We start from the raw sequence: 72089 nt of genomic DNA on the forward strand, positions 1-72089 counted from the left end.
TTCGTGTTTTATTATATTAATTTGTGTATTAATTCACTAGAAATATATCATTTCTATTTCATTACCAACGATTTCACGTTCTTAACCATCCGGTATCACCTACTTACTACTTACTTCCTACTTTTCCTAATTAGCAAGGAGTTTTAGAAGAAACCACCGACATTATCATAAAATACGATCGATTGGAACAATAATTGGAGAGATGCCATCAAAAGGCAATCCAGAAAATAGGGAAATAATGCAATTTTTACCTACGGTCGACCAGTCCCGGTACTTTATCATTTTTGTCCATTAACCGTTCCATTTTAAATTTTGAACGATACATTCCGAAACTGAAATAATCGTTCGCTTCGAGCCCGAGCTTCGAGCGCATCTTCATTTATGCCATTTATACACGGTGTAACATGAGTAAACCGAATAATTTTAACAGCGTATTCCTGATCATATTTAGAGACAAAAAGTCCTATAAACTTTTTTTAAATTCGCCTAGTTTCAGAGATAATATTAATTTAAAAAAATACTAGTTTTTATTGTTACATAGTGTAAAAGGCCTTTTTGATGGTGATGTTGCTGGTATGGGACGTAGTCTAAATATCCTTATTGATAAATGTCAAAAAGTGACAAGTAACACTTTGCAAAAAGTAGGTTTTACGAAAAAAAATTTAAAAATCAATTTTAAGTGACAAGTTTACCAATAACATTTATTTTTTATGTACAAATACATTAAAAAAATATAAAAAACAAAAAAAAATATTTTTTTGGCGAAATTGACCTAAACTCATATTACATTTTTTCCTTCTTTTGACCTCAGAAATGCGTGGTTAAAATTATTCGGTTTCCTCATGTTACACCGTGTATATTCTATGATGAACTCGCATGCTGATATTTAATTTATGATTTATGTTGATGACTGTAAGGTTGATTATTAAAATGTATCAAACCTACAAGCTTCAGGGAAACATCGTGTACACTATCAGCTGAGTATTCGTAAACTTTATTGCAAAGTGTTAAGGTCCAAAAATGGTTAGTCAAGTGTTTTTGTTATTATACAGATTTGATTTGTTCTACCGTGTTTGTCGATTTATGAAATAATTGGTTTCGAGAATGTTCTGATCGATTTAACAGCTGTTTTAATTTGCGGTCCGATGTTTTACGGGCTTTGTGAAAATAATCTTGTTTTGTTGCGCAATTATTAAATTATTCTGTAGCACGGAAAATAATCGTACCTATTACATGTTACGCCATCAGAATTGATTGCAATTATCTCCTTGTGTGTCGAGGTTTTTTTTTTGGTATTTACACAGGTTATTTTCATTCCCTTCACTTTTATATCTTTGTCATTTTGTTAATCATGTTTCTAATTTGTTGAAAAAGTCGATGCGAGAATAAATAGAAACAATATGCCCATAAACAATTAAAACTGAATAATACTGATCATGAAAAGAAAACAGATTTTACTTTCACATGAAGCAGAAAGTCCTGGCAAGTTTTATATTCGTAAAGCAAAAAACGTATCAGAAGAAAATGCTTTTACCATTATATAGACATAATAAAGTAATAAATTTGCATACTGCCTGTTAATAGAAAATAAAACTAAATATCTTTATGAATAAATTTATTAGTAGAACAAACATCCAATATTCATCGAAGTCACTTAGTTCGAGACATTTCTAAAATCAATTCAAAATAACTTGGCAAACTAATTCCAAATAACATTTTTTGAGTGGAAATTTCTTATTTATTCTATTGAAACAGTGTCTTATTTCGAACGAGTGCGATCATTGAATTTTAAATTTTAAAATTTACACTGAGATTCAATCTGCAAGTGCAACCCATTTTGCCAGGTCTCGAGGGTCAATTCAGAAACAAAACTTATTTGCCAATATAAAGCCAATGACATACGCATGAAAGTCTCTTCACTGCGTTACTTGTATTGCGTACATGTGGGCACGCAATGCAGCCAATCTTTTCCACTACACACACACACACACACACACACACACATAACAATCCTATGAACTTTAAAATGTTGCATTATATCAAGTTTTCATTAAAGAATAACATTGGTAGAATTTGCAAGCCACTAAAACACGATTTTTAATCGGAACACAACTTTAAATGTGCATTTCATTGCGTGGACGCCAATCTAAATATTTCATCAATTACTCGTAAGTAGATACCATTTCGATGTCAAAATGTAAGTTTGAACTGGCATCCTATAATGAGATGGTTATAATATTTGAGAATGGAGCCCCACTTCAAAGTTGCCTGGATGAATGCATTACCATTTTTATGCATATCACGTAAAAGCCTGGAAAAAAACATTAGTATATTTTGTCAAATTAACGAGATGTACTCGGTGTCGCATAAGCGCATGTGTTGTATGCTGATTTCATTAATTTAGTTTATTCCGGACAAGCGCTTTCTTTTTTAGATTTAATTTTAAAAACAGTTTTTCTGACAGTAGTTTAAAATCTTGTTAGAAGCTTTGGTATAACTATTACATACGACACTACATAATAATGCTACCTACATTTATTAATTTTAACAGACATGTTGTAGCATTTATCCAGTTACACTAGTGTTAAAATTTGCAGGTAAGTATAAAATACCTACTTAATATATTTTTCTAATTCTCACATTATAGTTACACAAATCATACGTCTCATTATAACCCTCTCAATTTTATGTTCAAAATCTGAAGATCGATTAATTGACACAGTCATTCGACCTTATTTCAAAATTGGTTGTATCAATTCTGCAAAAACAGTACCTATGACCAGTATTTACAAAGCCAATAAAAATATATCCCTTTGCAGGCGTGGCTCACTCCGCGATTTCGTCGCTTTGCTACAGGTAGCTAAAAGTACATCCGTTCGACCCCAATTTTAGGGTTTGCCATAAGCCGCGCGTGGCGCCGTCGCCACCTAGCGGCCATATCTGTGCTGATCGTGACAGACGCGTTTTGTTAGAGAGTGAGTCTTCTGTACCTAGTACTATTATTTATTCTGTGCCTTAGCAACAAAACTTTTAAGTAACTGTTTTATAAAGTTGCATTTATAAAAATGTGGAAAATATCGGTATGAAGCGAGTAACTTTCTTATGCAAGTCAAACAAAAACAAAAAGCTATCGATATGCTGGCTGAGGTCCACCGAGAACGCTCGGGGCTAGAATTTATCTCCATAAAAATCTGGCTGCTGCGGGCGGCGATCTTCGAAACTCGAGATAAATGTTGAATAATATTTATGCGCTTGCAAATTTTGCAGATTCATTATTTCTTACTAGCTTTTATTTGCTTATATCCGATGTTTTTGCTATAAGGACAATGTGGGGGAGACTGACATATAACATTTTTGGCTAGGAGAACCGAAAAGGAAGAACTTCGCTCCTCCTCTATTGACCTAATGTATGTGGAGTATGTGTACAAAAGAAAGAGAATGTACATACATAGAACTTGATCAAAATTTTCTAGTTAAATCTCACCTCCTTTCTGACTTTCTTAAATAACTTTGAAGCAATGCAATGTAATATAGCCGGAACTGTAAACTGGTCTGTTGATGGAGACACAAGGTGCTCATAGGAACTCTGCAATTAACAATTACTATAATGTCACTTTATTATGGCTTACAAATTAAAAACCGGGCAAGTGCGAGTCGGACTCGCGCACGAAGGGTTCCGTACCATAATGCAAAAAAAAAACAAAAAAAACGGTCACCCATCCAAGTACTGACCACTCCCGACGTTGCTTAACTTTGGTCAAAAATCACGTTTGCTGTATGGGAGCCCCATTTAAATCTTTATTTTATTCTGTTTTTAGTATTTGTTGTTATAGCAGCAACAGAAATACATCATCTGTGAAAATTTCAACTGTCTAGCTATCACGGTTCGTGAGATACAGCCTGGTGACAGACGGACGGACGGACAGCGAAGTCTTAGTAATAGGGTCCCGTTTTACCCTTTGGGTACGGAACCCTAAAAATGAAATTTTTGTAAGGAACAATACAACAACTCACTATACAATAAATTCTACATAAAATCCGTTAAAATAAGAATAAAAAAAACTTGTCCAATTTCGAAGTTTTTAATATGGTATGATTTAATAAGTCTGGCTGTAAAACTAAATGGTTTTTTCAAAGAGAATCAACACAAAAATAGCTTTTTAAATTAATTATATCTCTGTGAGCAATAAGGTTCAATAAAAACATCAGAGAATTAACAATTTATTACTCTTCTGACAACAGAAAAACGGCAAAAGATTTAATAACAAACGTGATATGATTTTCTAACGTAAATTGTAGATATAATGGGATCATTAAAATTGCAAGTTACTGAGATCCAATTTAAATAGAAGCGTGAGCTTGTTATTTGCTTTCATCTTAAGAAGTCGGGATTTGAATAATAATGCCTGATTTTCTTCATTTTAAAAACATGCTAACACCCCGCACGAGATTCATTAACATAATAGCTTGTTTCATGTGTCAAAGTGAAAACTTTATATAAAATTTTATTCTGTGAGTTTACTGTCTTTGAAATAATAATATGTATCACTAATGATTTTGATGTAAACTTTTAAGATTTTTACTCATTATTAGTCCGAAAAACTCGCGCGCCTAGAAGATGTTGATGTCAACTTTAGCCAGTTGAGTCTTCTCTTAGACCACGGGGACACCACCGTGCTAAAACGTCGGAGGTAAATTTTGAACTTATTTTCACGAGTCTCGTCGTTATGGTTAGTAATCAAATCACTAATGATTTTATATGAAATAAATAATACTTATGAAAAACAATCTATAAATTGTTTATAATCCACAACGCAAACTTCATCAAGTGGAAATAAGTACCAAGTACAGATCAGCCACAGGATTGGTCACAAAACATACAAATATCCTAAAACTTTTATTTTAACAGCTGAAATTTTAATATATAATGATGTCATGGTCCCTTTATACAGAAAAAAAAACAAAACAAACATTTTCCCAACTAAGCCTCCAACTTTCCCGAAAATAGGTTTATAATATCCATGCCAAAAGTAAATTGCAAACTTAAGATTAAATTGAATCCGTAGGCTTATTCCTTCTTTCTTTTTACCAATGAATAAATTAGCATTTTATCTAAATGGTGGATCTCTTTAAAAAGTGCTTTCCTGACATAAAGGAAATTGTGTCTGAGACGATGCCTTTCAATTTGAACCCGAAGAATATTTTCGGTAATAAATCAAAATTGCCTTTTTGTTTAAATGTGTCAACTCGTAAAACAGGTTGAGGTCCTTTTTCATATTTTCGTATTTTTTCAATTTTTTTATGTGCTGGACATTTTGTGCTTCATATTTGTATGTAGGGTATAATTAGTTTTATGTTACAGCGCAGAGTCCGATTAACTTGATGGATTTCAACAAATCTTTTATTCATAAATCAATTATCCGAAACAGTTTTATTAAATACAAAATATAAAACTACTTTCACCAAATTTTTAATTAGGATATCCACAACGCAGGCTTCGTCAGGTAGCAAATCCGCAACATGCTTAGTCCAAAACAAATGAATATCGTGAGGTGTTGTTAGATTTTTGTCAGTTAGAGTGGTTACAAAATATCTACGCGATTTTAGTTAGAACATAATATTATTTGATTATTTTTATTTGTACTAGTTACTAACAAATTGCGCATATAGTTATTATTTAAGGTGACATTCTGACTTCTCTGATAATGTATCGTATACTATAGCCATGTAATAAAATAACAATTTGATATAATGTATTGTACTTATATTGATTTAATCAATTTATTAAGTTACTAGCTTTTGCCCGCGACTTCGTATGCATGGAAATAGTGACAGTGGCTACAGTAGGTATAGCGCCTGGATAATGCTAATAGCAATTATTCAATTCGCGCATTGCTTACTTCAATTATTAGGCAATTCATTAATTCTTTTAATTCCACCCCCTTTGCACTCTGTTCAGGGATGATTTCCGACATAAAAACTATCCTATGTCCTTCCCCGGGACTCAAACTATCTAACTATATACCAAATTTCAACTAAATCGGTTCAGCGGCTTAAGCATGGAGAAGTAACAGACAGGCAGACAGACAGATACACTTTCGGCTTTCGCCTTTATAATATTACATATTTATAATATTAGTATGGATTTCAGCACAACAGAAAGCTTTTGGTGTACTTACATAATTAAATGGAGACTTTCTCTGTAGCTTCTAGACAGTGTAAAGAAGATTAGCCTACTGACGTTATTGGGAAGCGGCTCAAATTACTCTTCAATAAAATTAAAATAGACTGGCAGACTCAGATCCGTTTGGTGTAAGTAAGAAGAGACAGCGATCCGGATATTTTTGATATAAAAATTATACTACGGGTAAATATACGATACAACTAATATTACTTGCACTCATGAAACAACCGCGAATATATTGTAAATTCTTATAAATCTTATTATACAGCATGAAGGCGTTTTGATATACAGTGTGTTTTTTTTAAGTGGGACAGTATGGGGAAATCCTAAAGTATAAGAGATACAGGGAAACTGTCTTAGGAAACATTAGGTACTTTTTTGTGAAAAAAAAATTGGTATAGTCAAAATTTTGGTCAAGTGTGAGTTGTCCCTAAAAATGATTAATTTTGATGAAATTTTTTTTTGACGCACATCTACTCAGTTTCATGAGGGGATCATTTTATTGTATGGGAAGAAAAAAATCGGGACAGCAGAAGTTAGGTAAATTTAATAAAATAATTTTACATTAAAGTAAATGTTCAAAGTGGCCTCCCTCTTGTCGAATGCAGGCACGAGCGCGTTTCAGAACACCTCTGGTAGCTTTAGACAAGGCGTTGTGATGTATGTTGTTCAAATGATAATGCACTGCGTCTTTTAACTCTTGTACCGAGTTGTAAGTATCTGCATAAATTCGACCTTTAAGGTACCCCCAAATGAAAAAATCCAACGGTGTTAAATCGGGTGAACGTGGTGGCCATTTAATAGGGCCATTTGTGCCCATCCAGCGATCAAGAAAATGTTCATTTAAAAACTGTTTCGTAGCGATACTATTGTGGGCAGGGGCGCCGTCTTGTTGGTAGATGATATTATTCAAATTATTTAATGGAATTGCCATATCTACTAAATCCACAGCCATGTTTAATATTTCCTGATATTTTTGACTATTCAATGTTCCATGGTAAATTTTAATGGCAAAGATTTTATTATCTTATATTGCACACCAACAATTAAAGGAAAAGCGGACCTGGTTATGGGTTGCCGTAGTTCGGAAGGGGTTTGTACGTGCCCAAAAATGATTATTTTTTCTATTGTACATTACATGCCATTGTTTGAAAAATTGCATTCATCTGTCCAAATAATCCGGCTTGGAAAAGACGGGTTTCTAATCGAGCATGCTACAAACCACTGGCAAAATGCTAATCTCCGGTCAGTGTCTCCTGGAAGCAATGCTTGTACAAGATGACCTTCTATGTAACACTTGTACTTGTAAGCCTTCAATACCTTTCGTACTGTAGATTTATGCACACCGATAGTGTTAGCAGCTTCCCTCAATGAGGCTTTTGGGTAGGCTTCAAAATATCCTAAGATTGCGATAGTTGTAAATTCATTTATTACTGTGGCTCGTCTCTTCCGTTTTAATTTAAAACAGCCTCCCTTTCTTAAATTTTTCACCAGTTTGTCAAAAATTTTGCGGTCCGGTTGATCGCGGTCCGGATAACGTTCCCGATACCACTGTAACGCATTCACAGAGCTACGATAATTTACAAAATACGCTTCAATTAAATCTACTTTATGCGAGTTTGGTAATTCCATGACGAAAACTTAACATAATGTTAACTTTAAACAATGAAATATCAAGTAAAATACTGTTTGTTTCAAGAAGTTCCAAATTTAAAATTTGTTTTTTTTTTTAAATTAGATTTGTAAGGTAAGGCTCGCGTAAGAATATCTTAAAGTATTTTAATCCTTTTTAAACCAAATAAAGTGTTCCAAATTCAAATGTAAAACTGGAATAGGCAATATTTTTTAAATAAAAACCTTGCAGTGGGCAGTGGTTTTCAATTTACACGGGTTGTAAAAATGAAAACGATTTTCTTAAATTTGACTAACTTCTGCTGTCCCGATTTTTTTCTTCCCATACAATAAAATGATCCCCTCATGAAACTGAGTAGATGTGCGTCAAAAAAAAATTTCATCAAAATTAATCATTTTTAGGGACAACTCACACTTGACCAAAATTTTGACTACACCATTTTTTTTTTCACAAAAAAGTACCTAATGTTTCCTAAGACAGTTTCCCTGTATCTCTTATACTTTGGGATTTCCCCATACTGTCCCACTTAAAAAAAACACACTGTATACTGTAAGCTTATGTGGTGTTTTGTGAATAAACAATAAATAGGTAATTAAAAAACATCGTGTGTAAATTAAATCAGGATGTTCAAAATTATCTTCGTAAGCTTGCTCTTGAACCGGCAAGATTATTATTATTTCGACTTTATTTTTTAACCTTGACGGCAGACTATGATTTTTGTTTATCATAATTTTCCAGTAGCTCTGGATATACGATACCATTTAGACCCTCTATTTTCAGACATGTTGAAGATAAATACCTAAGTGAACTCATCATCGGAGATTTTGGCACACTATGCATAATATTTAGCCGTAACAGACATTGCAAAACGGGTTTGAATGGCGGATACCATAACGCGCTATTGAATATGCGATTTCCAATGGCTATTACATGCCTGGCAGCAGATTTAACTCCACAGGGTTTTCGTGTTTCTAACAAGTTTATGCGTATTCCAGACAAAAGCGTTAAATCTGCGAATGTGCTTACAGACATTTTCGGAAGCCCAGAAAAATATAAATTTCCATAACGCGGATATTGAAAATTAAAATCCCCGCTATTTCTTTTTCTAGATGCCTCGATGCCTGAGTCCCCGTCTCGATTCCAATCTGCGAACGATTTACGACACGTTACGACTCGCGAGGTATTCGAAAGGGGCGTTACCTAAACGCCGTCTCGAATCATCGTCCTTTAAGAGATCCCGCACCAGCAGATTGCGGCTTCCACGACACCTAATGTGAGAGGCTCTTGTGGGTTGTACATACGGATCTAATGTGTAGGTAGTGTGTGACTTAGCTGAATTTGGCACTGTTGTTCTATATCAAGAAGTCTTAACTCCGTTCACATTCTTTATATGGTTTATATTCATTTTTGTATGCGGGATTATGAAAACATTTTTCATTTTTTTTTTCATTTCACGCTGTCCTTTTCAGCCTACTGCGAACAACAAAAATTGAAATGTGGCTGTCTGCCTGTCTATTACTAAAACGTGCAAGAGCGATAGAGAGGCAGAATAGGCAGATAATGTTTTTTTTTTCTTCGAATTTCGATTTTTCGGGAAGGACTGTAGGATCCGGAGATGGACTGACTCTCTGACATTGCATAAAAAATTCAAAAAAATGCCTCTTTAGTGCCTCTAGTACTCATGAACTTGATTTGGTCTTTTGTTTGACCCCGAGCGTTATTTTACCTGAACGAATTTCCCTTTGCTGGGCAAATGCTGTTGGAGGTTTCATTCATTTGTAAAATAGTATGTACTCCTTGCTGTAATCCTGGCCGACATGTCATGCATTTCAAATATGTGATTGACGTGATTATTGATTTATGATTCTTGTTTTTACCCTTGTGCTGAATAAACTCTGCTTATATATATTTGATAATATATGTGTTTAAATTAATATTTACATTAGGTTATGGTCAGCGGAAAATAGTTTACCGTTGTTGTGAATATGTCGGAAAGTAACAATAATAATTTCTCGCACGAAAAATTACGTGGACGTGAAAATTTCGTCGAATGGAAATTTGTTATAAAAAATGCTTTGATACACGACAATTTATGGACCTTGAAACGAGACAGATGACCTCTGTGCTCGTTCATCAAAGTTATGGGCATTTAGTTACATATAAAGATGTTTTTACATAGAAAAGAATTATTGGGAAAATAAATTTATTCATAAAAATGTTCTCTGTTATCATTAAACTAATTAATTATAAGTTTGATTATATGTAGAGATGTTTTATATAAACTGTAAACATAAATAAATTGATAGAAAGATATATGGTTTACATAAGACATTGTAGACATCACTTATGGCTAAGTATGACAATATTAGTGTTCGCTTGATATAAAAAAACTTAATTTTGTTAATTTCTACAAAACTAGAGAACTGATATACATAATTTCATTGTAAAATGAGTCATTATATGTGTATGGTACATAGGAATTTAATAATTAGTCAATCCATTAAAATAAATATTTCCTTCATACATATATGGAATAAGCAAATAAATTGAAAAATGAAAACCTGTTCTTGCTAATAATTGTTAAAACTATAGAAGCATATCATGATTCATTTATGTAGAATGTAATTAAGTAAGGCATTGAAATTTTATAATGTCTTAAAAGCTAAAATTTGCATATAATTCTTGAGTGTATTTATGTATGAATATAGACCAAGAAAATCTAATTTTGTATGCCATTGTGAGACCAGGGGGATTTGGAAGTATGAGAGTAGTGTATTCTAGTCAATTTATAAAGCATATTGTATATAAAAATGGGACATTTAAATAATAAAAGATCACATTTTTACTAGTACTAATGGAATTTTGCAAGGAAAGTTCAGTTGTAAAAAAAAACATGAAAATAGTGTTTGTATTGTTAAATAATGCCATAGTAAATTAGATTATAAGCTTAAGAATTAGTTTTAGCCATAAATAAGAGTGGAAATACTAAAAAACTCCACATAAACATGCAAATAAAATGTTAGATTGCTTTTGTCCATTACTTCAAAAGTATAGAGTTTTGATGGAAGAAATTTATTGAAAATCGTAGATAAAAAATAAATACATCCAATTTTGCTTAAAAAATCAATTGAAAACTAGTAATTTTTGTAAAAAGTAAGAAAAACTATTTTCATAGGAAAATTTGCAGTATACAGGGTCATTGAAAAATGGACCTTAATTTCATATATATAAAGTTCAAATTTGCTTGCACGCCTTAGCTAAAAAAAATGCATGTTGTGGTTGTTAGAAGAGTACAAAGATATTTTAGGCGACGATGGTGACGATGGTGACGAAGTCGACGATTGTAACCATGGTTACGAACTAAACAAAATAATACCAAAATTTAGGGGGTATAAATAGACGGGCCAAAAGCCTAGGAGAGGCATTCAGTCTACAGCAGCCAAACCAAGAAGAGCTCCAGGAGAAGAACCAAGAAGAAGGAAGAGATCCAGAGAAGCCCCAAGGACCGAAGCGGAGCCCTAGCAGAGCCTGCGCAGCCCGGGACGCCAGCCACAGAAGACTGAAGACCTTCAGCGGAGTCGAGTCGCCGAAGATCTACGGTGGCGCCTCTGGAGTCCAGAGGAGCCCTAGGACATCAGCTGAGCCCTAGCGGGCATTCTCCGAACAACTTCGGGCAACGGGAGCTGCTTGCAGAGCTACAAGGGCCAGGTAGCCGAGCATCAGAGCGGGGTCCAGGGAATCCTGAGCTACCCACTTCATAGAAGCCTTCAATTCTCCGGGTGAGTGTTTATAAATTCATAAAGTTGTGTTTTCTTTTAATTTGAAAAACTTAATACTGGTCTTTACTTTAGAATATTTTGGCAATGCGAATTTTATTGTAGTAGTAGTAGAAAAACACTTTATTGTACAAAAATCAAAGCGAAACAAGAAAAATAACATTAATCATTTGCATAAAGGTGAACTTATCTCTTCCAAATAACTTTTGAGCAAATGAATTGTTTTCTATGATCATCTTTAAAATAGAGTGATATTAAATAAAAAAGCTTCAACTATGGCAATATGAAATTATGTGCTATTGATATTAAACATGGAAATTTTGATTCTAAAGAGATTTGATACTGAATTAATGAAAAATAATGTGCTTTTGCTCAAGAAAAATTGAGTGATTCATAAAATGTGAATAAAATTGGAATGAAGCCTTAACCAGAGAATAAGGCCTGGTGTAAAAAAGTATGCCAAAACACCCTGTTCAGATTTCATGATGTGGTGAACGACGGAAAGCTGAAGCAAAGCCGTAAGTCTGTGGGGGTAAGAGAACCTCTCCTGCATTCTGTGTTCAATACCATTTATAAATATTGATTGAAACTTGAACAGTTTATAATTTATTTGTATGTATTTATATATGGGCTTTAATCTGGTTTTGTTTGCGGGTAAAATTTGTAATAGGAAGCATGTTAAACTTAGGCATTGTCAGTCAGAATACTACTGCTTAGAAAATTTACAGGATCTATGCGGTCATGGAGCCTTCGCTTCTGCAAGCCTTCACGTCAAAGAAATTCAAATGAATTGATTCTGTTTATATTCATTTTTAGTAGGGACACCTAGTTTTGCAAATTTTTGTACAAATAGCTTTGAATTTAATCAGAGATTTTAGTCTTTTAGTATGAGAGTTAGATTTTCGTTCCGTCATAAAACAAATCGCGTTGATAGGCTCGCTGGTTTTTTCTTATGGATTCTTTTCCAGCTTATGTAAGATACGAATCCTTGGTCGAGACTGTAGGGTAAGTCGAGGCAGGCAACTTCTTAGGGACTAAATCATTTAAACTAAAACAAAACCTCTCAATCAAAATAATATAAAATCAATTTTTCAGTTAATAAATGCCTTAAAATCTATTCTGTTGTTTGCTTTAGTAATATATCTCTCTCTCTAAAGAACCTGAGTTGCTACTCTTCGCAGTGTAGAGTCCTACCACTTGATCACAAGCCTGGCCAATTTAGTTTGTAAGATAAGCCACACATGCATGGAGCCCTGGTCCTGATAAGGTTAGAATTAGGATCTTCAATTGGGTAGGTAAAGTTTTTTGAAGATAGGCAAATCATATTTTTTCCCGATAGTATTCATTATAGCGATCACGGAAATGCAGCTCTTTTATTTTTATATCATTTTATTGATTAAATATAATTTTTTAAATGATCGATATGACGTTTGTGATGTGAAATGGCAGATTCCAGTAATTAATTCCTTGGCGCGTAGTAAATGGGACGGGATAGAAAAAAAATCGATGTCAACTGTCAGTGTCATTCTTGGAAAATAACTTGCAAATAATTGGAAAATAATGGTCGGACGAAACATTTGTGTTTTCTTGTAATTGGATGTCGGTGTGATTTCTAGAATAAGTATTTTTAACGTCCCTAGCACGATCAACACGGATATTTTGATAATGATAACGATTGCTTTCGACTACTTGGCACTGCTTCTTGGAGAACATTTTCATTAACGCCTCCACCACGACTCTTGGACTGCTACACGAGTCATTTTGGATCTCAGTATCAACACAATAGATGGAGACGATCCCGGAAACGTTCGAATGGAAATAGAATATTACAGAGATGAACTCAAAGTGCGTCGTACCGTCTTGTAGGAAGTACAGACGTTACTTTCCAAATTCAGCGTATTTGAGCACACCAAAGTCTTTAAACAGCGATTCGGTGCCAAGCTTTGAAGACATATTGGCCAAAATGGTAACTTATACGTTTGTGAGGACTATATAAACGTGATTGTTGTATTATACATACATAATGATTAAGATTGTAATAGTCTTATAACTAGGTCGTTATTGGCTATTATATATGGGCTCGGCAAGGTGTTCACAATATCTGAACACGCACGCCCTGATAATAGAGGCGTGTTCAGATATTTATGAGCACCCTAGCTGCACCAATATATCTGATGGCGACTGTACTTTAGAAAACTTATAATATAAATCCAAAATAATATAATATAAATCCAGTAAATTTCGTTTCGTTTTATTATAAAATCCACAAATTATTATCCTTAAGCATTAACATTACAACAGTATATAGAATCACGCTGTGTGGCGTGCCCTTGAAGAGAGTTCAGAGGTTCAAATATGGTCAATATGGATAAGTATGTCTGTAGGGTAAATGTGCTTCACGTTGGGGCCTGTTTACATATTGATTAGTGTTGATTGCGGGTTTAATACATTTGCCACTATACACAAGTAGCAAGTGTATCAACTCTCAAAAATACTACATTTTTGCTTCCATTGAGGTATACATAGTAAGCACTATTCTCAAATTATGTGAGGAAATAAAACAAATTCAATTTAGTAAAGCGTATTTAATAGGGGTAAAGTGACGCGAATACAATTAAAAAAACAACGCATATTCTTAGTTTATATTAAATGTAGATGGCTTTTTAGTTTTCACTTGGTCACAGAAATACGCTAAAAACCACTTTCAGAGTAGGTGTTTCTTGCGTTTTGGCTGTCCTTCTTGTGTCCTTCCACAGCATGAGCATGTCGTAAGTCCTGTTGTATTTGTCCCAGGACTTAGCAGCAAGCTAGTTATTCATTATTATGTTTGCTTCTGCTTTCAAATGAGGCGGTGCATGCCGTCTATTCCAGGTCGTTTTCGTCACTTGAACTCATTTTGTTTATTACGAGTATTAAAATAACAAGCGGTAACTTATTGAGTATTGCACAACGAATAAACTTTGCCGCCTTTTATTTGCATATTTTTTAAAATTATATTACCATAGATACAAAGCATACGGTACGCGCATGCGTCAATCCGCGCGCACCGCGCAGCGCCCTTTCGCGGTGCTAAAGCGGTATCCAGACGGGACTGATCAAATCGGTCGATTTGATCAGAAATGAAATTGGCGTCAATCTCCAATTTTAGATTTATGGTGATATTAGACCCATTTAAATTGAAAAAATGCCCCATAACGAAAATACTAGCCTCACAAATTGGTGTTCTTGTGTCCGCACCTCATTTTATTGGTCATTATCGGCGGTTGAATTCGGCGAGCCAAATTGGCGTTTGCGTCCGTACGTCCCGATTCGATCGGGCAATTTAATCAGATTGGCGAAAAATTGACTAATCTGGATACGCCTTAAGCAACATCGAGTTCACGATAATTTGACATATAATAATAATAGATTTTTAGCATAAGTTGCATTTCATAAAACTTAACCCAAATCATTTGTACATTTTCAAGTCAAAGATAAAGACATGTTGGTTTTAAAATTTTAATAAGTATAGACCATAACATTGTCATGATCTTGTAACATTGTTAAAATAAGAGAGTCTCCCATTTTCATTTTATTGCATTTTTTATAAAATGTCTTTAGATTCTCGGGATATCTTGGTCCTAATTCGATTGCTCTTTTTTATGGAAATAATTATATCCTTCAGATTCACAGGATGCTCGGAGAGGCTTAGCCGAATAACACTGCAAGGAAGTATGTCATGGCTCAATGGTTCTAATTAGCCATCAGTATAATACCGCCAATGAATGTTTACATCCACCTGAAAATAAGAACAACATTCATAAAATGAGGATAACCACACAAAACTAACAGATGGTTGAAATTGTTAGAAAAAATTAGACCGATTTCTTGTTTACGAACTTAACAGCTCATGGCAATTTAATAATAAAAATCAAAACACAAGTGAAGAAAGTTTTATGTACCTATGTATTTCACGGATACGTACTCCTGTACGGCCATTGCTCTTCTAATTCAACGGCATTGTGCCTATCACTGTTATGATAATAATTTCAAATTTGTAGAATCTGCTCGCAATCTCGTATGAACTCGCTTATTTTTCTTGCAAAACTCTGTCCAAGGGTCAGCGTAGGGGCCGTCGTGTAGGGGTGGGGAAGAAAACGTTGTCCAATAATTTATGCAGTGCCAAGTTATCGAAAGTAAATTCAATCTTTGTCCAAATACGCGCAGATGTCGTGGGGAATCAGAAGTCCGTGGGTCGTGCTGAGGTCGCCGAAAATCTCAATGATAACATTAATAGCAATACGCAAGGTAACATGAGGCTTGTCCGTTATTTTTCGGGAATGAGAGCTACAGCTGACACTGACAGTTGACATCGTTTTTTTTTCTATCCCGTCCCATTTACTACGCGCCAAGGAATTAATTACTGGAATCTGCCATTTCACCTCACAAACGTCATGTCGATCATTTAACAAATTATATTTAATCAATAAAATGATATAAAAATAAAAGAGCTGCATTTCCGTGATCGCTATAATGAATACTATCGGGAAAAAATATAATTTGCCTATCTTCAAAAAACTTTACCTACCCAATTATGGTAAGTATTCAGTTTAGGGAAACTTTCAAGTGTTTTATTTTAGGGGTGAATGTTGGGGTATTATTGGGCCGTCATCGTCTAGATAAGTAGAGTTAAGGCTGGGGTTCGTTTCAGTTGGTGCCCGTGACCAAAATAAGGGGTTTTACCGGTGTTATATGGGTGTTATGTTTAGGTTATTAGAATTATTGGGTCCTTGGCTTCATGTGATGTGTGGCTTCAGTTGTTGTCCGTGTTAACGGAGAGAGAATGAGAGGTGTGTTATTGAGGCTATTAGGAAGGAGAAAAGTTAAATTTGACTATTTTGTACCTACTTGTTGATGACTTTAAACACATAACTTTTTCCTCACTTTACACTTTGAACAGCACTTAACTAGCACTGCATTTCCATTTAGTCAGTATAATTACTTTCACTCACGATTTGTACGATATTTAAGAGTTTATTTACTATTAAACTAAATAAAAAACAACTTTGCAATCGAATGCAATTTAGCGGTAAAAATGACAACTGATTTTTTTAGGTTAAAGTTCGTTCATGTATCAATTATTTTTTGCAATTGAAAGTATTAGCATTTTCAGTTTAAATAACTTAAAGGAATTAACTACTTAAAGCGATATTCATTTATTTAGATACAAATATTATATGCGTTTTACATTCAATTTCTATACAAACGGGGATTTTGAAAAAAAAACAGAATTGCAATACGGTCTAGCGAGCTGGTAATTGCCTTAAATTTGCTCCAATTTATAGGGGTCTGCATTGGAAACATAATGCCATTTTATGGGCTACATTGGCCATTCAAACTTCACATTTATTTATGCTTCATATCAATGAGCCCTGGCTTATTGACGCGCGCTTCTGTGCTGCTCTATGTTTCATGCATGAACTTTATGTTACACCTACACTTTGCTAAAGAATTATTTTTAGGCCAGTCTTATCAAAATTTGTTCAGCCATATTTAGGATATTCATGAACATGTCTATGGACAGATAGATATATTGGGAACCACGTTTCTTACTGGGTAATGATAATTTTGTAAACTAGTCTTGAGCATTATTTATTTAATTGGCAAATAATCAGTAAATGTTATCACATTTGCCACATTTAGATCAGTTTCTATTCAGTTATTTAGTAAAATCTAGATACATAATGTGGAAGTATTACAAAGGTTGGAAAAGTTAGTATTTGTAAAGTTACAGGCTTTGATTATTATAATGCCAGACAGTTATCAAGGCTAGCACACAAAATTATAATGTATAGGGATTGGAATAATGCAAAATATCGTTTTTATTGATGTTCAGAAAACAAATTTCAGTCACATATTACAGACATCATTAATTGCTTAACATATAAAATAAATTCTTCTTTAGTAGTCTGTAGATTTGACATCTTGTAGTAGTATCGAGTCAGTAGACCTTAGGCTGGTCATGCTGGAACAGACGAGTTTGCTCCTTTGCAGCCTTATTGATCAATACATTCTGAAATCAGAAAAATAAATTAAATTAGTGTTATTGCTTGAGTTAATTAGTCTCAGTATTTGGTTAACAGATGACATAAAACTAGAGCAATAAGTTTGGAAATAAAGATTTCAAATATACAGTTTATAGGGGGAATTCAGTTAGTAATTTTCTGCCATTTCCTGGTTATATATATATCATAAGGGCAGCTATTTGTTGGTTCAAATTTGGTCATTACAAAAAATGTAGGAATGTATGTATGCATGTTAGAATCAGTTAGATTTAATAGCATTGATAGAGCATGCGGTCATACGTGCTTACTTTTAATAACTTAAGTTTGTATTAATAGAAACTGTTTAATACCCTTTTGGATTACATCAAACTTGAGTTCTGAACATTCTAGTTATGATATTAGTATTCTTCTTTGAGTTAAGTCATTTTATTCATCTTCATTTCTGTCGCTGCGTTTGTTCTGACTTGAAACACAGGTGCATTGCGTCATTTATAAGTGTTTGTTAGCATTTTATTTCACAGATTGTTGTTGTTGTTGTCCTATGGAGCTTCATTGATACGGCGGACCTTTGTGAGACAGCACCATCCTCCTCCTCTCCTCACTCCTACCTCGCGTTTCGCATCCCTCCAACTCAGATCAGCTGTTTGTAGCTCAGGCGTTGACAGTACCTTGCCAAGTTTCACAGGACTTTTGTTTAAATGGTCTGGATCAGGAAGATGTGGAGAGTCAACTTCAACGACATGATGGTGTGACTTGAAGGGCTAAAATAATAGTCATTCTCCACGTTTTGTAGACATAAGATAGGACAGATTTACAATGGGTTGAAGAAGGAAAGCAGTCACGTGACAACGGACAGGATTTATGGAGCAGGAGCAGCGCAACATTCTCTTTATCTTCCAGTAGATGTATCTATCCATTCTAGGTTGCTTCAATTATTTTAGACTGTGTTCCTGCCGCACTGCATAAGCTGTACCATTGTAGTTCTTGTATTGACACGAAAAGGTGTTGTTAGCTTGATGTTGTTGGAGCGAAGGGAAAGGTGTTGTCAGCACGAAGTTGTTGGTGTGCTGATAGAGGGTGTCGACGGCTTGATATCATTAGCGCAGAACAGGATCTCCAAAATGATTTTCAGTTTGAAAGCTTGAGGGCCGGCGAATGGATGTTCTATCAGCTTTTATTGATCTGAAATTATGTAGTAAAATAAATGATTAAGGTGTTTTAAATCAGTACAAAACCAAAGAGTTTAGATTCAGTTTAGTGTAGGAATTTTATAGAATAGGGTAACAGTCCATATAAGAGAATAGGGTAATGAGGTTTAATAAAATAATGAACAATAGAGTTCATCTTGTCATACTAAAATATCGTTTGATTTTTAACAGCTTGGTCTTGGTACAATTATATTGTTTTTTGTTGTTACATGCTATATAATTTCAGATATACATAGATGTTTTATTTTGTAACATTTGACATCATGAAGTTTTCTTGACTCAGAAATCACTTATTTACAAGAGGTATAGATAATTTTGTACTTACATAAAATAAATTCCATTTGTTCCATACTATGCTGGTTGAAGCACAATGTAGACACACTTTAGCGGATCAAGTTTTCCATAGGTCATATAACCTAAAAAAGCAAAACAAGTTTATAAAAGGCAAAAGTATGAGTGTTAGAAATAATATAAAGCTTGTTTATTAATGGGAATTCATTTATGAGGTTAAACAGTTAATTTATTTACAATAGTTCGGTTTAGATAATGTTTTACAATGAAAGAAAATACGTACCGGTCATTTTCACACTTTTGATTTTGTAGTCATTTTAGCTTCTTAGACAGCATTTTGTAATCATTATCCTAGTAAAATAGATACTATTTCGTTCATTGTTTGCTGCAAAATCGTATTGTAGTCATGTAAATAATATTTGAATCTGGAATCAAAACAAAAACCAATCATTGGAGGTTAGGAACAACGTACATAATTTCATACAACTATTTATACGGATTTATTAAAAATTAAGCAATATTCAATCTCTAAAATGTATACTCACTTGTTTTTTCCCAAACGTTTTAACACTTTAAACAAATATTAATTTAAACAGAAACTTTTTATTTCTCCATTACGACATTTGACATTTGTATGAGTGGACATAATTTTCTAGCGGTAATATCATCACGATACGTAAATCAAAATTAGATTCGGTAGTATGTAGTCACGTCTCTTTCTTCAGTACGATAAAAGAAAGGGACACACTGAAGTCAATACAATCTCAAATTGACGTTTTAAAGTGGCGAGAATGGAATAGGAAACGTACCATAGATAACAAGAAACAGAATGGCGTTTGCGTTTTGTTTCGTTGTGTTGACGGTTTACATTTGCGTTTTATTTCGTTATGTTGGATTAAAGGGCTCTACAGTTCTTACATCAAATTGCGTCCGGTTTTAAATTATTATAGTTCGAATGGTGTGTTATATAGTGATTATGTGGCGAAAAATATATAAAAGAAGAAGAAATAATAAAGAAAATTTATATAGCAGTGCATAGAAGAAAAGAAATCATAAAGGGAGAATTGATTGCGAAGAGAAATGTAAATCATAACAAAGCAAAATTGTTGCAGTCAAAAATGAATACTAATCACTGTCATGCTTATGTATGCAAGAAAGAGACATGTATAGAGGGAGAAAGAGAAGAACGATTCTTAGAGCGCTATTGGAAATAATAATTGAATTTAACACAAAGATTGTAGGAGAATAAACATGGGACAAGGAAAAACGCTATCTCATAATAAAGTTGGCGTCTGTTCAAGATTTCGTGATGTATAATAAGTGTGAAAATAAGTGCGATTTTGTATTTGTTTCTATCTCCTTCTAACAAAAATCATTTTGTAATTAATAGATAAGGAAAAATTACGTGAAGAGTGTTTATCACATCAATTCTAAAAATGTATTGTAACAAAAGTGTAGTGATAATAGTGGTAATAGTGAGTGATAGTGATTAAGATTCGTTCGCGAGTGTGAGTGTATAAGTGTGTGTGGGTGTGTGTGTTCATGTTCATTTTTATTTAGTGTAAAATATTAAATTGTGTTTGGAATTGTACTTATTAGAAAAAAAATATTTTATCAAGATTTTTACGTCGTAACGTCTATAGAGGTTTTTAAGACAGTAGACAAATGGAAACTTGATTGGAGCTTAGCCGACCAATGACGAGATATGAAGGTCTATACTCTATGGTAGGCCCTAACAAGAAAGAAATGAGACATAAGTTTGGATTTTTTTATGAGTGTTAACGCACCAGCGGTCAAACCAGTCCCCGAGGGGTGAGGGCCAAGGGGCATGATGACGTCACGACCGCGGCGAGCACTCACCGCGCATACCACACACGGCTCTCGACTACCGTCTCATATGTACATACCTACACATACCTAAACCTTTGTAAAAAGAGAATTAAAATAAGTTAACGTGAAGCAGGAGTTTTCTTGAAGAGTCAACCCCTCAGCTGAGCTGTTCGTCAATAACAGCTCCGACAAGTGGCGACCGTGAACAGGACCTGGTACCAAAGTCCACATTCCATTCTAACGGGACATCTACGGGCGAGGGGAATATTCCATACGGATTGCAACAATTGCACCTGCATCCAGAGATCGTCATCGCAATTATTCAGGAAAGTAGCCCATCCTATATGTTCCTCAACACCTGTGATCCACCCATTCCCCTTAATTTGTGTGAATATAGTGCTCAGCCTCAGCTTTGTCTAGACCTTGAAGTGCTCATAATTCGTGATAAAATATTAATTAATCAGTGCTATAGCTATTAAAATCGCTGCTTATTCGTTCCTGTGCATAAAGTTAAGGATAGCCTACTTGCATTCATGAACTACGTAAATTGCAAACATTAAATAGGTGTATCTACTCAGTGCGATAAGCGGCGTCCATTTTGTGTTGCATCAGCTTTGCATAGCAACAGCATTTATTCGGCTTAATTCTTATAAAATTTAATCTTTCTTCTTCACTTCATATCTTGCTTTAAGCTATTTTTATTTAGTTAATAAATTTATAACAAATTATTGCTTTAATACAATTTCAGTAACCTAAAACCAGAATAACAAGAACTCCGTTAGGAATTTCGATTCAAACCTTAAGATATTCCCTAAATCAGCTGGAAATTAGTGTGTTCTTTAAATTCATACGGTCCTAACCGTGCATTCCAGTGATTACGGGGGTTCTGCCCACATTCCTGTGCCAAGCAGTGCATGTTGTTGTCACGTCACGTCACCTACTTCGCTGCAAGTCAACGTGCCAGTGGACCAGTTGTCAAGACTTTTAATTGGGTTTGAGTGCACAAATTATTCTATCTAATTGTTTATTTGCCCTTGATTAAATTAGTGTGTTTAGTTTATAAATAAATAACTGAAAATGTCAGAGGAAGCTTTAAAAGAATTAGTAAAACAAAGAGGCACTTATAAGGGTCGTGTAACGAGATATAAGGATTATCTTTCTAATATACAAAAAATGGATCGTTCAAACATAACTTCATTACAAATTAAAGAATTGTCTCTTCGTTTGGCTAGATTACAAACGTTATTTTCGGAATTTGACTCAATTCAAACACAGATTGAAATGAATAGTGTTAAGTTAGATGAACAGATGGAAGAAAGGGACGCCATAGAAACGCAGTTCATTTCTCTCATCTCAGCCACGCAAGAGATAATTGATTATCATCAGAACAATGATGACCGTGGTTCCGAAGGTGCACGCACAGCCCAATCGACTTTCGAAACGGGCCCTGTTAGTAAAATCCGTTTACCGACCATTTCGCTACCGTCTTTTGATGGAAACTACTTAAAATGGTTGGAGTTTCGCGACACCTTCGAAGCCATGATCCATGTGAACGAGTCCATTCCTGACATAAATAAATATCATTATTTACGCTCCTCTCTTGAGGGCAGTGCCAGTGTCGTAATAAAATCACTTGAATTTACAGCTAAAAACTACAAAACGGCATGGGAATTACTATGCGAACGATTTGATAATAAAAATCTACTTATAAATAATCACATGAAGGCATTATTTAACATAGATCAGCAGACTCGAGAGTCTCATAGGTCAATTCGATTTCTTATTGATCACGTCACAAAAAACTTAAGCGCCCTTAAATCTTTAGGCCGCCCGACTGATTCATGGGATGACGTAATCATCTACTTAGTCGCGAGTAAACTCGACCCCACTACGTCAAGAAAGTGGGAAGAACATAAGGCTGATTTAACAGACTTACCTGCATTATCCGAGTTCTTGAAATTCTTGCGCAGTCGGGCCGATGTACTCGAAACAATGGTAGCTTGCAGGAGCGATAAACCAGCCGAAAATAAATACCTACAGCCTAAGGCTAGTAAGGCGTTTGTCGCTGCTGCAACTGCATCTCGTAAACAACAAACACACTCTAGTAAGGCGCCGCCGACGTGTCCAGTGTGCCACGGCGCGCATAGGATCTCGGAGTGTGTCAAGTTCAAGGACATGAACGTCGAAAGTAGGTCAAGCGAAGCCTTGAAGTTACATCTTTGCTTGAACTGCTTGAGGCGTGGCCATAACGTCGAACAATGCCGGCTCGGTTCGTGTCAGGTCTGTAAGGAAAAACATAACACATTATTACATAATTATAATAAATCATTATCCTTACAGGCAGATAATAAAACAGCTGGTCCGGCGCCCGTCATTAGCGCGGCCAGCGCGTGCGCCGCTAACGCGTCAGCTGATCCGGAGATATTGTTATGCACAGCTTTAGTTAAAATAACGAACGTCAATAATAACAAATCTCACATTGTTCGAGCTATGTTAGATCCCGGTTCGCAGAAATGTTTCTTGACTGAACGCATGAAAAATAAGTTAGGATGTTCTGACAATAACAAAAAGTCAGCTTGCGTGTACGGCTTAAATAAATTATCATTTACGGTCTCAGATCGATGTGAGCTCACTGTAAGTTCGTTAACGAGTCCTTATGAAGTTAATATTCGTTGTTTCGTGGTGGAGCACCTTATAGACAGCCTACCTAACAATTATGTAGATACCTCGGAATTGAACATACCTGCGGACATTCAGCTGGCGGATCCTGGGTTTTATCGTCCTTCTGAAATCGATTTGCTACTTAGTGCTGAATTTTTCTTCAATATCACGACGTCGGAGAAAATAGAACTTGGACCAAACAAGCCTATTCTTCAGTCTTCAAAACTAGGCTGGTTGGTCGCGGGGCCCACGGGTGACGTCGAGTCGGATGAGGACGAGATTGTGCGTTGTTGCTTTACGAAACAAATCTCACAAGATCTCACACGGTTTTGGGAACTTGAAGAAATTTCATTACCAAACGTCACTAATAGCGAGGAGGATAATATTTGCGAAAAACACTTTTTAGATAATACGCGGCGTTTAGATAACGGTCGATTCTTAGTTAAAATGCCGTTACGTGAAAATCCGGAAACCGCACTTGGCGATAGTTTTAATATGGCGAAAAAACGATTCTTGAACTTAGAAACTAGATTGGAAAAAAATCAAGTACTTAAAAAACAGTATTGCGACTTTATCAAGGAGTACGAAGAACTAGGTCACTTGAGTAAAATTGACAAGCCCGACTTCGGTTATTACGCCCCCCACCACCCAATTATTCGTGACAGCGAAACTACAAAATTGCGGGTAGTTTTTGACTGTAGTGCTAAATCAAGCACACAAATATCCCTTAATGATATACAGCATATAGGACCCGTTATACAGGATGAATTATTCGATATCTTGATTAGGTTTCGCCAACATAAATTTGTTTTGTCCGGGGACATACAAAAAATGTACCGGCAGATTGTCTTGGACGAATCGCAGCGCCATCTACAATTAATCCTTTGGAGGGACGATAAAACCAAACCGCTTGATGTACTTAGGCTAAATACGGTGACTTATGGTACCAGCTCAGCGCCTTTCTTAAGCGCTAGGTGTATAGTACAGTTGGCAAATGAATGTCCTGACAAAGTAGTGTCAGAAATAATTAAACATGATTTTTATTATGATGATTTCCTGAGTGGCGCCGAAAGTGAAAACGAGCTAAGGCACATTTATGAAATAGTTAAAGAAACGCTTGCCTCAGCTTGCTTTCCTATTCACAAATTTCGAACAAATTGTCCACAAATTTTCGAAGATGACTGTACTTCAACTCAGTCATTAGATTTAAATAAACAAGCCAGCGTCTTAGGCTTAATTTGGTCTCCTGATCATGATAACCTACAGTTTTCAGTAAAATTGGACAAAAATACTTGTGCCATAACAAAGCGGGTAATTTTGTCCAATACTTGCAAAATATTTGACCCACTGGGCTTGCTCAGCGCATGCACAATAAAGCTAAAAATATTACTTCAAAATTTATGGATTCTTAAATTATCTTGGGAAGATGAAGTACCAATGGACGTAAAAAAAATCTGGCTTAAATTTTTATCAAACGTGCATGTTCTGGCGAGCCTAAAGGTACCTAGACACGTTTTGTGTTCTAGCCCAACTTCAATTGAGATGCATTGTTTTGTGGATGCTTCTCAAGCCGCTTATGCGGCGTGTATCTACTTGCGGTCGACAGATGGCGCTGGCAATGTGACTATTAATCTTGTATGTGCCAAAACGCGCGTGGCCCCAATTAGGGCACTATTAACGATCCCAAAACTTGAATTATCGGGAGCGCTGCTAGGCGCGCGACTAGCAGCCAAGGTCACCAATGCATTGCGCTGTTCTCTGGATCGCAAGGTTTTCTGGACCGACAGTTCCGTGGCGTTGGGCTGGATACGCAACAGACCAAAACTATTTAAGGCTTTTGTATCGAATCGTGTTAATGATATACATGAATTAACTACCAGAGATTCCTGGCGGCATGTGCCAACCGCCTTAAATCCTGCGGACTTGGCCTCGCGAGGAGTCGAACCTGGCCAATTGCCAGAACTGAATTTATGGTGGCATGGCCCATCCTTTTTATTACATGATGAGAGTAGCTGGCCACAGAATATAGGTTCTATATATACCAATTTACCTGAAAGGAAAGAGCAGAGCGATAACTCAATATTTGCCATGATTAATATTGAGCAATCGCCCTTGATAAGATTTGAAAACTATTCCAAGGCAAATAAATTAAAACGAATTGTAGCATACATCTTTCGCTTTATTCACAACTGTAAAAACCCTAAAACTAAAACAAAAGGAACCTTAACATTAGAAGAAATAAACAACGCATTAACCTACTTAGTAAAACTATCACAAAATCAAACTTATGCTACAGAATTAACTACACTTTTACAGGGAAAGAAGCTTAAAACTAAATCATATCTGTTGCAGTTAGCTGCATTTGTTGACGGTGACAGCGTAATTAGAGTAGGTGGTCGCTTACAAAATGCCGATTGCGATTACGAAAAAAAGCACCCGATCCTATTGGACGGTAAGCATCACTTCACACGGCTCTTGATGGAAGGCGAACACCTACGTCTACTACATGCTGGCCCTCAGTTGCTCCTTAGCTCCATACGCGACGAATTCTGGCCAGTAGGCGGTCGGGCGTTAGCGCGTAGCGTTGTTCATAAATGCGTAACATGCGTACGACTTCGAGGTGAAGCTATGAAGCCACTGATGGGCAATCTACCTGCAGATAGGGTTACTTCGTTTTACCCCTTCCAGGTATGCGGCCTTGATTTTGCGGGACCCTTCATGATTTCCAGCAAAAAGGGAAAGGGTAACCGCATAACAAAATGCTATTTAAACATTTTTGTCTGCTTTGCAACTAAGGCCGTCCACCTGGAAGCAGTCAGCGATCTTAGCACTAATGCCTTCATCCTAAGCTTACGTCGTTTTGTGGCTCGTAGATGTAGACCGCATACAATTTATTGCGACAATGGCACTAACTTTGTTGGGGCAAATAACGAATTGGGTAGAATGCTAAGATCCGCTCAAAATTCAGTTTATGAGTTTGGCAATGAGGAACACATTAAATTCATTTTTTCTCCTCCCTACTCTCCTACTTTCGGTGGAATTTGGGAAGCAGCTGTTAAATCGGCCAAGTTCCACCTAAAGCGAATTATGGGTAACGCTAGTCTGACGTTTGAGGAGCTGAGCACGTTATTTTCTCAAATTGAGTCGATCCTGAACAGCAGACCCCTCACTCCTTTCTCGTCAGACCCTACTGATCTTTACCCTCTGACTCCAGGGCACTTTCTGGTGGGGAGACCCATGACTTCACTGCCGTCACCCCCCGTTTGTCTTAAAAACCCTGATAGGTACCAGAGGATCGAGCAGCTGCGCCAGCATTTCTGGCAAAGATGGCGGAACGAATACTTGGCCGAGTTGCAGCAACGTACCAAATGGCGCCAGAGGCAGAAGGAGCTCAAGGTTGGAGACCTGGTGGTGTTCAAGGAGGAGAACACCCCACCACTCAAATGGAGACTCGGGAGAGTCCTACACCTTTATCCAGGAGCTGACGGAGTCTGCAGGGTTGCAGATTTCACCACGCAGAAGGGCGTGGTCAGAAGAGCACTCAACCGAGTGTGCCCCCTCCCCTGCATGAACGATCTTGAAAGCAGCAGCTTTCAAGGGGGGCAGGTTGTTAACGCACCAGCGGTCAAACCAGTCCCCGAGGGGTGAGGGCCAAGGGGCATGATGACGTCACGACCGCGGCGAGCACTCACCGCGCATACCACACACGGCTCTCGACTACCGTCTCATATGTACATACCTACACATACCTAAACCTTTGTAAAAAGAGAATTAAAATAAGTTAACGTGAAGCAGGAGTTTTCTTGAAGAGTCAACCCCTCAGCTGAGCTGTTCGTCAATAACAGCTCCGACAATGAGCAATGCGTAATAACGATTAAATCAGAGCAAAATGAAGAAGTGAAGGAAAAGAGCAATGACTGTGAGAATATTTTACTACAAGGACTGTAAGTAATGAATCTTTATTGAGATATTCGAGGTCTAAAATGACGACTCCATTATCGAAACTATGTTATCAACTTATCACTGTTTTCAGAAGTGAGTCAAGTGCGCAAAGCGAACATGCCATGACAGGGCCGGCAAAGCGCCAGAACCGACCTTTTATATTAATGGAATGGCTTTCCATTGGTACAGTTTGACCGGACCAGAAATGGAAATAAAATAGAAATTATGTAGCCACATAGGCCAGAGCTCCAGGAGGAAGGTCATCTTGGAGAGCCTCAGGGGCTTGAGTTTCCGGAGGAACTTCTTTGGCGGAGATGTATTTATAAGTAAATTGCACAAGTAAAAGAAATATGAAGAGATGGCGGGAAAATTTAGAAAAAGGCGCGACAGATTTTGAAAGTAAAATTGTTTGTCTATGAAAAAAAAAAGACTTCTTTTGTAACATCTTTTAAATATTTTGTTTATACTGGGTCAACCAAATCTTGTCAGTAAAAAGGAATAGGGAAACTATACTCATTCTTTTATTTTGAGAGTTGGCATTAGAGTTGAACAGGGATAGCATGATTTTGAAATCAAACAGACTTTAGACACATTAAAAAAAAAAATTTTATTTTTATTTCTTTAAGTTAATTTAGTTTGTATATAGTTAGTTAACATTGTTAAATTATAAAATAGTCGTCAGAAGAACAATAATCTTATAAGAAAAATTACAAAGGATGACTAATAAAAAAAAAACAAAATCAATATCTATAAACGTTTTAAGGGAATTTTATTATAATCTAGAAATAATGATTGATTAAAAAATTTAATTTGTAGACAAAACAATAAAAATTACAATACTATCAAACCATCAGACCAGTATGTTGCAGATTTTATCTTCATACGCTTTCGAAATACAATCTAAACACAACGGCATAATTAAGAGGATAGTTACTAATAAATTGAAGACAGCCTGGGATTTAAAACAGTTCAATTTAGAGGGAGAAAAGGAAGTCAGGTGTTAAGGGCTGATATTATATTCAGAACGGACCTCATTAAAACGTAGTAGCACATCTGTTCTAGCTATAAGGAATTGGAAATGATATGGAACTGGGAACATCTAGCTATTACAGTACACATAGCCTGAAGAAATAAAATAATAAAGGGAGTGTTCATTAATAAAGGGAGAAAAATCTATCTAAAATACTATATTAGACGGGAGTCTACTATGTAGTTGAGAGATAGAACAGTTGTTTAAGTTTTGTACAGAACTGTAAATTTTATGTAGTAAAACTTTTGTTATAGTATGGGTTCAAATCCTAGTGAAATATTTATTTATGTATAGAACACAATATTTGATCTTGTGTTGTGGTGTGTTTTGATGTAAGATAATATGTGGTGTTGAACTGAGATAGGACAATAATGGGTTTATTGGTACTTATTAGCATAATGTGTGTAGTTGTTGTGGGCTTGTCCTGATTTGGTTTTATATATTCATTTATAAGTAATCTGGTTCAGTTTGGCTGGTTGCGAATCATGTATCATTTATTAAGTATTGTAAATGCATTACTGATACATACCAGTGTTTCAATACTATTCAGTAAGCAAATTGGAGAATTTCTTGAGAGCCACAAGTTCATGTGATTTACAAACAGTCATGTACATTTTAAATTATAGGAGTTTGGAAATGTTGTTGTGGGTGTATGTTTTGAATACTTGGTATGAAATTTATAGGATCAGTCCTTGGGTGTTTATGAAAATAAATCATCTTTGGTCCCCGTACACTTGTGTAGCGAAGTGCTGGAGTTGAGGAATATTTTGATTGTAATAATCTTGTGATTCTTGCAAAACAATTATTGGCCTCCATGCATGGGATGAGAAATCTGGGTGTTATCCATTTGCCATTACAAACAGGTTTTGTTTCGGAGTCAATGGAAGCATACAGACTATTTGGTGATTTGACTATAGTCCTTGTTTTTCATAGATAACCTAACTTTATTGAGTTTTTACCTTGGTGGAACTCGGTATTGTGGACAGCAATGTGTATATTCTAGCATGATTATTTTTGGAAGCAGGCCGTGTTGCAAATGTTTGGTTTATAAGTTATTTTATAATTGCTTAAGTTCATTGCGTGATTAAAATACTCTAACGCATATAGGACTTATTTCGTAAAATTTTGGCTTATTTTATCAATAAAAATTCTGGCGTAACTCACAATAGCATTTTATAAAAGATTTGTTAGGGTTAAACTGAGTATTTTGAAAGTTTTTTTTTATGAGGTTTATTCATTTTAGGAATAATATCAATTAAATATTGTTATTCAAGAAATAGAAAATACTTCGAGTTCAGAAAACTTGTGTAAGTAGTTGATTTCCTTTTGTTTACCATATAAATATTTCATTAAAACGAGTTTTCAGACACGAGTATTGCGTAATGTAATATTGTAATGATTGTATTGTGGGGTTTGCGGAATGTATATATTAAAGGGTGGATATTACAATGGTAATTAAAAAAAATATATATATAAAAAAAAAATATTAAAAAAAAAAAACAAATTAGAATTTTTGTGTTTAGGGAATTTTGTTTATCTTGATCATGTTTATAATGACGTTGGGTTTTTGAACAGAACTTAGACTTTGAACAGACTTGAGAGACAGAGTGAAACGTAAGACAAAAAAAAATACATAATAAAGGTAAAGGTAAAGGTTAAGGTAAAGGTAAAGGTTTTGGTAAAGGTAAAGGTTTTGGTAAAGGTAAAGGTTTGAAGGTAAGGTTAAGGTAAAGGTAATGGTTTAAAGGTAAAACAGAATGTTCTGAGGTAAATCAGAATATTCTGAGAGACAGTGAGAGACTGAGAAAGAGAGAGAGTTCTCGTTCAAAAACACAAAGTTAAAAATATGATCAACAAAGTTATGGATATTTCGAATATTTGAGATTAGGCCTGGGGGGAACAGGGGATCGTGAAGGGATTACAACGATCATTGTCAAGGAAATTTTGGTGTTAGGCTAGTTTAAAAGATACCAGTTTTAGGTATATTTCTTTGATAATGTGACACTCTACATGATGCAAATTTAATTTACACACCTGTAATCAGTCTCAGGATAAATCAATGAAAGATAATTTGAACTTTCAAGTATTTATTAGTTGTTTTGCCTTAGATTGGATATGGACATCACGCCATGAAAGGTAATTCTGGTTGGATTGCGAAAAATTGCGAGCTGGTTATTGGGTCATGGGAATATTATTGTGGGAGGTTATACATAATAAAAGGAATAGTCATTCTTGGAGAAGACTGCCTTGTCTCCTCGTCAGTCCGTGCAACGTGGACGTGGTATCTGTATGTTAAGAAAAGTTAGCTTAAGGATACCAGGCGATTGGGCATAAGTAGTTTCTATTAGAGAATGTATTGATTCACAACCAGTGCACTTTATCCGAGAGTGGAAATTCTGGCCTCTTTATAATTTTGACTCATGAATTTAATTTAATCGTTAAGGTTTGTAATTTTTTCGGGATTGACTGGTTATTACTGAGTAATGGTCATTTTTACAAAACACACTTATAATTTTATCTATTTGATGATACTATCAACTTTGTGATTGGTAGTTAATCAGATGGGGTGAAATTACATCTTGGGGGGAGAAATATCGATAACCTTATCATTTTGGGGTGCGAATTGTTTTCTGTTTATAGAACAGGCGTTCTAATCACGTCAAACAACTTCGAAAGGGAGAACTGAAACGAGACAGATGACCTCTGTGCTCGTTCATCAAAGTTATGGGCATTTAGTTACATATAAAGATGTTTTTACATAGAAAAGAATTATTGGGAAAATAAATTTATTCATAAAAATGTTCTCTGTTATCATTAAACTAATTAATTATAAGTTTGATTATATGTAGAGATGTTTTATATAAACTGTAAACATAAATAAATTGATAGAAAGATATATGGTTTACATAAGACATTGTAGACATCACTTATGGCTAAGTATGACAATATTAGTGTTCGCTTGATATAAAAAAACTTAATTTTGTTAATTTCTACAAAACTAGAGAACTGATATACATAATTTCATTGTAAAATGAGTCATTATATGTGTATGGTACATAGGAATTTAATAATTAGTCAATCCATTAAAATAAATATTTCCTTCATACATATATGGAATAAGCAAATAAATTGAAAAATGAAAACCTGTTCTTGCTAATAATTGTTAAAACTATAGAAGCATATCATGATTCATTTATGTAGAATGTAATTAAGTAAGGCATTGAAATTTTATAATGTCTTAAAAGCTAAAATTTGCATATAATTCTTGAGTGTATTTATGTATGAATATAGACCAAGAAAATCTAATTTTGTATGCCATTGTGAGACCAGGGGGATTTGGAAGTATGAGAGTAGTGTATTCTAGTCAATTTATAAAGCATATTGTATATAAAAATGGGACATTTAAATAATAAAAGATCACATTTTTACTAGTACTAATGGAATTTTGCAAGGAAAGTTCAGTTGTAAAAAAAAACATGAAAATAGTGTTTGTATTGTTAAATAATGCCATAGTAAATTAGATTATAAGCTTAAGAATTAGTTTTAGCCATAAATAAGAGTGGAAATACTAAAAAACTCCACATAAACATGCAAATAAAATGTTAGATTGCTTTTGTCCATTACTTCAAAAGTATAGAGTTTTGATGGAAGAAATTTATTGAAAATCGTAGATAAAAAATAAATACATCCAATTTTGCTTAAAAAATCAATTGAAAACTAGTAATTTTTGTAAAAAGTAAGAAAAACAATTTTCATAGGAAAATTTGCAGTATACAGGGTCATTGAAAAATGGACCTTAATTTCATATATATAAAGTTCAAATTTGCTTGCACGCCTTAGCTAAAAAAAATGCATGTTGTGGTTGTTAGAAGAGTACAAAGATATTTTAGGCGACGATGGTGACGATGGTGACGAAGTCGACGATTGTAACCATGGTTACGAACTAAACAAAATAATACCAAAATTTAGGGGGTATAAATAGACGGGCCAAAAGCCTAGGAGAGGCATTCAGTCTACAGCAGCCAAACCAAGAAGAGCTCCAGGAGAAGAACCAAGAAGAAGGAAGAGATCCAGAGAAGCCCCAAGGACCGAAGCGGAGCCCTAGCAGAGCCTGCGCAGCCCGGGACGCCAGCCACAGAAGACTGAAGACCTTCAGCGGAGTCGAGTCGCCGAAGATCTACGGTGGCGCCTCTGGAGTCCAGAGGAGCCCTAGGACATCAGCTGAGCCCTAGCGGGCATTCTCCGAACAACTTCGGGCAACGGGAGCTGCTTGCAGAGCTACAAGGGCCAGGTAGCCGAGCATCAGAGCGGGGTCCAGGGAATCCTGAGCTACCCACTTCATAGAAGCCTTCAATTCTCCGGGTGAGTGTTTATAAATTCATAAAGTTGTGTTTTCTTTTAATTTGAAAAACTTAATACTGGTCTTTACTTTAGAATATTTTGGCAATGCGAATTTTATTGTAGTAGTAGTAGAAAAACACTTTATTGTACAAAAATCAAAGCGAAACAAGAAAAATAACATTAATCATTTGCATAAAGGTGAACTTATCTCTTCCAAATAACTTTTGAGCAAATGAATTGTTTTCTATGATCATCTTTAAAATAGAGTGATATTAAATAAAAAAGCTTCAACTATGGCAATATGAAATTATGTGCTATTGATATTAAACATGGAAATTTTGATTCTAAAGAGATTTGATACTGAATTAATGAAAAATAATGTGCTTTTGCTCAAGAAAAATTGAGTGATTCATAAAATGTGAATAAAATTGGAATGAAGCCTTAACCAGAGAATAAGGCCTGGTGTAAAAAAGTATGCCAAAACACCCTGTTCAGATTTCATGATGTGGTGAACGACGGAAAGCTGAAGCAAAGCCGTAAGTCTGTGGGGGTAAGAGAACCTCTCCTGCATTCTGTGTTCAATACCATTTATAAATATTGATTGAAACTTGAACAGTTTATAATTTATTTGTATGTATTTATATATGGGCTTTAATCTGGTTTTGTTTGCGGGTAAAATTTGTAATAGGAAGCATGTTAAACTTAGGCATTGTCAGTCAGAATACTACTGCTTAGAAAATTTACAGGATCTATGCGGTCATGGAGCCTTCGCTTCTGCAAGCCTTCACGTCAAAGAAATTCAAATGAATTGATTCTGTTTATATTCATTTTTAGTAGGGACACCTAGTTTTGCAAATTTTTGTACAAATAGCTTTGAATTTAATCAGAGATTTTAGTCTTTTAGTATGAGAGTTAGATTTTCGTTCCGTCATAAAACAAATCGCGTTGATAGGCTCGCTGGTTTTTTCTTATGGATTCTTTTCCAGCTTATGTAAGATACGAATCCTTGGTCGAGACTGTAGGGTAAGTCGAGGCAGGCAACTTCTTAGGGACTAAATCATTTAAACTAAAACAAAACCTCTCAATCAAAATAATATAAAATCAATTTTTCAGTTAATAAATGCCTTAAAATCTATTCTGTTGTTTGCTTTAGTAATATATCTCTCTCTCTAAAGAACCTGAGTTGCTACTCTTCGCAGTGTAGAGTCCTACCACTTGATCACAAGCCTGGCCAATTTAGTTTGTAAGATAAGCCACACATGCATGGAGCCCTGGTCCTGATAAGGTTAGAATTAGGATCTTCAATTATGGTAAGTATTCAGTTTAGGGAAACTTTCAAGTGTTTTATTTTAGGGGTGAATGTTGGGGTATTATTGGGCCGTCATCGTCTAGATAAGTAGAGTTAAGGCTGGGGTTCGTTTCAACCTGTGTGAGCGGCTACGCTGAGGGCGACACAACAACGCCCGAGGTAAGAAATAGACGTGACGAAAAAGCAAAATCAAAGATTTGTTTGAGCGTCGAGAAGTCTTGTTTCGTACATTTGATGTCGGCTAATACGGCGAAAGACGCCTGGGATGCACTGGAACGTGCGTATGATGATAAAGGTCTCGGTTCTAGAGTGAGAACTCTCCAGAATTTGTGCGCTGTCAAACTTGAGAACTTCAATAGCATGGAAGCTTACGTCAAGGAGATTTTATCGCTAGCGCAGCAATTAGCGAATATGAACAAACCAGTTGATGATGAGTTTCTTGGTGCGCTGATGCTCAAAGGTTTACCAACGGACTACGAGCCCATGATCATGGCACTTGAGCATTCGGGAGTTGCCATTACGGCCGATCTTGTCAAATCCAAGCTGCTACAGGATCAACGGTGGACGGCTCGTGGAGATTCGAGTGAGTGCTTGTCTTCGATGAGAAAAGGCGCTACTACGAGTGACTCCTGGACGAGAAAAGCGCAACAGCACAAGACCGAGTCTAAAACGAAGGACATTACTGGTCGTAAGAGAGAGCCGTGGTGCTGGAAATGCAAACAGAAAGGTCACCTCAAGAAAAACTGTCGTAACGACTTTGCTTGTTTAGGATACTGTGACTTGTCGGCATATAGCACTGAAACGTACTCTGAATCTTCGTGGTATGTGGACTCGGGAGCAACGAATAACATGACTAGCAGGCGCGATTTGATGACAAACTTTAGATCGCAGAGTGGATACATCACTGTTGCTAGTGGAGATAAACTAGAGTGCACAGGTATAGGTAATGTTAAGTTGTCGGATAATACGATGTTGACTAACGTGCTGTTTGTACCTAAACTCTCTGTTAATCTCATATCTGTTTCTCAAATGATTAAGAATGGTTGTATTGTACATTTTGATACTACTGGTTGTACAATTTCTAAGTCGAGCGATGTTTTGATTAAGGCAAATGACGTAGGAGGTGTGTACAAACTTCAGACCTGTAGTCTAAGGGCGAACGTGACTATTAGCTCTGCAACCTGGCATAAGCGTCTTGGCCACTTGAGTGGCAACAATATGAAGCTTTTGAGGCAGGGACTTGCTAATGATATTAGTTTTCAGGACGACCCTTGTAAAGATGTTGCATGTGAGGTTTGTTTGAAAGGAAAGCAAGCGCGATTTCCTTTTGTCAGCAATCCTGAGAAGTCTGTGGCTGCAAATCGGTTGGATTTAATTCACACGGATTTGTGCGGCCCGTTGCCGGTGAATTCGCTTGGAGGCAAGAGGTACATCCTGACATTCTTGGATGATCATACGAGGAAGGTGTTCGTGTATTTCCTGAAGCATAAAAGCGAGGTGAGTCAATACACGAAAGACTTTATTACTCTAGTTGAAACTCAAACTGGTGATAAAGTGAAAGCCCTGAGATCTGACAACGGGACCGAGTATGTGAACAGAGAACTTGACAACTTTTTGAAAGGTAAGGGGATAGTCCATCAGGTGACAGTGCCGTATAGTCCCCAAATGAATGGAGCCAGCGAGAGGCTCAACCGTACCCTTCTGGAAAAAGTAAGATGTCTGTTGTACTCGTCAAACTTAGATCACAAATTTTGGGCTGAAGCTGCTCGCACGGCAGCGTATTTGATAAACGTGTCTCCTTCAAAAAGGCTCTCAGGGAAGACTCCTGAGGAGGCCTGGACAGGGAGGAAGGTGAGCTTGAAACACTTACGTGTCTTCGGCTGCGAAGCTTATGCTCATGTTGATAAAATAAAGCGGAATAAGCTTGAGCCAAAGAGCAAACGTTGCATTTTTCTCGGTTATGAGAACATAGGATATAGGCTATACGATTTAACTAAAAATGAAGTTATTCGTAGTCGTGACGTTATCTTTAATGAAACAATTTTTCCAGGTGCCACCAGTAAACGGTCTCTGGAGATATTCTTCCCTATATCTGACGGCGGAGCTACCATTGAGGAGAGTGATATGGAAGATCAGCCTGTGGTTGAGCTTGAGGCGGAGATGCCATTGCTACCAAATGTAGAGGTTCAGGTTGAGGCGGAGAGGCCAGCAGCACCTGAAGTTTGGTTTGAGGCGGACGCACAAATACCGAGTTCATCTACTGATGTAGGCGGTGCTTCAAGGGAGCCGCATGGTGACGGACCAGCCTATAATTTACGGCCAAGATTACCGAGATGCAATGTTGCGTCGGCACTCGAGGTAGAGGCATATGAGCCGACAACTGTTAAAGAGGCTATGCAGTCGAGTGATAGCAAGCTGTGGCGACAAGCTATGCAGGATGAGATCGATTCATTTAATAAGCATGAGGCTTGGGAGCTTGTTGATAGACCGGCGGACAAAAATATTGTGAAGAACCGGTGGCTATTCAAAATAAAACGCGACGCTAATGGGAAAATAGCGTGTTACAGAGCACGATTGGTTGCGAAAGGGTTTACCCAGAAGTTCGGAATCGACTATATGGATACGTACTCTCCTGTTGTTCGACATAGTTCGTTGAGAATGTTGCTGTCTCTTGCGGTCGAGTTAGATTTGAAGATTGATCACCTCGACGTTAAAACTGCCTTTCTGAATGGCAACTTGAGTGAAGAAATTTATATGTCACAGCCGGAAGGATTCATCAAACAAGGCAATGAGCATAAAGTCTATAGACTCAAGAAAGCTGTGTATGGATTAAAGCAGGCGTCCCGCGCCTGGTACGATAAGGTAAAGCAAGTTTTACTCGCAGAGAAGTTCACGCAGAGCAAGTACGAGAGCTGTATCTTCAGTCGTCGCGTGGGTAAGCGAACCATTATTATCGCACTTTATGTAGATGACTTTTTCGTTTTTTACGATTGTGACGAGCTTGCAAATAAGTTGAAAACGTCACTGAAGTCTCACTTCACTTTGAAAGATTTAGGTGAAGTTAAACATATGCTAGGCATTAAAGTAGATCGCACTAGTAGTGAGTTGAAGCTGAGTCAGAAAAACTATATCGAAAAGATGCTCGAACGTTTCGGTATGAAAGACTGTAAAGTCGCAAAGACGCCCTTAGACTTAGGTCTGAAGTTTTCTGATAGTGTTACCCACGATAATAATCTACCATATCAGGAGTTAATAGGTTGCCTGATGTACTTGTCTGTGACCACTAGACCTGACATTTCATTTGCTGCAAGTTTTCTTAGTCAGTTTAACAGCCGTTTCACAGCTGAACATTTTACTGCGGCCAAACGTGTATTACGTTATTTGAAAGGCACAATGAATTTAGGTCTTGTGTACAGGAAAAGTGATGTTAATGATAAATTTCGTATTTTTGGATTTACTGACGCTGATTGGGCTAACGGGGCGGATCGTAAATCATACACGGGATATATATTTAAGTTAGGTAGGAATGTCATTTCCTGGGGTTGTTACAAACAATCTTGTATCGCACAGTCGTCCACCGAGGCGGAGTATATAGCTTTGTCAGAAGCTGCCAAAGAGGCGGTATACGTCCGTGCGGTTCTTGCTGAGTTGACAGGTTGTAGTAATACTGTTACTTTGTATAGTGATAACCAGTCTGCTGCTAAACTGGCCACCAACCCAGTATTCCACAAACGATCTAAACATGTGGACGTTAGATATCACTATATTCGTGAGACTATTGAGAATAACGTCATTGAGTTGACTTATATGCCTACTGAGCAGATGACTGCTGATGTACTTACCAAGGCATTGCCACATTGTAAGCACGAGTCTTTTGTTCAAGACTTGATGGAAGTCGTCCAAGATTAAGAGGGCGTGTTGGAGGTTTCATTCATTTGTAAAATAGTATGTACTCCTTGCTGTAATCCTGGCCGACATGTCATGCATTTCAAATATGTGATTGACGTGATTATTGATTTATGATTCTTGTTTTTACCCTTGTGCTGAATAAACTCTGCTTATATATATTTGATAATATATGTGTTTAAATTAATATTTACATTAAATGCCTTCTCTTTTTTCCGCCATTTCCGCTATTTAATCTTGTCTCTTAATGCACTTTACACATCATATTGGCTTCTGTTTCACAACGGTGACAATTCGCCGCTTGCAGGTTCAACAATTAAAATATTGATGCTTAGGTACCTACCGTCGTTATTTATCGACCCAGAAATGGACACGAAATTGTTAGTGTCAGGTGACAATTGTCAAAGTGTTGAAACAGGTTTCTGGTCGTTCTGCAATCTCCGTCTTGGTCTTCCTCTGTTCTGATATCTCTAAGCGATACTTGTCTTTGGATACCTTTGAGCTAATGATATTCTTTATTATTTGAGTAGTTAATAATCCAAGGACAAGATATTTTTTATATCTATGACAGCCTTAAAGGCGTCTTATCATGTTTTATAGATAAAAAGTGTAATATTAAGATTTCAGATAAGATAAAATTTAAGTAATGCTTCTAATCTTAACAAGGTGCGAAAATTATTTGTCAAATAATCTTCTAAAGCGTCGCTGAGATTTTATATTTAGATTAAAGATATTTCACTTACATTTCGAGGTGTCTAGTTGTTAAATTTAAGGTTACATTCGAATTATGGGAGCAGAATTACTGCTACAGCGTTACTGTGTATTATTTCAACCGACTGCATTGCTGCAGGAATTGTCAAAACCAGTGTCGATTCTGAATGATTGACATTTCTTATAGAAATGCAGTCGCCAGCAATTACAGCAATGCTGCAACAGTAACAGTGGTGGCTTCTGAATCCGAAGATTACATTTACTCGACACAGACGAATGCCATTAGCGGGTCTGATGATGCTTAATGCGATTATTACTTGAAATGTTGGAATATCAAAATAATGCTGTTGTAGCAGGCTACATATTATCAGGACATTATTTAATAAGGCTTGCTTAGCTAATCTTATATCAGTAGATATAATTTAATTAAGCTTACGTATTGGATATCTTATTATTTTTAAATATTATACTCTTTAATGAGTAATCTTCTTTCTTCATCTTCTCATAATCCGTTTACTAAACATAATGATATATTATTATTTATAATATTTATGATAAATTAAAATATTAGATGAAAAAGCGCCTGGCGTCCGTTGGCTCGTTGGGTGGATGACGTTCGAAAAATCGCGAGGCACTTTTGGATGAGATTAGCCCAGGACCGATAAGCGGCGTACACGAAGAGAGCTATGCTCAGCAGTGGGCGACTGAAGGCTAAAATGATGATGATGAATGATGATTGATGATGACAAGTTAAAAATTCAGTTATATTTAACAAAGCTCTGTCACTGTCATTAAGTTGTCAACAAGTTTCAAACTGGACAATAACACAATGTGCGCGTATCAAAGTGGTTCATACAACTTTTCCCAACGTTATTTTAGCACCTGCCAAACTACGGGTATCACTACCCTTACAGTGAAAACTAAAACCTCCAGCTTTCTCAAGAGCTTGACCGTGCAATAAAAAAGTAACTCCAACTCCAATAAAAACAGACAAAAAAAAACCTTTTTCTCCGAAAAAAGCCTAAAACTATTTCCAAGCTCGTCATTCGCACGGGCCATGTCGCACCCCACGTAAATATTTGAATGCTTCGAAGGAGGTTGTCGCGAGAAATTTCACCGCGAGGGCGAATTTTCGAACGGAAATTTTAAATCAGAACACCTCGTGTAATGTTGCGTTGCGTACCCCGCATGCGGAACTTATATTGGATTCCAAATGGGTTCCTTTCTGCATGTTTTGCAATTTTGAATCTAACGTGAATTCCTGTGGGTCTCGGGCAGTTGTATAAAAACGAATGTAAATAGGGCTTTTTGAGAGCTAGTTGGGTGTGTTATAGGTTTCTTTTGTGTCGTAATATTGCATGTTTTAGTTTTGTCGATCTGTCTCTCCTGCCTAGTCGGTAATAAAGGGTTATTATCGGCATCATAGACACTCTGTCTACGCCTATGATGCTGTTAGCCCTAAGTTCAAATCCTAGTAAAGGATTTTTTTTTGTGTGAGTGTGAGCATGTCTCGAGTCATAAGTGTTTTCTTACCCTTAGTACACACAACAGAAGCATTATTGAGCTTATTAAGGCGTAAGGCTTGGATAAGTTTGTGTAATAATGTCTTAAAATATTTATCCGTTATTATTTATTATCAGTCCATTACTTCCTCTTATATTAGGTACCTATATTGATATCTATATTAAATCTTATGAAATGTGTAGTGTCTGAGCAACGTAAAACTTAATTCTTTAAATTTTATCATTCTAGTCAATTATATTGACGAAGCTCGAGGGAAATCCGATTCATATATTATGTTCACTTATTTTATAATTTAGCTATTACAAGAACCCTTCGTGTTGTTAAATTAGTTGATTTTGAGAAAATATGTTACATACATAATATTTATTCACCTTTGGGAAATTAACATTGATCAGCCAGGGTATTATGGATAGCTTTATCCATCTTTATCCACATAATAAAATAACTGTCACTGTTTAACACCGTGGGATAGAAAGTGACGGACGCCGTTTTGTCACGCTGTCACGTAGACAAGAACGACCATCATATCCGTACAGACTAACCTATGATTTTAATGTTTAGACAACCGTAATCAAATAATAATAATTTATAGGTTTTTGCGACTGGTACTCAAGCATTAATTTGCTAATAGAGGAATATTTACATAGTAACAACTTAAACAGACTTCACAGCATCAAATATAACTTTTCACTGAAAAAAGGTCAGGCTACATTTTTTATTCTATATCATCTTCGCGTTGTCCCGGCATTTTGCCACGGCTCATGGGAGCCTGGGGTCCGCTTGACAATTAATCCCATGGTTTGACGTAGGCACTAGATTTTACGTAAGCGAATGCCACCTGACCTTCCAACCTAGACGGTAAACTAGGCCTTATTAGGATTAGTCCGGTTTCCTCACGATGTTTTCCTTCACCGAAAAGCGACTGGTAAATATCAAATGATATTTCGTACAAAAGTTCCGAAAAACTCATTGGTACGAGCCTGGGTTCGAACCCGCGACCTCCAGATTGAAAGTTGCATGCTCTTACCGCTAAGCCACCAGCGCTCCTTCTATATATTAACTTTAAAAACATTTTATATGTTCTTTGATCCACGTGACCACGTGGACAAAATATGGAAAACCATAAGTAAAAAAAGAGTATGAAGAACTTTTCTATTCAAAGTGGAAAAATAATTGTAAAGTGTCATTCTAACATGGAACTTGCTAACTATGTAAACAAACCGCCATATTAAAATTGTCTCTGAATGTCAATTTACTAGTGACTTTTGTTTACATAATTAGCAAGTTCCATAGAATGACACTTTAGTCAAAATGAATGCATGATTGTTGCAATTTTGTCATATATAAAGATGAATTAAATAAGTTTTACTTCCGTACGGAAACCCTAAACAGACTTTACAACATCGAATATAACTGCACACAAAGAAGTCTGAAGCCAAATGGAACTGCATCCATCTGATGTAGCCAATGGTTTCGGGCAATTTACTTAACGACTGCCGCTTCACCGCCAAGCCCTTTGTTCCTGCTACAAGTATATATTACTAGCTGTGCCCGCGGCTCCGCCCGCGTGGAATTCGGTTTGTGTCAGTAAGCTGCTAAATATATAAAAAATAGTAAATTACATTACGCAGTATTTTTTTATTCAAAAAATTATAACATTTATAATTTCCTGCATGATAATTTCTTAAAATAATTGTATCTTATTGTTTCATACTTTTAGAGCGCAATTTGTAGTACCTTAGTCCGACTACGCCCAACTTTTTTAGTATGAGAAAGTCGAAGTCGCCTAGCTTTGGACCGCGTGCAGTGCGTCACATACGTCGGGCAATTCCCGACTCTTTTAGTATGAGGGCGCCGAAGGAGCCCGGCTTTGGAACGCATTCAGCGCGCCACGTGCATCGGGCTTAACCCGACTCTTTGAGTATGAGGGTGCCTTCGGCTCCCAACTTTGGCAAGCGTACAGCGTGTCACGTACGTCGGGTTATGCCCGACGCTTTGAGTATGAGGGAGGCGCCCGGCTTTGGAACGCGTACAGCGTATCACGTACGTCGGTCTACGCCCGACACTTTTAGTATGAGGGCGCCGAAGGCGCCCGGCTTTGGAACGCGTACAGCGTGCCACGTGCGTCGGGCGTAGCCCGACGCTTTGAGTATGAGGGTGCCTTCGGCGCCCAATTTGGTAAGCGTACAGCGTGTCACGTACGTCGGTCTACGCCCGACTCTTTGAGTATAAGGGCGCCGAAGGCGCCCGGCTTTGGTAACCATACAGCGTGTCACGTACAGCTGACTGTCCATCCTGTCCGCTATAACAGTCAGGAGACTGTTGCGACTGTCCCGCAGGCGCCGCAGTGCAGTCGCGCAGCGCGCGCGCATGATGGCCGAGAACCCGTTCACGCGCGCATCCGCGAACATCCCGGACGCCTATTAAGATTACACCGCATTACAGCTGAGAATGGAAATCAGTCACATCATTTTATCACGAAAATTGACAGTGCCGCAGCAGTAATGTTGCAACAGAGTACCTAATGCTGCTGCAGTCGCCACCCGAATGTCACCTTTATCATATGTTAGGTTAGAACGTAATTGAAAACGCGAGCGAATCGAGCGCGAAAATTTTTCGATATAAAATCGCAATTTGATACACAGTTGTACATTTTTACTTTTAGTATGGAAATCAGACACATAATTTTATGACGAAAATTGACAGTACCGCAGCAGTAACGTTGCAACAGAGTAATGCTGCTGCAGTCGCCACCCGAATGTCACCTTTATCATATCTTAGGAAGTGTTTGAAAACGCGAGCGAAGCGAGCGCGAAATTTTTTCGATATAAAAACGCAATTTGATAGACAGTTGTACATTTTTACTTTTAGTATGGAAATCAGACACATAATTTTATGACGAAAATTGACAGTACCGCAGCAGTAACGTTGCAACAGAGTAATGCTGCTGCAGCGCCACCCGAATCTGACATTTACCATACCTTAGAAAGTTATTAAAAACGCGAGCGAAGCGAGCGCGAAAATTTATCGATATAAAAAACGCAATTTTAGTTTTAGTCCCAACCAGTCGCGAATCCAGGATTTCATACAAAGAAGGGATGGGACAGTTTTCTATCAGCCTAGCTTCGCATAGGGCTCGATATTTAAGGGTCTCAGCGAGGTTGTTATTATGCATAAAAGATGCAAGAAAGCAGAGCTTGGAATTGACCAAGTGAATTGAATTGGCGAAGTGTGAGCAAGGCAGTAGGCCCAGCTGCGAAAGAGGCAAGCTTGGATTTGGATCCACGCCCAAGTGTAATTAAGGCAGAAAATCAACTTTGCCGTAAGGCAGAAGGCCTCGCATAAGACCTAACGCCGAACCGCAAAAGAGTATGTTGAAATCGAATCTATGCATGTAATTACGACTCTTCTACTGCTACCGATTGTTTCCCAAAGAATTACGCGCCATTATTTTTGCAAATTTCGCATTCAGAAGTTAAGGTGTAATAAATAAACTCAGATAAATAAATATATACCTACATACAAACACGAACGCTGAAATCACAATACACTCTCCCCAATACTCTCTCTCTCTCTCTCGTCTGTTATTGTATTTTTCTTTGTGGTGCAATAAAGAGTATTTACTTACTTTACTTACTTACTTACTCTCTCTCTCTTTTTTCTGGGTAGTCGTGAAAAAGATGGCACTGTGCAATGAGGGGTAATTAATTTACTGTCGTTTAATTTTGTTGTATATTATTAAATCGACATAATTATTCAATTTGTTGATGTCCGTACCCCCTCATCTAAACTTGGGAGTTAATTTGGCAAAAACCTTTGTCGGTAGCTATTCAATTCATGTCACTACGTATTAAATTCAGCGCCATCTGTTAGTTTACCAAGGTACTCAAAAGTGGTAGCACATATTTGAAAAAAGTTTGCCCCTCCTTCCTAAGTAGCGCCATAAGATTCAGGGGCAAACTTAAATCAAGCGAGTGTTGTGGCTACCCCCCCTTTTAAGGGTTGAATTTTTATAGCCTATAACCTGGCCGGAGATTTTCTCGACAGGTTAGTAAAGGTTGCATCAAAATCCGTTCAGCCGTTTTCACGTGATGCGCGTTCAAATAAACAGACAAACAGATAAACAGATAAACAGACAAACAGACAAAAATTCTAAAAACTGTTGGAACGTGTTCTGTTATCGATTCTAAGTATCCCCAGCCAACTTTTTTTCAAATATCTTCCATGTACAGACTTTCGACCCTCTACAGCTTTATTATATGTATAGATGTTTGCTGTTGCTTATTCTTGGTAGCAAGATTGTTATGTAATTGTTGTTATATGAAAAATAAAAATGTATATTAAATAATAAGAAAATCATTTGATAATAACCAAACCACAACATTAATTATATTTTAAAATACCTAACTTGTCGCTAAATGAACATTTTCTCAATAACAAAATAAATTCACGTGATTGTATAAGAGTGAATTCATGAGCACAATTAACATTTTTTTGAATTACAGTGAAATGCAAAGTAAATAGCTTGCTTGATTCCAGTTAGGTGCCCATTGTTATCAAAGTAAATTTAATTTCAAGTTCGTATTTGCGTCCAAAAACGGGGTGTTGGGGGTCTGACGCCATATCCTTTATAAGGAAGGTGGGACAAAGGCGCATGCGAGTTTTATTACATTGCGGTTTTTGATCGGTCGGTTCAATTGGTCCTAACTAACAAACAGCAATGTAACTAAAATCACATGGGGATTGGCGCGTCGTCTAAATCAGCCCTTAGGGAGAGGACCTCTGATACTGGCGTGGGTTCGTACCCGATGCAAAGGCTGGCCATTGCTACCCAACGCGGAATGTGTGATGGGCACATTTGCACCCCGTGTACGGAGGTCTTATAGATTAAAATATTTTATTTAGATTTGTCCTTTTTTATTTAATTTTAGATAAGTATATTTAAGTATTTTTATGACTGTATAAAAGTACCATTAACCTTACGAGTACCTACTGAAAAAAAAAAACTAATTCTTTAAGATAAATACATTTCAGAATTGATAAACATTGCTCTATATAGTAACATTTTATTTTGTATACCAAACCTTTTTAAATTTTCATTCATATTGCTTTTGGCTCGCATCAAAACCAATGTAGAAACAATGGCTTATCAGAGTAAGATTGAAGTGTGTATTTTGTAGAAATATCGCGGTTGGAGAAACTGGCAGACAGCTGAAATTGCTGAATAGTTTGTGGGACTACCTGACTGTATTAAGTCATAAGAGGATTGACTCTTAGTTATAATGTTTAATAATAAATAATTTATACAGTGGAACCTCATATCGTTGGCACGAATCTCAAGGTAAGCGCTATTTCATGTTAAGGAGGTTTCGTCTTATAGAGGAATTTAAGGAGTTTCTTGTAGGTTTTTGTTCGTTCTAAAGAGGTTTCGAGGTACAGAGGTAAAACGCATGAAAAATTCTTGTTAGAGCGATATTTATAGTACAGTCTAACCCCCTTATTCATAAACGTTTACTAAAATTGACAAGCCGATAGGTATTGGTATAATTATTTAGCCCAATGAAGCGTTATTAATCAAAAGGTGCGAATATTGTCTTTGAATTATATCCTTCGCAGAAGCCAATCTTTACATTAAGTATAAGTTTGGGGTTATTTTTGAAAAAGTCGTCGAAGTAGTTAATTTCTAGGTTTACAGAGGCATTGGTATCAAATGTGACCTTCGTAATGTATTCCAAAATGGCGGCCATTTACTTTTTTGTGAAGGTCGACACTGCCGTTTATTTTATTTAGATTAGAACAGGAGATCTGATTTTTGTTACCACAGATAAACTCCGAGCATTACTCCCTTTTTATTACGATCTAAGGCTTGCTTTTATTTGATTACAAGCATAAAACGGTAAGATTATACTTAGTGTGTTCAAAAAGAGAAGGGTCGTGGAATGTATTGGGCTGCATACATTCCACGACTCTTCTTTTTCCGTACAGACTATAAACCTTAAAACTTGTGCTCGTCTGCCAATGACCGCGGCCGTAATGTCATATGTCATATCTCCTATGTATGTCAAGATAAATAATGTTGCATATGGTGATCTCATACTGGCTGTTATATAACGTTATATAATGATAACGCTTGTGACAGACGAGACTGTTTAATACACCTTAAAGCACTACACAAACTAATGTACCTCCTTAATAGAAGCCTTAGGTACCTATATATAGTGCGTGCGATGTAAGTTAAGCAGACGTTACCGAATATATCAGTTTAACAATGCTAAGACAGTCGTGGCACTTACTGGTCTAAAGAAATGCATGTCAAACCAAAACATATTACATGTATAAAGTTTTAAAGTTGAACCGCTCCAGCCTTTGCCCCTTGCAACATGGCGGCCATATCCCCGGCGCATCCAGTTGATGTATTGCGGCAATACAGTGAGAGCTGTAAACCACTTTGCCGGCGTAGTCCAGTTACATGGTTCTATGAAACTTTATTTACAATAACCTGAAATAAATGTCTTAGACTAAGAAAAAGTGACCAAGGCCTCCAGTGCCCCAGGCTGGAATCAAACCAGCGTCCTCTGCTATCGAGGCAGGTGTCTGTGGCCTTCGGTCCCCGGCCCACAGCGGCATAGGTCGAATTTTTTCAAGTATATGCATTTCTTACTAAAGGCTTATGGCGCCCCCCTGAAATTTAAATATGTATTTATATACGGTAAGTGCTTTGGTGCTATACTGTCAACTTATGTGTAAAGATTTTAATAAATAAAATAAAATTTGCGGCACCAATGCAGTTGGCAGTAATGTCGCGGTACAACATTACGCTGCAACGGTAATGCTGGTGTAGTTATAATACTTTTACTGTCCTGATCTGATCTTATCATAACCGAAAAAAACGGTCTAAATGACTGGGCTATTCAACCATAATGACACAATTTTCATCCTAATATTACATCTATTAAGGGCGACAATGCCGCTTTATCAACATAATAACTTCGCGTTTTTATTTGCTCTTCAAAGTTGGAAGTATTTCGTTTTATACAGGGTTTTGTTTAGTTTTATTTTACGATCGGTTTTGGGTTGCTGAAACTAGCTATCTCGTTATTTTATTTGTTTTGTTCGTATAAATATACGTCGGTATCGTTATATTGTCCCTGTTGTGTGTTGTTGTTTTAATGTGTTACCTGTGTTGTGTACATACAATAAAGTGATTACTACTACTACTACTACTGTATTGCTAATGATTACTCTGCCTAATATTACTTTGGATATATTATGCTGGTAGTCCAAACACATAATGTTTACTAACTTACATATGGGGCATTATATATGAAAAGGGACCTTATTGTCGATGGCACTTACGCCGCACAGCGTCGCGCGGCTTTGTATTTAACTATGTCGGAGCAACGTTAATAATGACGTAAGCGCCATCGACAATAAGGTCCCTTTTCATAGATAACGTCACATATAAAATTGTTTGAAGTAGGTACAACACATTTACTGAGGTAATTTGTACATTATCTAATGTAGTTCTATAATAAATTGGGCTGAGTTTCTTTTGTTTGATAGACAACCGAAACAAATTCATATGCTACTTTAAATGAACAGTTTAAATTCCATAAAAAAGGGTGTACATCCTAATATGCAAGAAACTCATCATAATAAAGTAAAAATAATCTTGTTACCTAGACTGCTTTAGCAGTGTCAAACTGTCATATTCGCTAACGTCTGCTTAAATTACTTTCTATACATCACACTCGCACTATGTAATGTGCGAGTACAAGCGAGATGCATAGAAAGAAAGGTACGCACACGCTAACGAGGCCGTACTTACTAAGGCAAACGCTTCCCAATTAGTCTACTATTTTAACTCAATATGCCTAACCCTAAATCGCTTAGGTCAAAACTGATCGTTTACGTCACGGCACTACATTTTTGTAACGTACGGTAAATAACACTAAGTTGCAGCAACAATAAAGCTAGGCCATAATAATGGTACACTTTAGAAGATCTTACAGACTTATAGTTGCCATAGAAATGTATTCTAAGTGCTAGCTAATGACGCGTGCTGCGCCATATTGCTTCTTAAAGAACTATTGAAGAAGCTTTGATGCTTACAAGAGTTCCTATCTGGAGAAGTTAGATCAAAGAATAGTAACTATGTATGAGTATTTCGCTTCGCTGTAGCGTAAGTTTCCAGAAGGTAAATCTGTACTTATGCAGTAATTTTTCCTAGTAAAAGTGAGTAAAAATTACTTTAAATGACTATATTATTTTCTTCAGGAAAGAAATATACACAAATTTAACCATTTTATACTCCATATAAATAAGTACATATGTTCTGACTTCCCTGTGTTAGTAGGTATTTCGGATATTTAAATTGCATGCTTGAAAGCTAAGAAATTATATTAGGTAAAGTATGTAGCTATTAATTTAATTTGAAATAGAAAAACCAAGGCTCTTATTTAGATATACCTTACACACACACAAGATACATTATTCACAATCGACAAACAATAGCACCAGTGAATAGATACATTGTCCGCATCCAGTAAAAGATTTTTGTCATTAGGGGAGACCGAGGTGAGTTTTGACAGATGAGAGTTGTAACATTATCGATTTTTTGGAATCTAATGACTGTTAGCGAGCTCGCAACAGTGTGCTAGCTCGTAACTTGACCTATCAAACGCGCGCTATTGCGACCTTGTTTTTAGTTAATAGATTCCAAAAAATCAACGATGTCACAACTCTCCTCTGTCACAACTCACCTCGGTCTCCCCTACCCTAGGTTCCATTAGATAAAGTCCTATTTTCAAAGTCTGTCTATCCGTCTTCTTCATCACTCTTCTAACAACAGACAGACATAGAGAAAAAGATCGAAATTTGAAAAACAAAGCGATAGAATCATTGGTATTGAAGACACAAAAATCTATTTTTTCTCACCGTCAGATACGTTTTCATACCGTCAAATACGGCTCGATTCGGGAAATGAATTAGAGATGCACTAGATATGAAATAGTAAAGATATGTGACGTTCCACTGCAAAAGGTACCTTATGGCGGCTAGCGCCGCGATTCGGGAAATGAATTAGAGATTCACTAAATATGAAATAGTAAAGTTATCTTTACTATATCGTATCTAGTCAATTCATTCATTCCCCGAATCGCGCCGATAGTCTTCCACCACGGTTCATAAAACACAAATAATTCATCTCATCTGGGAAACCCAAAAAGTTGTCACTTATTAGATTCTGGAGACGTAAACAATGTGACAAAATTTGACAAAAAAGTGACAAATCGTCGCTCTGTTCAGCTCGCCATTGTTTCATGTGACATTTATTATTTGCTGCCTCTGTGACATTCTTCATAACCGGATATTACCGCTTGTTACACTCGGGCGTCTAGGGGAGTGAACATTGTATTGTACGTACAATTTAAATGTAATATGAATATTGTGATGTGATTGTAATATACAGACATCGGAATTTTTAGGGAAAAATTTAATGACAAATAGGGAGTTTTTAATTAAAATGATTGTATTTTATGATAGACGCTGAAAAGTCCCATAACCTTAACTCATATACGAGTAAGAGTGACATTCCATTTCCAACTGCAGCTGCAATACTGTTCATTTTTCTATGGAAACGCGTCGCTGTCATTGTCAATTTCCATAGAAAATGAACAGTATTGCAGCTGCAGTTGGAAATGGAATGTCACTTTAAGTAAGTACCTACTCTAATATAATGGTTGGCATTTCTTAGATGATACAAAATACATGTACGAGATTGTACTAATATCTATGAATAACTTTTAGTACTTATAGGTAGTAGCAGAAACTTTGAAAAAAAAACTAGTTTCCATATATAATTTGATAGTATCCAAAGTAGTATTTCGAGTCAAATCAAACTTTTGCGATTTCAGGGTGGCTTTCATAGCAAACGTTACTCATAGTAGTAATGGTATAGTCACTAGTGATGTACCGACTATTGATTTGGCCGACTGGCCGACTAGCCGACTAATCGGCGCTCGGATGGCCGATTAGTCGACCCACTAGTCGGCTAGTCGGCCAGATCATTAGTTTGGTCTAAGTTCGTTTCAGATGCATTAATAAACTATCGTTTTACCTCTTTCGTCGCGCTATTTATCATATAAATAGTAACGCTAAAAAAGAAAATAAATAAAAAAATCCTAAGGCTATGTATTTCATATAACGACCGTAAATCGGACATAGCGACCACACGGTCAATAATTCGAACAAAAGTTTTCGTAAGCACTCTAAATAGGAATTTGAGTAAAATGCGTGAAAAGCTTATGAAAATATGTGCTGTTTATTTCTTTTTGACGTGATTTTTATTCACTTATAAAATGCCGACTAATCGGCCATTTTTGCCGACTAGTCGCCGACTAATCGCCGACTACAAATGAGGCCGGATAGTCGGCTTTCCTGACTAGTCGGCGACTAGTCGGTACATCCCTAATAGTCACTATTTCATCGAAGTTATCTCTGCCACTTCCAAATACCTTTGACGAAATAAGGACCACCCTAATTATACATCTTGTATCACTTAAAAAAATGACTCCCCGTATATAACGTCGTTTGACGAAATAAGGACCACCCTAATTATACATCTTGTATCACTTAAAAAAAATGACTCCCCGTAATATAAGTGAAGTGTTCCGCCCTCCACTGCGTTGTGTCTCGTCCTAACTATATTTGCCCTTCCTTCATTGTGTCTAGTAAACAGAACACGGCCGATTGCCGCTACAAGCAGCTAACTTCGTAATAAGCGAGAAGAAAGAGTCGCCTCTTCGTATTTATATATAGCCGTTTTTAGGGTTCCGTACCCAAGGGGTAAAATCGGGATCCTATTACTAAGACTCCACTGTCTGCATCTCATGAACCGTATATAATAGCTAGACAGTTGAAATTTTCACAAATAATGTATTTCGGTTGCCGCTATAACAACAAATAATAAAAACAAAATAAAATAAATATTTAGGTAGGGCACCCATACAACAAACGTGATTTTTTGCCGTTTTTTGCGTAATGGTAAGGAACCCTTCGTGCGCGAGTCCGACTCGCACTTGTCCGGTTTTTTCAATTGCATTATAAGGGAGTGAGGATGCTGCGTAGCTAGCTTAACTTTTCCTGTTTATACCTACAACGTTAACTTCTTTTTCTCCAATATGCTCGGAAATGTTCACCTTACTGTAGCAAAAATACTACGGGAAGATCGTCGTTAATGTCAAACTCTAATTAAAAAACATCAAACTATCGCTGTCCTATTCTAGCGGACGGGAAGTAAAAAAACACTACAGTAATAACTTATTACTGTAGTGTTTTTTACTTTTTAATAATAAAAAACGCAAACGGCCAATTATTATTGCCGCGAGCCGCTTCTACACGACCCGATCAGCTATCATTTCACGTGTATGATCGTGCGAATACTGCTTAATAAAATCAAAGATTATTTTTATATTTTTTTTAAATCTCATCCGTGTTCATAAAGCTTATATAGTTTGTCAAAGGACTTTCTCATTTCAAACATAGACAAAGAGAATCATACTATCTTTGTCTTACACCAGTACTAGCACCCAAAAGAAAAGGATGGGTATAGTTTTCCTGGTTCTTACTGACTGAAAAGTTGGTTTGACCAACTATATTGCACAATTATATTGAATGAACGAATACTGAATGGCAGAATAAGTTTGTAACTTTAACTTTTAAAAATTAATTAAAGAGGGAAATTGTTTTTGACATTTTGGATGTGAAGGTTTGATTTGAGTGATGCTTGATGGTTAAATAATAATTATTTTAGCTTATTTCCTCGCATGTTTGGAGAAAAGCACTATATATGCCTCGGCAGGAATAGCAATTCGTGGATTCGTCTTCTTTGTCGAACTCCGCTTCGCGTCGTCCGACAAAATCGAAACTCATCCACGGATTGCACTTTCCCGGCCTCTGCAATAATGTACTATTCCTGTAGGTATATAATTTAGGATACAGGGGCTAGGTTTTCTTCTTTCGAATTTTATAGTACATTACTACAGAGGCCGGGACGAAAGGGGTTGCCGGCCGAAGACATATAGACGGCCGAGCGAAGCGAGGCCGGATAGGTCTGAGCGCGGGCAACCCCATTTCCCGCCGAGGTATGTATAGTGCTTTTCTCAAACATGCAATGAAATAAATAAAATAAAAAATCCACGAAACCCAAGTTTTATTTATAGAAAAAACTAAAAGTAAACTACACCCAAAATATAACCAACACGTACCTATATCATTATCACGCGTATGTTTTACACGAGTCGTGTATTTTTACTACCCGTATATTTTCATGTATCTTTGATTTTTTCGCCTTGTATCCGTCTGACTGTCGTTTTCGTCACATAAGTTTACATAGTCTTTCATATTGATATCATGTTTCACATACATCGTTGCTTTATGCATGGAGTAAATAAGTATAATTTCCACAGTGTTGACGAATTTGTAGTTACATTCATTTAAAATATGCCACAAAACTGTTTCTAATAAACTGTAAGCCATTGTTCTTAGTTTCTCAAATAATAAAATTGCCATAAGCAACCATATACATACTTCGTCTTTGACTTATTTAAAATCAATTCTGCTTACGCTGCCAATTCCAACACCTACGATTACAATTAATATTAATTTCATTATTTCGTTGGAACTCATATTAAAGTCAAAAAATCAACAACGCACCATAAATCCAATAAAACAGAATGAATATTTTTCAACTTTACCTCCATAACAATTAAAAAAATATAACTACGCGTGTTTGAGTAGACCTTTTTACCGCTAACGTTTAGATGAAATATTTTAAATGTTTTTGTTTGTGTAGTTAAATTTATAATTTAAAATTATAAAATTATAGAATGTATTATTTATTAAGTTCATGTTGATTTTATACAAATAAAACTGCAAATTATAGCAAACATTGTTTTTTGTTTTTTTTTTATAGGCGTAGTGGCAGAATGTCATTACGAACCATAAAGCAAATACTGCCTCTAGTTTTTTTTTAATGGATGAATGCCACGATGCTGTGTCACAAATATCTGTGAATTGAAAATTAAAAAAGAGGACTTTGCCGGCCTAGGCCTGCAAGATGTGTATGAAATTCCATTAACGACCTTTTGTCCTAGCCGCACCTGAAACGTCATACTTCGCAGCCTATTATAAGGAACATAACATCAATATTTCATTGCATGCTTGAGAAAAATATCTTACGTTATGTTTTTCTATAATAACATGAAACTTTAAACGAGCCATTCTTGTTTATTTATAATAATGTATATATTTCCGGGCTCTCCGAAACGGCTCTAACGATTTCGATGACATTTACTATATGGGGCTTTTCGGGGACGAAAAATTTATCTAGGTTGGTATTACCTATGGAAAAACGCGCATTTTTGAGTTTTCATACGTTTTCCGAGCAAAGCTCGGTCGCCCAGATATTGGAAAAAGTAACAAGTATCTATGCCTGTCATTAGTGTTTCTTGCAATAAAAAAAATATATAATTTAGCCTATATACGTCCCACTGCTGGGCACAGGCCTCCTCTCAAGCACCAGAGGGTTTAAAAAAATAGACCTTAAATCAGTGTGTAGAAGTTTTTGCGCTCTATTTACTTCTACAATTTCCAGCAACGAAAACGCAGATACTTATGTGTTAAATTAATTTCAATGCCAAGTGTAATGTCATGTCAGCAAGCCGTTTTAATATGAGAATGTAAAGGCATCATTCCATTTCTGACCGCAGCTGCACTACTACGTAGTACGAAACGCGTCGGTGTTATTGTCAATTTCCATAGTATGGCGGCGGCTAATAGTTTATAGTGACTATTAAGAATAAAGGTTCATTTATAATCAACGCCTATTTATTATAACTCAATTTCATATCAAGATCGAAAATACATTTTTTAATACAGTTGCTCAAAAAGTGCTACTTTACGTAGCTGTTTAGCGTGCGGAAAGTTGGTTATCTCGAACTAGTGCTTTTTACTTTTCCAATTTTTTTAAATTTATACTTGTTCCAATTCACGACCACTTATTGATGAGTGTTAATAATAGTTTCCTTTAAACGTCGTAATCAGCATAAAAACCTACCGTTAATGTAAGAATACGAAAAATATTACATATTTCACATTTAATTACTTACCTCTTCATCATTATAACACGTTTATTTTTTAATATTCAATATTGAAAATTCCGACGTTTATTTTTTAATATTCAATATTGAAAATTCCGTTCTTAATTGACTGAATGGAACGGAATAGCTGCCAAACGCCCATAGATATAATATACTTAAAGACGACGTCTAACCGAGCTGTCACTGTTACCACTTTTGTTTAGTGTACGATTAACAATGTTTTTCTTATTTTTTCGCAACTGTATTAAAAAACGTCGTTCGATACACGTGCGGAAATGTCATTCTTCACTCGTCCCGAGTCTTGCCACTCGCCTGCGGCTCGTGGCAAGATATCTCGGTACTCGTGAAGTAATGACATACCTTCCGCACTAGCATCGAAATGTACTATTACAGTACATATGGTCCTATTTTTCCGCACTAGTGCTATTTTACTTTTCGTGCAATGTCAAAAGTTTAAAGGGCCATATGTACTGTAAAACGTTGTACGATACACGTGCGAATAGATAATTCGCAACTCGTGTCGATTTAAAACACTCTCTTCGGTCGTGTTTTAATTTATCGCCACTCGTTTCGAATTTTCTCTTTTACGCACTTGTATCGTAAATAACTATTGTAGCCAGCATAGCCGTCTGCTAACTATTTTGCTATTTTCATATCCCCGACAAACTACCCGTCGGCAAAATAAATTCAATATGTTCAACGCTATAATAAAGTAATAATAGAAATGATGATAGTAAATGTTAATTACATTTTAAAGTAAATCTTTCCTTATATATAGTACCTAGAATTAACTCGGTAGTTTAATGGAGTCCGATTTAGACTGAATGATACGCCTCTGTAAAAGTTAAATTAAAAGAGCCGTAACTTTTATGACCGGGAGGCAGTAAAACAAGCTCATTATGACTACAGCTTAACGCTGGATCCACTATGTAAATGTACAGATTTAGTGCATAATTGTTTTCCATCGTATTTTCTCGGAAACATTCGTGTTTGTCATGCTACTTCAGTCAACGTCAGTACTTTTTGTACCGAGTCTGGCTGAAATGGCAAGACACGTCGTAATTTTCTGTGAAAATACGTTTCGGACGTTATACCGGCAGAGGTGATTCTATCTGCTTATAACATTGTTACTAATTACAAAAATAAATGTGTTCTTAATTTAGTAAGCTTTTGAATTCTCTCACGAAGCAAGCGATACCACGTATAATAAAAAATAATAAGTAGGTACCTATATGTTTTCCCTTTAACGTAAAATATTGTTCCTGTATTTACTACAATGTAATTAAGATCTACCACATAACAAAAACAAACCGGTCCATATTTAACGAAGTAAAATTCCCATTTAGTTGATGACCGTCCTAAGTGTTCGGCCAAAACATGGAAGTGGCTTGTAATCTATCAAATCTTCTAATGAAGGTTAAAAAGACATTAATCTTTGTGTCCGGTCCTTACACGGAAGTACCGAAATAAATGTACATAGCTGAAAAAAGAATGTTCACTTGCAAAATAAAGCACACTTTTCTTATGAGTTCTAAACTTTATGACTTAAAGTGACATTCCATTTCCAACTGCAGCTGCAATACTGTTCATTTTCTATGGAAATTGACAATGACAGCGACGCGTTTTCATAGTAAAATGAACAGTATTGCAGCTGCAGTTGGAAATGGAATGACACTCTTATACATTTATAGATTTTACAAAGTTTTAGGTATTCGTAGATTATGTCACGTCCAGCGTTGCTAGTTCAGAAACGTGTTTAAAAACAGATAATTTAAAATTCAATGATCTGATATTTCTGTTTAATTTTCTACCAATCGCAGCGAACGGCGCACTTGAGCAGATCACTTATCCAAACTTATTTCAGCCTTATGGTTTTCGCCTATATATTGCTGTGCACATGAAAAATTATTTTAACACATTTCTATACCTTACCTAATGTATACCTGTTTATGTGCAATAAAGTGACATACATACATACATACATGACTTGCACTGACACGTGCGAGAATGCGACCTTTAAGGTGACAGTCCATTTCCAACGACAGCTGCACTACTGTCAATTTTACTATGGAAATTGACAATGACAGCGACGCGTTCAGTACCGGTAATGCAGCTGCGGCTAGAAATGGAATGTTACCATAAGGCGTCATATCGAGACTGCACAAAGTGTAGTGAGCCGAGAAGCTCGTGGCGGGCGCCGCATGCACCATCGGGGTGTTGATTTAGCAAATTTCTCTGAATAGTATTAAGCAGTAAGTACACGCAAACGCTTGAGTCGCTTCATTTGTCAAAATGGGAGTTCATAGTACAACACGATTGCCCGCGGACAAAATAGCTGTTTCAAGAAAAAGTTACAGTCGCTACATTTTTTCTCTTTGTCCATTTACCCCCTTATTCATAAACGTTTACTAAAGTTGACAAGCCGATAATAATCGTTCGTCCCTTTCCGACGTATTGGTTTGATAGAAAGGGACAAACGATTATTATCGGCCTGTCAACTTGAATAAACGTTTATGGGGGTTAGTATATAAAGCATATTCCTCTGGCCTCGCTGTTTAACATGCGCTATACTCCTGTCCTTTATTACAAAGCGGATACTAACAGCAACCAAATTTTATTAATCATCCTATTGTGTACCTTATGTCGTTGAAATAAGGTAGGTATAAATTGTCAGTTACCGGATATTTATTTGGCTATCCAAAGGGATCACTTTCGGATGCTAAAGTCCCTTCGTCCTACTTAGTAAACATAGTTTGGGCCCGGTGTGGTCCTATAATGGCCTGGTATTACGATAATATGTATGCGAATATTAAAACCTTTGTTTAAGAGTTTTACGTTATGGTAACATTCCATTTCTAACCGCAGCTGCACTACCGGTACTGAACGCGTCGCTGTCATTGTCAATTTCCATAGTAAGAGTGACATTCCATTTCCAACTGCAGCTGCAATACTGTTCATTTTACTATGGAAACGCGTCGCTGTCATTGTCAATCGCCATAGAAAATGAACAGTATTGCAGCTGCAGTTGGAAATGGAATGTCACTTTAGAATGAACAGTAATGCAGCTGTCGTTGGAAACGGACTGTCACCTTTAGGCTTCGCATGTTTCAAATTAGAGTTAAGTATGTACATATTTACAATTAAAACGATTAAATTTTAAATTTAAATTTTAGATTTAAATATTAATATGTATAAATAAATAACAGTTCCGCTATGTACTGACACAAATCGCGTGTTCTCAAGCGCAGAAGATGGAATATTGAATTTTAAAACATAAGTATCTCGGAGTAAATAACAATGTTATTTAATTAATAATTACTAGACTCGTCTGTCGTTAAAAAGCGGTGGTGGTAGAGTGGATATATAACGTTCGACTTTCAAAACAGAGGTCGCGGGTTCAAATCCTGGCTTGTGCCAATGAGTTTTCTGAACTTATGTATGAAATATCGTCAGAATGTCAGATAAAATCTTATTTATAGCGACCTTTACTATCTGTCTTACAACCAAACATCTCTATTTCTGTTACACGCCAAAATAACGTATATATTATCAACTATATTTAGGTACCTACAATTAATTAAACAAACACGTAGTGACGTAAGCTTATAGGCTGAATGAGGATCAATCCCAAAGTTTCCGATACTGGGACAAATATAGGGGACAAATATTTGTCCCTTAGCACAATGGCTCTGTTCTCATGTGTGTATATTTAGCAGATTGAGCAGATTCTGCCTGTACAATTTGATACAGAACAGTACAATACAAATACCCTTTGCACACCTCAACGCAGAAAACAATATAATTAATACAGCAACTAAAGTCTCAAAAAAAAAAGTAAAGTTAAAGTAAAGTAGTTGCTGTATAATTGCTGTAAACAACAAGCGGTCTTATAGCAGCAAAAAAAAGAAATTTTGCACAGAATATTACACAGTAATAAATCATAATTATTAATCTTATAACTTTAAACGAGTTATTTTTGTAAGTATTTATATATATTTCGGGGTCATCGGAAACGGCTCTAATGATTTCGATGAAATTTGCTATGAGGCGAAAAATCGATTTAGCTAGAGCTCTTATCTCTAGGAAAACGCGCATACTTGAATTTTTATATGTTTTCAGAGCAAAGCTCAGTCCTCCAGATATTAAAAATAAAATAAATACGATTCCTCCAAGTAAAGTAATAAAGACAGATCGATAAAAACCATATCAAGAATTTAAAAACAGAATCGGTCTACGGACAATGTGTATATTTCAGGACAATGTGTATTCACGATATTGTTCCCTAGGCGGTTTCGAAGCTAGCCTGAATAATCTCTTAGCAATAAACTGTTACTTAAGTAATTGCCTGTTCCTAGTAACTGCCTCTATATTTCTCCATGTAGTACCTAGAAAAAATCTTTTTCTAATATAAAAATGTATTCATGACATTTTTGTATTCTTTGGAACTTCGTAAGTTAAATATTACTATTGCTCATCTCATCTCAAGCTTGCGATTCGGCGTATACGGAACTGTTTGATTTATATAATTATTACTACTGCTCATCCCAAGCTTATGATTCAGCGTATACTTAGGAACTGTTATTTGATGTATAGAAAATGAATTCACATTTACGAAAATCTACTCAGAAATATTATGGTATTCATCAAGTTTTTGTATAAACTTCCACATTATATTTAATTTTATAATAGCCTAACTAGCTTTTGTAGACTGAAACATAATATTACGAGTATCTAAGGTTGTGTCATCTTCACTCAGCACTTTCCTATGTAGTTGCATCCTAAAATAGCCTGAGTGTAGCCCCAATCCCAAGATTTATTTAAGAAACTAGTTTTTAAATTATATTTTGTAGGTATTTGAGTTCTAATAAGAAAATTAATTGGTGCTGGGGTTTGAAACCGTTGCCATAGGATTGAATGTGGCATGATAGGCAAGACTTAAGTATCAAAGGCACCTTGGGTAGTACCTAACATAGGTATTGAATCTTAGTCTTAAACTACCGACCTGACCCGGCTTCTCACGGGTTACACAAAACCGTAACAAATTTTACACCTAAACCTTCCTCAAAAATCACTCTATTGATAGATGTAAATCGCATGAAAATCCGTTCTGTAGTTTTGAGTTTATAGCGAACATACATGCACACAAATAGACAAACGCAGCGGGGGACTTTGTTTTTAAGGTGTATTGATCATAATCGGATAGAAAAGCAAACCATCCCTGACCTTTTCCAAGTTATCTCTATCCCATTTTTATTTACCTAAACGCCCATAAAATCATTCTAGGCTCGCGCCCTAAACAAATTTAATATGGAATTCGAAGAACATTCCGATATATTTTGTCATCGTCTGCCGCATGATGAAATAATAAGGTGTATTGAGGTGTTTTAGAAACTTTATACATGCGAGTTGAGTCAGAAAAATAATAATATTACCATAGCATTTATTTATTCATTGTTTATTAGAGTTAGACCAAGATAAATCTGCAACTATATTGATAACTCTCGCAGTGCAAGTGTCACCACACACAACACAATCACAATTTCATAGAAATTTAATTTCACTTGCACCTTGCACTGCGTGTGCTGGACTATCAAAATCATTGCAGACTTTTCTTGATCTAACTCTAAAAATACTATTTGAAATTCCGGTATCATGGAATAACCTCCATGCACTCTAATGTGTGCAAGCGTGACTTATTGATACGAACGATACCTACTGATTTCACCTAGATTTTATTTATACTGTCAAAAAGCATCCTTATTATTTGACTTTCTTAAATCGTTACTCAGAAATCATGATCAATATGATCATTGATCCAAAATAAATAAAGTCTTACCTACACTGTTGCCAAGGGGCAAACTGAGTTACGTGAATAGTATTTAATAACAAAACTCTTTACGCTTTAACCTTTAAGTAAGTAAGTAAATATTCTTTATTGCACCAATAATCATACATCTTACATACATGTAAAATTACAAAGAAATTTTAGTGGAACAATAGAACCCGGTAACAACAGGCGGTCTTATCGCTAAAAAGCGATCTCTTCCAGACAACCTTTAAGTAGCAGGAAATGTATAACTCAAACAAAAGTCAACAGGTAGTGCACGGAGTGAAATATGGAGACTATTAAACACAAACACACAAATAAATATACAATATACATACATAATATATATTTTATACTTACATATATACAATATATAAAATGGCAACTTAAGGCAGAGATAAAAAGTATACTTTCAGCTGATTTTTGAAAATGGGGAAAGATTTAGCTAATCTTAATTCTACTGGCAAAGCATTCCACAACCGAACATATTATAGTTTTAGCTTTAGTTTTATATTTGCCAAAAATTAAATATTTTATTGTTAAAACTCATACAAACTCGCTGCCAAAAAGCCGCAAAAAGTTATACTCTCAATATAAAATGACATGCTTTTTAAATTACATAAAACTTGGCATGGATATAACTACATAACGTATATCCACAAAAATATAACACACATCCTTACTGGAGACGTCATCGCTGTCATTTTCTTTACGAAACAGTCTGCCGACTTTTGCGGGAGAGGGGACGTGAAATGTATTGTTGCTATTTCTACATGATTTGTACGTAACGTACAAATAGCCATGTCAGTCCATACAAAAGTTTGCCCAGTTGTGCAAGGTTTTCGGCAGAGGGGTAAGCTCTTAAAGGTGACTCCAGTTATTAAATGCTCTAAGCACACATCACAACACACTTTCTATATAATTGTCAACAGCATCAAGCTAATTCGTCGCAATCCGATGCGATAATTCACAATGCCTTTCGATTCTAGTGCTTTATACTCAAATCTAATCCACGGATTAGAACGCACAGCTGTCATTTTAAACCCAAACACGCTAAGAACTTTTTAAAATATATTTTTTTTATTTGATGTTCATGAAAGTTAAATTTGTATGCCTTCCTCGTTTGATTTAGAAGCGAGAACTCCTAAGTTCTGTAAACAATAGAGCAAGAGCTTTCGTTTGACAACAAATTTATGTCTGTGCGTTGTTAAATGACATCAGCATAGCACGTGTGAACTTAGCATATCATATAATTTAAAATCTATTTAAAATTTGTAGTTAATGTTCTCAAATATGCCTTTTTTGTATCAGGAACTCTTTGTTACCATGTGTCGAGGCGAGCATATTTATTTTATCCCATTTGTAACAAAATGATATGCTAGTGAAAGAGCGAAGCGTACCACTGAGCCGTGACCCTTTTGTCCTGCTGCAACGCACACAGTTTGTACCTACCTACTTTTATAAAATTTTACTTTTGTACCTACTCATTTCTATGCTATTTTCTTTGTAACTCAATTTTCTTTGTTAGTGTAATAATTATTGTTTTTTCTTTCTGTTATGATGTGTTTAAAATTATATTGTGTGTCATTGCAGCTGTCAAATAAATGATTTATCTATCTATCTATCTATCTAGTGTGTGAACTTAGCATATCATTTTGTAAAATTCCATAGTATTGGTTTTCACGGTAAAAATGCCAGAACTATTGCTAAAAAGTATCAGGAACTCTAGAACTACGGTGCATGCTAATGGAACTCCAATAAAAACGTGATCTGCTAGACTTTGATATGCCAACTTCACAGACATCGCACATCAGAGGCCAAATATGCTAACGATTTTTCACAAAGTCAACATTTGTACAAGAGCTTTCAACGCAGAATTTGTTCAATATCGTACCAAAACTAAACACTCAAACTAAATTTAATCATATACCGCACGGAATAGAATTCATTTTCGAACTGGTTGGTTGGATAAGGTAAGAGGTTGTGATGTTTTAGAGTGATACGTGTTTCGCATGATGATGTCCCGACCGTAACGTGATGGATGTTGGGGCACCATATTTCCTGTTGTGACAGGGTCGCTGGCTGGCGGTGAATTGTTATCAAAATTGGATTGTGATATCTCTTTTAACTCTAATATCGTGCCTATTTGTTACTTTTACATTCAGTGCCATGCCAGCGCGTGCTACGAGCGTAGCCAATGACATGGAAAAGCGACTAGGAACGGGTTAGGGCTGTGAATGTGTAACGTTAACCCTTGGTATACTGTAGTACTTCTCTGATCAGTGCCCCACTATTATAGAGATACACTATACCTATTCAAAACGAACAAAGTTTGTCAACAGCATACTTACCTAATATGAGAGCTCAGGCTATTATTAATGTGGTGCTACTAGGTACGCGGCGTAAGCGCCGACCGCCATAAGGTACCTTTTCCCGTGGAACACAATTTTAGTTAGAATAGAATAGAATAGAATACTTTATTGCATATCACCATCTTCAGTTACAATCTTTAATCCATATTAATATGAAAAATAAATGGGAATGTAACTTTGTCTGACTGTTACTTCTTCCCGCTTAAATCGCTGAACCGATTTAGATCAAATTCCAGAGGTCCCGGAAAGGATAATATTTATCAATCATCTTTGTTCCATTGCAGACGAAGTTACGGGCAGAAAGAAGCTTACTAGCTTCTCATGCAACTCATGATGATGATGCATTCCAGTTATCCCTCATTAAAGACATAGGGCTCACAGAAGAATAATCCATCGTTCCTGAGCGGCAACTTCCAGCCCTTTCCAGCTGAGTCCAGTTGAGCCAGCCTCTTTCTCAAATCGGCTCCATGTAGTACGAGGCCTCCCCGACCGTCTACTGCCATAATTATAATTATTATAATTAACTCGTTTTCTCCTCTGAAGAATGCCTCCTAGTCGTCCCGCCATCTACTTTTCGGTCTGCCTAGACCTCGGCCTGCACCGTCTATTGTGTTCCGTGGGTCCCACTCAGGGACCATTTTGACCCACCTTTCTGGAGGCCTTTTCCCAGCAGTGGGACACCAAAGTAGGCTAGTAAAAAAAAACTCATAATTAAGTAGATTTTGCAGTGAACCTTTCGACCGAATCCTGCAGATGGCGTGACGAAAGTGGACAAATGGGATCATGGGATCAAGGGATCAACAAAATCTACCTTTCATTTTAAAAAGGTTAGCCCTATTGAACATTAACGTTTTAGATCCAGCCCTTCGTTCGTTATCGAACTCACTAATTATAGGGAATCACTATCGGGTCCCATTTGACCTGATTAGTTTTTAACCCTTAATCAAATATGGGGAAATTATTTCCCACTTCATTCTAATTTACAAAATATTTTTTATCTTTATAAAGGCAGCACTCAGCGATACCAACCATAAAGATTTAAAATCTTAGTAACATTTTGAATTTGAAAAATGGCAACACTTTTCTAATGGCCGGCAGTTGTGACCATATGTCAAAGTCAATATCAGTTGTTGTGATTTTTTTTGCAATAACGACAATTTATTTAGTGTTTTGAGGTTAAGTGCGAAAAAAAATCTTGTAAGTGCATACACTGAATACTATTATAAACTAGACTTATTTTCCCTGTGTTTTGCTTGAAAAGAATTATGATAACGATATGAGTTAGCCAAGATTTTTAGGTTTTAGTAAGTGGGTAATTGTTTCCCATTGTTTGTTCCTGAACGTACGATTTACAAAAAAATTGGTAGGTTTTATCAAGTGGGAAATTATTTCCCAGTGTTTGTTCTCCACCTAAATTTTCATTGGTTTCCGTAAATAAAAATATATACCCGTTTGCCTGTTATACAAAAAAATCTATGCCTGTTTTTGTTTTCTTTTTTCTTTTATTTATTTCTTTGATTTTTGAAGATAACGTTAAAGGATCATACTTGAATTCCAAGCAAAGCCGGGGGAAGCTACTAACTAGTAAAAAGTTAGTAACCGTATCGGACAATGGGAAACTATTTCCCACTTCATTAAAAATTTTGCTATTCCGTAACGAATAACGGGAAATTATTTCCCACCGCAAAACCCCCCTTTCCCCCCACTAAAATTATGTTTATATATTTTTTCGTAATCTACGCACCCAAATTACCTATAAACCAATCTTAGTTTTCAAAAATCTCATAAAAAGTGTTCCGTTTGATTAAGGGTTAATCCTCTAAGTGTGGTTTAACTTAAAGGCAGGAGCGGCGATAATATTTATTTTTCATTACTCATGCTCTGAAAGAGGGTCATTGTTGCTCTAAAAGTTGTGCAGAAAATGATACGTTAAGGTAAGGTGGGATAGACTATCATCGGGGCAAGACAAACACTTGTATGGAGTCATTATACTGTTTGTCTTTTCCCGAGCAAAATAAATTCTGTTCGTTTTATCCCACCTTACCTTATGACAATCATAAATAAATCAGCCGTTTTTAGGGTTCCGGACCCAAGGGTAAAACGGGACCCTATTACTAAGACTTCGCTGTCCGTCCGTCCGTCCGTCCGTCTGTCACCAGGCTGTATCTCACGAACCGTGATAGCTAGACAGTTGAAATTTTCACAGATGATGTATTTCTGTTGCCGCTATAACAACAAATACTAAAAACAGAATAAAATAAAGATTTAAATGGGGCTCCCATACAACAAACGTGATTTTTGACCAAAGTTAAGCAACGTCGGGAGTGGTCAGTACTTGGATGGGTGACCGTTTCTGTTTTTTTGATTTTTTTTTTGTTTTTTTTTGCATTATGGTACGGAACCCTTTGTGCGCGAGTCCGACTCGCACTTGCCCGGTTTTTTCTTGGATGAGTAACTATAGTCTACTCGTATCTGTACGTAAATTTAGAAATTTAAGTAGTATTTAAGGTTCAGTTACTCTAAGAGACAGAAAAAAAAAGAAAACGCATTAAATTGTCTTATGTATTTATATCTAAACGTTAAGGATAGTGAAACTTAAATTCTGATTGTGACTTAGGTGTATCGTCCAAAAATAGGTATCTACTTAGTTTACTGATATATGAAAACTGTGGACTAGTTATTCTATCATTAATCTTCTAAACTGACAACCCTAAATCTGTAATATGATCCAAAAATATTTTTGACCCTAATCAAAACTAGTTATTTTCAGTACATACTTGAGAGAAAAAATTTAAAAGTGGAAAAATTACTGTCTTCGGTGAGACTTGAACTCACGGCCTCTGGATAGATACTCCAGCGCTCTGCCATCTGAGCCACCAAGACCTCATGCCTAGCCAGCAAATCTTTCCACCATATTATAGGTCAAGGGGACCCTTAGCGACATCTACCGTAAGAGTGTTACACTTCATAAACGGCTACCGGAGTTCCAAGTCATATTGGAAATTCACCAGTTACATGTGCTACCCATACTAATTTTAATTTTTAACAAGCAGAAACGTCTGCGAACGATGCTATTAAGTTCAAGTCTCACCCAATTTTTCCACTTTTAAATTTATGCAGGCAGTAATTTTTCCACTTTTAAATTTATTCTAAGCTTAATAGCATTGTTCGCAGGCATTTCTGCCTGTTAAACATTAAAATACTTGAGAGACATTAGTATTTAAAAAAACTTCTCAATCTACAATTTTCTTCTACCTAGCGCTATCCCCAAACTACTCAATATATTATTAGTTATTACCTACCATATTGATAATTAATCCTTTCCAAGGGCCACAAACTTACTTAATGCCAGTGTTGCCAACTCGGATTTTGAAAAAATGCTAGACTTATGTCTAGATTATGCCAAAATTATGCCAAAGTTTTTTGAAATATGCTAAAACAAATGCTAAAATGTCAACTTGAAATTAGATACTTAAACACATACATTTTTCAAATTTGCCGCCTTTTTCTACTGACAAGATCTGTTTGACCAACTTTATATAATCCGTCGACGTCCATCCGTCCATAAAAGTCAAAATTCATATGAAAATATGAACCACATAAGGCGATGGCGCATATTGTTGCTGCCAATTTGGTGCAAACTTGGCTTAGACTAAATTATGCTAAAAAATATGCCAGATGCTAAATGGAAAATTTTGGTGCAAAAGCAAGTGAAAATATGCCAGATCTGGCATCAATTATGCCAAGTTGGCAACACTGCTTAATGCAAAGCCTACACGTGTCACGGCTGTTTAAGCTTCTTCTGGAAGTAGTAATATAAACTTGTCCCGCAATTTCGTCTGTCGGCCCAATTCGAACTTTAAGATACGTCGTTAATAGATCTAGAAAAGATATGGATTAGATATGTCAGTGTCAAACAAGTGTCAAAAGCGACGTTTCTTCAAACAAAAACGTCACTTTTGACACTTGTTTGACACTGACATATCTAATCTATATCGTTTCCATATCTATTATTTGACGTATCTTAAACTTCGAATATGGCTGTGTGTATTTCTGCCGCGTGGTGGCCGGCTTTAGAATAGCGCCAACCTTCACATAGGATAGGGTGTCGTACGAGGCGACTAAGTCCACAAACGAAGTAAGAAGCTATTTCGTCACAGGGGAGATGGTCCTCATAGCATTGTTTTGCAATCCATCTAGGAGAAGGATACTCGAAAATAAAACCCGGACTGGAGTTTCCGTAAGGCGCGAGTAGGGTCCAACCTGAAATATGCGGCAGATTCCTGCAGCTGACCTGTCTCCACACGTATTGGCTCGCCTTTCCTGTGGCATAAGACAGTGAAGCCGAGAGGGTAATGCAGGTGCTGGGCATCCCTGCGTTTCCTTTCCGTCCCGGCGGTTTAATGTATGTTACACCATAAATCGTCTGCAATAGACGTAAAGGCCAATGATGATGATGATGATTTTTGACGGTTATCTTTCTTCTTTCATGTCTAGGTTCCCTTCAGTACTTTTAACCCTGAGCGTCGCGTGGCTCACGTCAGATTTCTCGCAGAATTAAGGGCATGCCAACCAGTGTACAGTCGCCATCAGATATATCAGAGCGGCCGAGGTGCTCAAATATATCTGAAAACGCACTCTAACGCCTTGACAATAGAGGCGTGTTCAGATATTTATGAGCACCTTGGCTGCTGGGATATATCTGACCAAGATTTGCGGTGCCGTGTCGCAAGAAGTGTGTTATTAGTAACAGCTCTAATAATAAAAATACAAAAGCATTTTTGTTCAAGCTGAAACCGAGACCTTCGCTAACTCTTGGCCAAATATCAAGCGGCCTATCCAATATGACGACCGCTTGCGCTTCGCCATAGAATTGCTTTTTGTCTCTCTATCACTCTTCCATATTAGTGTGACAGTGACAGTTTGCGTTTAGTTCGCTACGGAGCTTTAGTGATTGGCATATTATCTAAGTACGGGACCAGAGGGGCTACCACGAAAACGGAAAATCGCAAATTGCGGGGATCTTTCTCTTTTACTCCAATGAAGTGTTACAAGAGTGACAGAGAAAAATGCCCGCAATTTGCGAACTTCCAATTTCGCGGTTATAGCCCAGATCATTACTAATTTCAGTATATTGCTAGTAAGTTATTTATAATCCAATCAAAACGCTGCCATCTCCAATAGGTTGCCCGTATAGAATCAATTATCCGTTAAGGCTCATATAATGGAATAGCCGGCTTAGACAAAAACAATACTTTGGGATTAATGGGAAACTAAGCTGAATGGATAGATTTTATTACTAGAGTGTCTAGAATATTCTATTATAACGTGGGATGACGTGGTAAGCAGATAATTTGACTCGTTTTGGGATACTTATCTATCTAATAGGTACCTTTAGACGAGCAATTGTTGTTTATATTGGTCTTGCTTGCTGTTCTTGGAAGGAAGAAACTTACAGGCCTATTCGGATTTCGAGATAATCACAAGATCTAGAGACGATTTAGAGATCAACTAGATCTACATTAGATATCGACTAGATGTGACTTGGATATCTAAGTCATAACTTGTCGAAATCGTTCAAGAGGACCTCCAGAATCGCGGAAACGTCAAATTTGACATATATATCTTACAAATATCTTTAAATTATCCATATCGTAACTTGTTGAAGTCTAGTAGAAATCTAATTCATTTTCCGAATCGAGCCGTTAAGTTCCTTCCATCCGGCCCTTTAGAATGCAATGCTTATATGAGTCATAAGATCCTAGTAGCTTAGCGGTTCCTTGTTTCCTAAACAATCTGTTAAGGGGACACTTTAAATTAATACTTACACAAAAATTTCCCAAGTCAAAATATTCTTACCTCAAATTATTTTCATAAACTATAATAGTTTTATAGCTTCTTTTTGATAAAATAATACCTCTAGTCTAAGTAACCTTTTCTAAGAACTTTCAGTGTTATCTACAAATAATAATTATTGTTTATACGACAACGGTTTCACTCACTTGAATTTTTAGTCGCTATTGGCGACATGTTTCGGGCCCGTCGGGGGTCCTTCCTCAGGCTCGAGTGCTCGCGGCGGCTGCAACTCGTGCACTGATCGCGCCGCTCGCCTCGTCGCTCGTTGCGCGCGCGCTGACAGAGCGGGGGCGGGGGGCGCGGTGCACTCCGCAGCCGGAGTTGTCAGGTCAAGGTCTGGTAGGGCGGCTGCATCGACTGGCATCAAGCACACTGCACTCACTATGTCCACGCGATCGTCACAACGCACATCCCGCCTAATACCAGGAATTATAGGCTTCCATCCGGCCACTCCGGCTGCGGAGTGCACCGCGCCCCCCGCCCCCGCTCTGTCAGCGCGCGCGCAACGAGCGACGAGGCGAGCGGCGCGATCAGTGCACGAGTTGCAGCCGCCGCGAGCACTCGAGCCTGAGGAAGGACCCCCGACGGGCCCGAAACATGTCGCCAATAGCGACTAAAAATTCAAGTGAGTGAAACCGTTGTCGTATAAACAATTTAAAATATGTCTCACGAAAGTTTAATATCGAATAATAATTATATCAAGAACAAACTCCACTCTTTTAAAAATACGAGTATTAGGTACTTACATTATGATTGCAACTTCTGCAGTATTACTGGCTACTTTTTTATTGCCTAATATAAAATTCTATATATCGAAACTATTGCTCAACATTGCAATATTTGACGTTGCCAACAAGCACGGTATACAATAGAGTCGCATTTTTGTGAGGAGTTTTGAGCGCTAGTCCTTCTATAGTTTCAGTAGTAGTACTTCTATAGTTATTTCAGTTCGCAGTATATAATTTTTCTCCAGTTACAAACAAAATTAAAGTTTTCCAGTAAAAAAATTGTGTAGACCGCATGCCGATTCGTTTGTGGAGAATCCCCCTTAAATTCTAAACAATACCAATGGTTTATAATGACTTGGTTCATTGTTCTGCACTATATTATTATTTAAGTCATTGAGAGACTAAAACTATAGTAACTAATACTTTGGTTACTACAGGTAGTTAATAAGAAGATTTAGTAATTTATTTAGTGTTCATTGTTAGTTAAAAAAACGGAAAGTACAATGCAAATAATATTCATAGTAGTGCTATTAAAAGTAAGTATTGTTTTCATTAATAAAATGATTAGTTTTGTTGACTCGCCATTCAATAAGGATTAAGCACCAAGAATTTAGTACATTAACCCGACGTTTCCTATCTCTATCGCACATGCATAATTATGACAAGGCCGACCGATTTGTGTGACGAGCACAGATATTTGTTCCTGAGCCATGAATGTTTTCTATGTATCTAATACGGCCCCGACACTATCATGGATACTGACATTACTTTGACGGAATGACGTTTTTAGTGATAGTGTAGGGAGTGTCATGAAGGAATGACGGCAAGTAAAGAAGTTTATTTTAATAATTTCCGTCAGTATTGGAGTTATGTCAAAGTAATGATACTAGAAATGACATTATACTGACAGTGAGTTGGTTAGAATGATGGAATCAGAAATGACAGAAAGAATGATGGACGATAATGAAGTTATTAAACATTTCTAATATTTTTGAAGAAATGTCAAAATAATGACATTATACTGATAGTGAGTGGAGCGCATCACTCTAATCCCTCATTCCGTCATTTAAAGTACTTTAGAAGAAGGTTTTATACTAACAAGAGTCATTACTGGCATTTAAATCAATAAGTGAAGTATACCTACTCTATTATCATTGCTCTAAAGTTTATTTTCACTTGACTCTTAAGAAAAAAGAAAAACATGCAGAATACGATGCACAAAGAAAATCTCTGTCCCTTTCTAAAACTTTCCATACATGAAATAAAAATTAAAAACCTTTTATTTTATGTTGTTTACAACAATTTAATTATATTTTTACCGGGAAACGCGAAAATCTAAATTTAGTTATCTGCCTCTTTATCGTTCGAATATGCAAAAGTGAGGATGATGATGATGAAAAGTAATAGAGAGGTTAGATAACAAAATTTCGTGTTTCGCGGTAGACCCCCAGATTGTGATGGATTGTGGTAGTGGCGCCCCCTACTGAGGTGGTATATTGGTATCAGACTCAGATACACAGTAAGTGTTAATAATTTAGTAGCGTCACCCCATCATGAGGAAGCAATAAATTTAAAATAGTTAGACGGACAAAAACAGCAGGCTAAAATAAATAACAATAAGTTCAAGCGAAACCATAGAAACAAATGCAAGGGTAATTTATAGTTTCAAAGAAATTACAAAAAACTACGCCATACAACGTTTATACTAGCTTTCACTGGGAGAGATAAAGGGCCGTCACTGTACACGACGGTAAACTAATCTAGAACAGCAACACATGACCCTAAGGTCTACAATACGATACGCAGCGGTATCTACTTTGGTCAATTCGAATGTTTCAGTGAACAATTGGACATGTGCAACGCAAATTGCGCGCGCGTCGCTGGCGGCGGGCATTTTGGCATCCCTGTGCGAGCGAGCGAGACAGAGCAACACCAGCCGATGGCTCCATGTGTGGGAGGAAGACAACAAAACGCAACTCCTGAGCGAGCAACTTCGGTGACGGGACGTCGCGACAAACGGGGTGTGCAGACACTTGTAGCGAGAATGTATTTTATTCACTGCTAATAAAGTCGACCCTAGCTTAATTAGAGGTAAGATGATATTGTAAGGGTTTTTCCCTAAGAACGGAGGAGGAGAAGGGACACTGAGATTCCAGACACCAAAGAGGACGGCGCGACCATTAGATTTGCTCTTGCTATGAAATATCGCCAAGTGTTATCTAACTTTGTAAAGTAAATTATATTTAATTCTGTATAAAATCAGATCTAGAATCAGTGGTTCCTGTTGGGCAGAATAATCCAGTTAAGTACCTAACATTAGGCCAAGAGTTAATAATGCTACCTGCCAAACTATATTACCAGTATTTAAAGGTGACATTCTATAATTATATACAATGAGTTCGACTCTCATTATTGTTAATACATATGGTTAAATACATCTATAGAATCAGGGATTCAAGTTCCCGCAGATAATTTGATGTAAATTAATTGTCAATGGAAATATGTACTGATATTGTATTATGCAGTTGAGTGTTACAGACTAATTTTAACATGGTGTATGTTAAGCCGTCATCCGCAATTATGCTGTGTATACTGTCTCGGAAATTACGAGTAGATTGTTAATTGTTATTGTTAGACAACTGAAGCGTGTAAGCACCAATGTATCTAGACATTACAATTTTGATTATTAAGGGTCGAGCCAAGGTTTTCCTGGGTTTTCCTGGTTCGACGAGTTTACATACATATTGTTCCCAGGAT

The 72089-nt window shown here is 36.5% G+C and overlaps 2 protein-coding genes across 2 annotated transcripts; both read left to right on the forward strand.

Moving 5' to 3' along the window:
- Positions 1-21309: 21309 nt before the first annotated feature.
- On the forward strand, positions 21310-24808 carry LOC134668281 (uncharacterized). The gene is made up of 3 exons (XM_063525762.1): positions 21310-21958; positions 23307-24715; positions 24805-24808. The coding sequence occupies exons 1-3, from the start codon at positions 21881-21883 to the stop codon at positions 24806-24808; spliced, it is 1491 nt and encodes a 496-aa protein (XP_063381832.1). The 5' UTR covers positions 21310-21880.
- LOC134668402 (uncharacterized) lies at positions 24736-27340 on the forward strand. Its single transcript, XM_063525887.1, has one exon. The coding sequence runs from the start codon at positions 25065-25067 to the stop codon at positions 27273-27275; it is 2211 nt and encodes a 736-aa protein (XP_063381957.1). The 5' UTR covers positions 24736-25064; the 3' UTR covers positions 27276-27340.
- The last annotated feature ends 44749 nt before the right edge of the window (positions 27341-72089 follow it).

The sequence above is a fragment of the Cydia fagiglandana genome, chromosome 10 (genome assembly GCF_963556715.1).
Source record: "Cydia fagiglandana chromosome 10, ilCydFagi1.1, whole genome shotgun sequence".
NCBI lineage: Eukaryota > Metazoa > Arthropoda > Insecta > Lepidoptera > Tortricidae > Cydia > Cydia fagiglandana.

What these genes read in the sequence shown, in the direction of transcription:
- LOC134668281 (XM_063525762.1), top strand. Translation starts at nt 21,881, where the DNA reads ATGTTGTTGTCACGTCACGTCACCTACTTCGCTGCAAGTCAACGTGCC. An exon ending in TTGTCAAGACTTTTAATTGG is followed by an intron (nt 21,959 to 23,306) that starts GTTTGAGTGCAC and finishes TTATCCTTACAG; the next exon opens with GCAGATAATAAAACAGCTGG.
- LOC134668402 (XM_063525887.1), top strand. Translation starts at nt 25,065, where the DNA reads ATGGACGTAAAAAAAATCTGGCTTAAATTTTTATCAAACGTGCATGTT.